At 39.6% G+C, this 72,089-nt stretch overlaps 1 protein-coding gene across 1 annotated transcript; it reads left to right on the plus strand.

Moving 5' to 3' along the window:
- Positions 1 to 14,947: 14,947 nt before the first annotated feature.
- On the plus strand, positions 14,948 to 35,324 carry ZNF326 (zinc finger protein 326; the record flags this gene model as incomplete). The annotated part of the gene is made up of 13 exons (XM_079535222.1): positions 14,948 to 14,963; positions 15,437 to 15,511; positions 20,736 to 20,862; positions 22,950 to 23,355; positions 26,007 to 26,205; positions 26,745 to 26,779; positions 27,680 to 27,767; positions 29,239 to 29,353; positions 30,513 to 30,660; positions 30,873 to 30,972; positions 31,518 to 31,648; positions 32,498 to 32,593; positions 35,163 to 35,324. 13 exons carry the CDS (start codon positions 14,948 to 14,950, stop codon positions 35,322 to 35,324), a joined length of 1,698 nt encoding a protein of 565 aa, XP_079391348.1.
- Positions 35,325 to 72,089: the final 36,765 nt, after the last annotated feature.

Raw genomic sequence — 72,089 nt, forward strand, 5'->3', positions numbered from 1 at the left:
GCGCCCATTCCACGATAAAAGTCATGGGAGATGTTGCATCTGGCAGAGATGCTGAAAATAGCTCCTGCAATTCAGCCGGGCAGAAGTGGCAGCTCTGCAGCAGTGCATTTCCACACAGTGCAGCTGAGGCTGGGGTCAGTAAAACCACAGGCACTGGAGCCAGGCTGCATTTCCTTGCCCTGAAGAGAACAGCCCCTAAAGCTCTCTTACAATTGCTGGAGCCAGAACCTTTGTTCTGTCTTGCCTCCAACATCACGTTGCCCCTTGATGCTGGAGGTAACATTGGGTTGCTGGTTTAATAATGACTGTTTGGGAAGAATGCCATCTTCTAAATTAACGCCATAGTCTTGCCGGAAGCCTTCCAGCACAGAGCGGGTCTGTTCCCATAAAATGAACATGTTGTGCCCATAAACTACAAAATTGTGGATTAGGATTGGGTTGCATAGGCCATTAGGAATAAATGCATGAACATGCTGCTGTTCTGGAAACCAGTTCTGGGTAGTTCTGCAGCTTCAGGTGGTTTTTAGAAGTGGAGTTTCAAGACCTTTTCGGTAACACCATTCTGTAGCACCTCTGGAACAAAAACTGCAGCCTGGGGTGGGCTAATCTGGAGCTGCCCTGCAACAGCTGCGCTGGGGGTGGCTGAGGGGGCATCAGCATCTCCTTGCTCCTTGCTGCTGGGCTTGTCTTGCTCCTCTGAATGTGTTTCTGGGAGATGCCCTGTGAAATCGTGCTCCTAGCTGCACCGCTGAAACTGCCATGTCACGTGTTTGGAAGATGGGCATCCTGATAACGGGATGAAATGCAGATGAGAAAAAAAAGAAGGAAATCAACTGTCCTGAGAGGAGATGTGGCCTCCATCCACCCCGAAGTGTGACATTTCAGAGGTTTTAGGCTGTATGAACTCCTGCCTTCTCCTGCCTCAAGGTGAGCTCAGTCACTGGGCACCCTGAGATTCTGTTTTGGTTTTTTTTTTTTTCCCTTTTTGCACATCTGTGTCTCAGGACCTTCAGGTGACAGTGTTGCTGCTGCCTGCACGCATCACTTCCCACTCCAGCCCCATTACCTACAATAAGCTGGGCCCTGCAAAGCCTTTAATGCTCATTGCCAGCATGACCAGAACCCTGCCACCAGCACAGCCCCTGACTGAGTGCCCAGCAGTGCCCTGCAGGGAAACCCCTGTGCTCTAAGGAACAGGCCCTAACTCGGCCTGCAGCTTCCTCTTGGGGTGGGATTGGGATTCTCCCAGCTCCCGCTAGCAGGTGATGACCACACAAGCAGAGGTGAGGTCTCCTGGGGAGGCTGCAGTCCCCTCCCCAGCTCTGGGGCTGCCCCATGGGAGTGCTGCATGGCTGGGGGACATGCAGGGCCTGTTCACCCCAGTTCTTAATAGCAACAGGGAGCTACAGCCCACTGAGGGAAGTGGTCCTTGTAACATCACTGCCATAGTCGGGCTCATTCTGTTTTGTGCTCTAATAGTTTTCCCCTGATCCCTGTTGGAAATGGAGTTGGGTGTTTCTTATATTGTTTGCAATGAGTGTAGAGTGCACCTGGTGCCTGTCCTCATCACAGCCCCCTCTGCAGTAAGTGCATCTTTTTCACCCTTGTATTTTTTTCTCTGCAGTGGATTAAAACCCATTTCTTCAACCTTTCTTCACGTGTTGCTTGGGCGTGTTTGTTTCATAATGATCACCACTCCCATTGCTCTCCTGAGTTCTCTCAAGTTATTCAGTCTGTCAAACTTGGCTAGAGTATGAACCGCATTGGGCTGGGCAGAGCCCCTCTGCAGGGTTTTCATTAAACAGAATGCCTGGCATCCCAGGTGGGAAGGGTTCAAATTTTATTCCTTTCACTGCTTCTTTTGGTCTGATGGTTTCCAGGAAAGAGTGCCAGGGTATTGCATGCCTCAGTGCCCCCAGCCGGGGGCAGGTGCCTGCTGCTTGAGTTTGCTCTTCACCTCCTCCACAAGTGAAGGAGCGCACCTGAAGGTGGTGGTTGCCAATCCCATCTGTTGGAAGCATTTTGTTGTGGGCTTCTCCCCACTCCGTAGCGCTTTTCCCTCAGGGAGGCTGTCAGGCCACTCCCTGCCTTGGCTTGCAGGCTCAGAGGGAAGCTCTAGCCATCCTGCTCAGAGCAGAGCCAGGTGGGCGTCCTGTCCGTGAGCAGGCTGCCATTGCTGAGGGAAACAGGGGCAATGCACTGGGAGGGCAGCATGCCTTCAGACCATAGCATTTCAGGTTGCCTTCCCACCCGAGTGAGGTCCTGGTGCCTGCAGGGCTTTATTTAGCGTTATGCTTGTGTTGATCAGCCTTAGCAACATGTTTAACTCTGAATATATTCATTTAATTAAATGCTTTTAGCATTCATTTTGCTTTTAACGTTTCTAATTGCTGACTCGCTCAGAGGAGCAGAGCAGCAGGCATGGGGCCTCGTGCGGGCTCCCGAAATGAGTGTGTTAGCCCCACAGCCTGCTGCTCCACCCTCACCAGGCTGAGAGGGGCTGGCTTACAAGACCTTGGGGGATCTAGCACCACTGCAGCTTTGCAGAGCAGTGCTTCTGGAAGCCTGAAGGCTGCTGCTAATGTTAGAAAACATTTGCAGTGTGATAATCTCTATGCAGGATATGAGTTCAGAGAAGCTTAAAGGATAAACAGCCACTGGATGTAGGCGCTCTAGCAGCACTATGAAAGGCAGAAAAACCTGTGTAGGCACCAGTTTCCTGCTTGCTGGGCTCTTAGAGCTCAGTAGCAAACCAGGCCAAGTGCCCATCAGTACTCCTGGCACAGCACTCAATGAAGTGAGGTGGAGGGGAGGTAACTCGTGCTGGGACCCTGGGCTGCCCTAAGAGGAGAATGCCCCAAGGCCTTTGCCCTCAGCAGCTCCCCTGCCAGCAGGACTGGCTCCCTTCCTGCCAGTAGCTGTGAATTACACATCTTGGTAAAAACAAACAAACAAACAAAATAAAACCACCACAAAACAAACAAAAAAACAGCCTCCAACATGCTTGCTTTAGCACAAGAGGAATGGTGGTTTTTTTTGGTGCAGTTCTGTTGTAGAGGGTTGAGCTGTGAAATTCCTTGCTATAGGATAGCAGGGTGTCATGAGTTTTTGAAGGCTGAAGAGGAAGCAAGGGAAGTTGGTGGGGGAGAAATCCAGTTAGGATAACTGCTACATGGAAACCTCCTTTCAGGGTCCTGCAAGGCATGGATGGAAATGCAGCTCATGGTGACAGGCCAGAGTGATGCCATGTGGCTGATAACCATGGACAGAACATACATTCCTGTGCCATGACAGCATTATTATGGGCTACTTGTGATAACTCTGAAAGAAGAGCTGGTTTCTCAGCCCTCTGCCTTGCTTTCTTCCACCCTCCCTCTACAGCATACATCCCTCTGGCTTTTCCCAGACCAGCCCGTGGTGTTGGCACAGAGGTACCACCTGTCGGAGCTGCTGCGTGGTGCCCGCTGCAGCCTGGGACAGAGCCCTCCCACCCCACTTGCCCCAAGCAGGCCCATGGCTCACTCCACTCCACTTTGCTGTTCAGCAGCCAAGGAAGGACATGCAGGTATCCATCCCACTGTGCTTGTCACACAGTCCCCATGGCCCCCTTCCCAGCAGCTCTCCTTTCCCTGGGCCCTCTGATAGAGCAGGTGCTGGCAGCGGTGTGTTCATCGTCCTGCAGAATTCTTCATGCAAAAGACAGTGGCTAAATGGTTGTCGAAGTCAGGGCTGGAAATAATCAGTTTCTAATGTTGTAGAATTGAAGTCAGGCACAGCTTGTGAGATGACAGGGAGTTTGGAATCAGTCCTAACGCCACAAAAAGCAAAGGAATCCTGCAGGTCAGCATGCCAGCTGCTCTGCCTCTTTGCCATTCATCTTCTGAAGCCCTATCATACAAAGCATGTGGAGTTAAATGAGATCTGCTTGAGCCATCCTCCAAAACACTGGGCTGCTTCTCAGGGTGTGATCAATAGTTGGGGTGGAGAGACGAGCTGCTTCTGTCCTGACCCCCTCTTAATGGATTTCTCTCTGTTCCCATGATATTTATTTTCCCTTCCTTTGGCTTTACAACCAAAGTGATTCTGATCTTGTTTTTTCTAGTTGCCTCTCTTGAAAACTGCACTTTCGAGCCACTGTAAATGGGAACTCCTATTTTAACCTGCTAGAAGCTTGACAACAACCTCTGCAGTCTTTATTTTCATTTTCCTCATGTTTTTTATTTACTTACTTATTTATTTTTCTCATTTATTTGTTTATTTTCTGCCAGAAATTTTTTCCCCACAATCAGATTGACAGTGGCCTATACTACCTTTATTGGATTAAAGAGCCTATGGCACCTGGACTGGTCTTTTATATATTTCTGAATTTCAATTATTTCCATGTAAGAAACTCAAGGCTGTCCTGGAGCTGCTGAGATAAATTACTCAGATAAACACTTTTTCTTTTTTCTTACTGCCAGTCTGGAATGTAGAGACTGTCTACATCATTCCTCCCTATTAAAATCTGATGCAAAACTTCCACTAATTTGGAGGAACCAAATTTTACTACAAAGGAGTTTTACTACAGCACCTTATCAGTTCATGGGAACACCCTTTTTTTTTTCCTGAAATGATTTTACAGTACATTTATGCTATGTTTCCCAGACAAAGGTGCACTCTAAAATTTGGGGATGAGACCTCAGCTACTTTGGAGGTGCCACATCTTTCGTTAACTAATTTGCTGGTTTATTGAAACCATAGACTCGTGGGGAACATTTCCATCCAGACTTTCTCAATGGGCTGTTTGTACTGTAGGCGCTTGGTGTTGTCAGAGTTGCACAATCCAGCCCTTCGGATCCTGTAACAATATCCTTTTACAAGCTCTAGAATCAGGAGAAGTACCTGCAATATTTAAACTTTGCTGCAGTTCTCTGCAGAAATGAAGGGGTGTGTATGTGATGTTTACTGGGCAAACACCATGGCTTGAACCTTCTACAGGTAAAGCTGCAGTGATTGATTTTCATTGTCCAAGGCATGCAAAGGGCAAATACAAATACCATACAGAATCAGGGTTCTTAAAATGTCATTAGGGTATAAATGTTTACAAGTACATGAGTAACAGGAAAAGAAACGTGCTTGCGGACAAAGATGTTGGAGCTGCATGTTGCCCCTGCCTTTGCTGATCTGATTCAGATGGGAACAAGCAGCAGTGGCTGCCACACAGCCCTGCCCTGGTGCCCTGAGCCAGGAGTAGGAGGAAGCTGGGCATGAGGCTGAGAAGGCAGAGTTCTTTATTTATGTTTGCTCCATGAGTTGTCATCAGCTTTCCAGAGGAGAGCCAGGCAGTGCAGTCTGCTGTAGTGGCTCAGAGATGTGGGCACCAGCCTAATGGGAAAAGGTCCAGCACCATCAATTCATTTTCATTTCCCATAAAGCTGTTACGAGGTGAGAGCACCGACTTAATCTGAGAGCTGAAATTGACGAAGCCATATCCACAGTTGCTGATATGTAGCTCTGCCCTTTTTGAGACATACAGCTTCATAGGCAGCATGTTTTGGCTGCTTTGAGGAGAGCAATGGCAAAGCTCAGTGCATCGACAGTCACTGTGTTGCAGCCCTCTCTGGGCTGGATGGATCCTGAACAGGTGGTACATTGCCTTGCTGGTTGTGATCAGTGTAGAAGCAGCTTAAATTTGCTCAAGAAATTGGGTCTGGAGAAGATGAGATCACAGTTCAGGATGGTGCCCAGTGCAGTTCCGGCTGGAAGTGGTGCAGGTCAGCAAGGGGTATGGAGATGCTCAGTACTTCAGTGTCAGCAAAACCACCTTCACTCATGTCAAATGATGATGGCAGCATTGACAGAAATCCCACCTTCGCTTGCTCAAAGATGGCTCTGATTCCTCATGCCAAGGAATTTTGCAAATCTTTTTTGTGTAACTTGGATGGAAATCGGTATTTTGTTAGTTTTTTGTTTTATTTTGTTCTGTGATTGGAGCTTTCATTACCCTTCCCTGGTATATAGTTTGGAGAGTTTATACATTTTAATGAAATTATGCAAAGGGGATGTATTGCCCAGAGGAAAGTGGGAAAAAAAACAAAAAACAACAAGTAATCTTCCAGAAATAACACTGAGACCATTTGTTGTTATTTTTCTGTAATACTGAAAGCCAGTTCTAGACAGGTAAATTAAAATTGCTTCTAGTCACGTGCTGAAAAGACAACGTAAGCATACGAGTGTCTGCTAGTATCCGCACCTGAACTATAAGCTTTGCAAGCACAGACATCATTTGCATACAAGCACAGGATGGCAAAATTCCCTTTCTGTGCCTTTCACATGATATGAAGGCACAAGCTGTCTGTCCCCCATCATCTTGTGGGGCAGGCATCTCACATGTGGCTTTGAAACAGGGAGCTGGAGTGAGCTTTTGTATGCAGGGTCCAGCTCTGGGGTTTGTGCAAGGCACGTCTGTCTCCATCCACTGGGGCACAGGTGCATCCAGTGGTGCTTCTGATGGTAACATCCGGTGATATGTCCAATGATGTGTCCAATGGTATTTCCAGCATTGTGGTGGCATCAGCTTATGGTTCATTGTACAGTTCGTGCTTGTGCTTCTACATGAATATGTTCCCTCCTATGTGGCCCATAGGAGCAAAACCAGGTGAGAAAGACTGCCTTTGGAGCCCGTACCTGCACCAGTGCTCACCCCTGACTATCAGAAAGTCCTCTCACAGGAGCTGACTCAGCTATGATGTGACTGCACATACACAGAATGATAAAATGAGATTTTAAAATGCCCTCAAAAAAAGGTGTGTGTGCGCACATGTGCGGAAAATCCATTCTGTGCATCAGTGTTCAAGCCTGTAATCACTGCTAGATGGGGCTATCTGCACTTATCTGTGCTCCTGCATTGCACCAGAGGGATGAAACTGGATCAGGAGGCACAAGCCTCTGGAGCGTGGAGCTGAGGGAAATACATATTTCTCCAGGATTTTTAAGAGATAGACACTTCTGCTTTCAAGGCGCTCTCAGGTCTTGTTGGGCAGATGTTGACGAACGCCCATGCTGCTGAGCTGGGTCTCTATGCCACACCAGCAGCTGCTGCTCTGGCTGCTGACACATGGAGGCTGTGGAAGGTTGTAGAAGATGGCCCAGCACTTTCCTTCTGTGGTGAATGAACCTGCCTCTGTCTCCAGGACAAGGCTCCAAAGCAGGCTTTAATAACCCTGTTACTGAGCTAATGCCGTGTGCATGCATCAGATGTTTCACAGAAACCAGAATGTTTGGATGTGAGTCTTCTTGGTGCAGAGAAGCCAAAATGCAGCAAACAGAAAGAACAGAGACACCTCACTTTCAGTACTGAATTCTCAGATTATAGAATAAACACACTATGTGGAAAAAGGTGATCCAGAAAGAGGTGCTGTAAATTCAGGTTGCTTGGGCCTTGAAAGGCAAAGCGCTGCAATTTTTCTTGTCCTTGAAGTGAATGGGAAGCAGAATGCGTGAAGAGTGAGAAGCAGACTGCAGCTATTTACTTATCTACCACATTCTAAAGGATTCTGCATAAGTTCCTTGTTTTTGCAAAACCGTGTGTTGATTCCCCTATCAGAGTTTATTTCCAGTAGCCTGGAAATAAACTGCTACATGAAAGCTTGACTGTATGCCAGCGGGTACACATTATACCATAAATCTGGCAAAAGCAGATAGCAATTTTCCCTTCCTGCACTATGGGAAAATACCTTCTGCAGACCAGCTCCCTCTCTCATGCTTACTGGCATAACACAACTTAATGAAAAAAATGCTGAACACTCTGATGGCAGGATATGTTGATCCACGTTGAAATTGTTCCTGGAACAGATTACTTTGGAAGTACAATAAAAAATATCTGAAACGCTATGTCAACCAGTCTGTGGACATTCTGGTGATTTTATCACAGATCTTGTAACTCCGTGTGTTTGCAGTATGACTCTGGAGTCTGACTCAAGAGATCATGGAAACCTGAACTTTAAATAACAATACTGATGAAAAATTAAAGATGAGAAAAAATGTCAGAGTCACAGGGGAAAGTTAAAGAATGAAGCCCAAGAGCAAAGGCTCAGAAAGTGGCATGCAAGGGCAAATAAATATACCTTTTGTTTGTTTGTTTGTTTGTTTGTTTGTTTTAATTTAACTTATTTTTAAGCTCTGTGTGAGATCCAGGGAGTTCTGAGGGTGGAGGCACAGGAGCATACGCAGCTCCTAACTTTTTGAGTGATAACTGTAGAGAAGTCTCATCTCTCAAATTTAAGCCTGTTGCAGCACGGCAGAGAGAGTAGCCTTGTTCTCTTCTATCCAATTCCACATGAAACAGGAGTAACATGTAAGTTACTGTGTGCCAGCAGCTGCACAGAGAGAGGCCCAGGCCCTCTCATTGGATCCAATCATTGGATTGAACCCCACAGCCTTCTGTGTGTTTTCTTCTGTTCCTACAACAGGAATGAATTTTCTTTTCCTGGTAGGAGAAGTCATATACCTTCATGTCTCTCATGCTCAGCATTCTTGTCTTCAGTCACAACAACAGTATCTTTGGTAATGGTGACTTTTATTTTAAAGGGAAGTGTACCTAACGTCTTTTTACTCCAAGATGTCTGACTGCTGCTGTGTGCTGCATTATTTATCTTTGTGGTTTTTATCATCTTGGAACCTCACAGCTTTTTATACATGCTTCTACCTAAAAAGTGATTCAAATGTATATGCCCATTCAAACTTCCTAGGAAAGCAGCATGAATAAACTCTTGCTGTGAATGGCACTTTGGTATCTCAGCTACCCTCTGTAAGAGAGGGGTAGCATCATTAAATTTACTTAAAAGCAAAGTTTCCTGTGAGGAAAAAGTAACTGAGTTTGTGATCTTTCTGATATATAAATATATACACAAAAGTTTGAAAAAACATTTTCAGTGTACATATGTGTTTATGTTAATTATATATGTTAATAGCTATGAGTTTCTCAGCATGGAGGCTGTAGGGAAAAAAAGTCAGTCAGAGGTCCTCCACTTGTCCAGCAGCACTCTCTTGCAAGACTAAGTAATGCTAGAGCTGGTCTTCAAGGAGTGTAAAGGAAAAGTAAGTTGTAAACCAAAAAAGGAATAAGCATAATTGCTCCTAAGTATTTGTATGCACAAAAAGTAGAGCACTTCACTAATAATTTGCCAATTACTAATAGTTTGCTCTATAAAGATCCTTTTTCCTCTAGGGATGTATGATAATGGAGCCAGTATTCTCTATTCCCAACAAACCAGCTGCTGGTAACCATGCCAAAATCAAACCAAAGCCTGAAATGTGTTCTGTTACACTCAATTCTGTGCCATTGTGACTCAAAAGTCAAAGCAATTGCTTTTTCTGGTGACTGCCAGCTGCTGCTTGAGGGTTGCTGATGGAGCTCCAGCAGGGCCATAGCAACACATGAGCTCCAGCAGATTGGTGCTAAGGTGCATCTGAAAGTTTCTAGTCATTTTTGTAAAGGGGTATACAAGTTATGTTTGGTTGACTTTTCATCTATGTTCTGAATGCTTTATTTTTTCTTTTTCCTTTTTTTTTTTTTTTTTTTTTTTTTTTTTTTTGGCTTCTATTGTTTGCTTGTTTGTTTTCTTCAGTTTGTTTTTTGGAGGTAATAGATAACATCACTAAGATGCATCTGCTTTAGAATATTTCCACTCCCTCAGGCTAAATTTTGGGACACTTTTTATGCTTGTGTTGGACAGTATATGCATACAGAGGACATAATATGCCAGCTTTGGAAATATCATATTATGGCTCTGATTTATGCTGTGATGACAGACATCAGAGCCCACTGAAAGCAGCATGGCTCTAGATGGTTACCATGGTTCTTCAGCTAGGCTCAGATGGAAAGATCTGATTCTGTGTTAACATCTAAGGAAATTAGATTTCTAGAAAGAATCAATGTGGTTTTCATGTTTCTGTCTCATTCTCCACTGTCCTAAAATGCAAAGAAGGCTGTCTCTTGAAAATGTCACATGTGAGTGGAGATGTATGTTAGAAGTTAATACGTCTATATTCCACTGTTGTGAATGCTGTTTCAACAGCCTGAGTAGGCTTTAGAGCTGTACGCCTGTAGATTTAAACATTGTGTCAGTCACAACTGTTCTAAGCAGGGTTAAGAGATACATAGCTTTCATCAAAGGCCAGAAGAATGACCCTCACATCAAGCACTGTCAACGAGATTTAGATCAACTTCACTGCATGGAAATACAGAGGATTTGTTAGGATTAGTTGCTAGTACCTGGTTGCTAACCACAGTTAGCTGCAGTTGATAGGCATTTTATACAGTTTCCTCAGGTCTTAGACAGTGCTTTAAATGAAAGGTTAGTAGAAAACACAGCACTTGGAAAGTAGAGGAAAGGGTGTGGGTAGTTACAGCATCAAACTACAGAAGAGCTGTATTTCACAATAATTGTGCTGCTGTGTGTGCTTGGATAAATCACTGATTGTTCTCTTATCCCTGTACTACTCTGAAGAATTTACAAAAAAAAAATCCACCAAAACACAACAAAACAAACACAAGGAAGTAGCAAAACATGAATTCAAGAGAAGAACAGGATTGCACAGGGAGGTTCTGCACTGAAGTGAAACATTCATGTTTTGGATCATCAGGAACTACTGAAGTACAATACTGTTCTGTTCCCTTTCTCTTATTATGTCTCCATTTTGTTTTGCTTTGCTTAGATTAGATTTTTCCTTTTTGGATTCCTGCAGGGAGAAAAGAAGGAGCCTTTGTTTTAAAAAGACTCAAAGCAACAGTGGGCCATTGATCATAATTAAGTCTAAAATAATACGCTTTTGCTGACCTGTTTGTATCGAATCCAAAGACTTGTATGTTATACCTGCTACAGCCGCACTCTACCCTCACATCCAGTTTCTTCTCCCAAAGTTTCTGCTTCTGGGGCAAAAACATTAAAAGCCCAAATATGTCTGTGTGTTTTCAGGGCTGCATGTGAAAACCCCCACTCCTCTGTCTGGTGTCCGGAGTGTTTATTTGGTGCAAGAACAAGTTTTTCATCATTGGATGTTCTCTTTTTCATGTATCCTCTTTTCTTCGTCAGACTGCTATCCCCCATAACAACCATCAGTTTTATCTCTAACTTCCTCAGATGATAAAATGACCCATAGAATAGCAACAATTCTTACCACAACATTTGGGTGTTGCATGCAATTCCTGAGTAACTTTGCCATGTAATATGTGCACGGGCCCAATTTATTTCAGCTTCCTGAAATTCATACAAATGTCTGTGCTGATTTTAATGATAATTGATTTCTTGGGGCACTGTATCTAAGCTTTTGTAGCCTGATTTTTAGTGTAACATAAGTAACATAATATAGAGGTTTAACCCTGTGATGTTGGGCAGTAAGAAAAAGATAAGTGTGTATTCTTGTAACTGGAATGGCAGTTACTACTATTAGTGTTCTGCTTGATTTTTCTTGACTCCTATTTTCCTTGCAGCTCCTACTGCATTTACTTTCCAGGATGCTCCAACCAGTAAATATTCAGATGAATTAGTCACAGAACAAATGTTCTTTAGCAGAATAATGGAGAGATTCACAGATGCTTCTTTTCACAGCATGTCCTACAAATGGAGACTGTTACATGCCTTTGTCCTGCTTCTCAGACACATTCTCTGTCTGTCGGACACAGTTTAGCCAGCCTTATACATCTAAAAGTGACTCCTGAAATTAAACCAGAACTCCAAGATTGGTTGTGTTGGATTTCTAGGAATGTTTGGTCTCCTTTCAAGTCCAGAGGTATTTATGAAGATCTGCACAGGCACTGCAAATGCTTGGTACTGTTTACTAATTTGCAGTAGATCCTGCAAGTGCTCTCTGGTCCTATCCACCAGGAATTTAGAAGACTTTTAGAGTTCTGTGATACTTAAGAGTAACTGAAAGTAAGGAACTGTAGGACCTTGGAGATCCTTTCTCTCCTAGGTGCATAGAGATGGTGGTTGCTCCTTAAACCCCTGAGTCATAACTTTATTTCTTACTTCCTTGCCTTTGGTCTTTCCCCTGAACATACATTATAATTTCTCTATCATCTTATCAATCTCCTATTCAACCCCAGCATTTCCCCTCAGGCACTCCCTTTTAAATCCAATTGTCATTTGTGCGGTAGTCTCTTCATCTTGTGTAGCTTACTGGAGAGTTTCTTCTGTTGAATCTCTCAGTATGTTTTACAGCAGGGCAACAGCTAAATCATTTGCCTTTGATAGTCTTAGGAATAACTGATCCAGCTGAATCAAGTTTTCTGGATCTTTGTGTTTATTTTGAATAATCATTAGACAGACATCCTTCCAGTGAACACAAATCTATCTATTCTGCATGGTGTCCTCCCTTCAGAGCTGCTTACTCAAAAGAATTTACATTAGCAATCTCACTTGGTCTAGCCAGATTCAGTGGAAATGGATGAGAATCCATTTAGTCCATTCCTTAGTAACTCATTGTGCAGCATGCACAGAATTACTCAAGCAGAGATGGTACTTAAATTTGACTGTTGCAAGTTTCAGGCCTCCTAGGAAAATCAGTTTATTCTCACTACATTTGTACTGAATTGTTACCTGGATGCCCTTGGGTTCTGTGCACATATGTGGATTTATTTAATTGCTCACCTTTATGTTATTTAGCACAGAGAAAAGTGTATACAGCTGTGCACACACATTATCTTGCATGGGGAAAAATCTTCAAGTATACTGTTCCTTGAGAAGACACAATGTTTGTGCCAGGTTGTGTGGAAGGTGTGTGCAGGCCTTCGGCAAGCTCGCTGAGATAAGAAGCACCTGGCCCTCTTTGCAAGTGCCTTGTAGCAAAACCCCTTGTACTGCACATCAGTGCACTCATCTGCTCATTCCTGTTCACAAACACAAGACCATAGATCAGACAGTGTCTAGTAGAGTCAGAATCTGTGTTGCAAAGATGAGACAGAATCACAGAATTGCAGGAGTTGGAAGGGACCAGAAGAGATCATCACATCCAACCCCTGCTAAAGGAGGTTCTCTGTAGGTACTTCTATGCTTGCTCTTGGTAAACCTCATCAGGTTCTCCTCTGTGCAACTCTCCAGTCTGTCCAGATCTTGTTGAATGGTAGCACAGCATTCTGGTGTGTCAGCTGCTCTTGCCAGCTGTAAGCAAGGGAGGATGCAAGAAACTCATGTATTTTGCACAATAGTGTATATATAAATGGATGAGTGTACAAACAAATCTGTGTATGGACTGTTCGGCCCTAGAAATCACTGCTTTGCCCAAGTGTATTTTTGGCTGAGAAGTAAACAATGAGGCTAGAGGAAAGACATATTTTGGATTGGACTGACAGTTTTATCTGCATGTATTTCTCCCGTGATCATGGGGAATAGCCAGGAGTTGAGCTTTAGCAGAATGCTCATCGAGGAAATCCGCAGCCTACAGCGCTCCTCACTCAGCCGCTTCCTAAGCCTGTGACTTCGCATCTGCTGCCATCTAGAGCTTGGGGAGGGAAAATGTCTGACTGCTGTACCAGACCCAGGTTTTCGTTTAATAAAAAGCTTGGACTCTGGACATGGGTGAGTCAAGTCTTCCTTTCCTGCAGTGAGGCTTTTATTACTTGAGAGATGCAGAACTGTAGGTTTTGATCCAAGCCTGTCATCTACTGAAGAATGAAATAAGTTCCTTTTCCCTGACAAGTTAAGAAATAAAGAGATAACGAATTTGCTTGACATTACAACCAGAAATTATGACTATAACTTGTTCTTAGAACCAGAGCCCCAGATTTTCTGTGTCAGATGTGCCCACTGCTGCTTTTACAGTCTTCCCCTCCATGCTTTCAGAGATGTATAAAACATTGAGAAATGAAATGTTTTTCAGCATGTGATCCTCATACAAGACCCATTTTTCGTTGCATGACAACATGTCTGGGGCAAAGTTGTTTTTTTCTTTTTATCTATTTATTTATACAAACCCTGAAATTCTTGGCTGCTAAGAGAAGGGCAGCGGTGCCTTGCAATTAAGTTGAAACAAAGTCTGCGTTTACCTTTGCCCTGTTTCAGTGTTTCCACACAGCCTGTTGTGTAAGACAAATGCCTCCTTCTAGGATTTAGAGAAACTGGATACATGTTAGGTTCACTGAAGGGAAGGAGATTGTTTAAATAAGAATATCAGTGCCCAAGAAGGGCTATGTTTCAACATGGGATTACTTATGTTCACTATTCATAGTTACTCACTAGTTTACCCCAGGAAGGCCTGAGGCACTCCAAAGGGCCAGCGACACACGAGGGTAGTGCAGCCGTTGCAGGAGCAGAACAAGGGGACGGCGCGAACGCCTCTGTGCTGGTGGTTTGTAACATCACCAAGCTGCACGTCAGATACTGCTGAGGAGATGAGTTGTGCCACACGTTGGCACAAAGCAGCAGCTAGCATAGCCCACGGGGATAAGGCTCCCCACCACACTGCGTGGAGCATTGGCAAGCAGCTCCAGGTGCTCACTCCCATCAGATTGCCGGAGGAGAGTGTTTTCTGCCATAGCCCCCGTGTTTCCACTGAAGGCCGAAGACATGATAGAGAGAAGAAAGGCGTGGCAAAGTTGCGGCTGTTTCGCCGCTGATAACCCCGCTTCGCCTCCAAGCACGACAAGGCTCGCTGCCATAACATAAAATGGCAGCTGCCAGCACCTAACATGGCGGCCGCGCAGCCCCGCGCATGACCCCGCAGATCCGGGCACCGCGCGCGGCACTCATAAAGCGCCGCCGCCGGCACGGACCTCCTCCTTTCAGGCTGGGCCGTTCACGTGACGGTCACGCACGGGCCAATCGCCGCTCGCCGTAGCCCCGCTGCCGCGCGCAGGGCCCGCCTCGCCTCGTTGTGGTGGAAGGCGCCATTGACAGAAGCCGGAGTCGCCGCCGCGCCGCCGCGGCCGCCAGCTGTGCGGGAGCAGGGAGCGGGGCCCGCCGCCGCCATGGACTACGGGGAAGGTGAGAGCGCACCCCCAGATCAAGGGCAGGGCCCGGTCGCCGTCCCCGCTGCTGCCACGGGGTCCGGCCGCGTCTCAAAATGGCAGCGGCCGCTTTGTTCCGCGCAGGACGAAACCCCACCACCACCCACCTCCTCGTCCTCCTCCTCGCCGCCCCTCCCGGGCCGGGGGAGCTGTGGCGGCGGCCGGCGGCGGGAGGGCTGCGCGGGACGAGGGCCTCCCGGGGCGCGGGCGGGTGGGGGAGGCGCGGGAGGGGGCGGCCCTCGGGGGGCGAACGGGTGGCGGGCGGGTGGCGGGCGGGGGCGCGGGCAGGGCCGGGCCGGGCCGGGGGGAGCTCGGGGCGAGCTCCGTGAGGGGCCGTGTCAGGAGACCGGAGGTCCGACAGGAGAGAGAGCCGCTCCGCCGCGGCTCCCTGTCTCTCCCCTCCAGCTCTCGCTAAGCACTAAGTCATTCTCACTGACCCATCCTCTCCAGCTGAAGACAGAGATTGGAGATTCCCAGATACCCCCATGCATTGTGGTGTGAACATGCCCAGTGGGTCAGTCTCAGGTATGAGCTATAAATAAATCTAACCTGTAAAAAGCATTGGGGCTGAACAGTCAGTATTTACAAAAAATAATAATAATAATAATAAAGGGTTATTAGAAATACGTGGCGCGGTATGATTGCAGATGTTGTGTTCTGGAGGAGGATAGCTGGCTTGATGTTCGTCTTGGGCATGTCAACATGGGCTCCTGCACGTTCCCAGTCAGAGCTGAGGTGTTCAAGAAGCGGGGATGGGGGGATGCAGATTTTCTTATGACTATGCTTTTTGCGTAAGTCAGTTATCTGCTTTCTTATGGACTGCTATATTTTATTCTTGTAACTTATATTGAAAAGAAAAGGGTATCGATGAAGTTTAAGGATTGCGGAATCCTTAAGGTTGGAAAAGATTACTAAGATCGTCTTATCCAACCGTCAACCCATCCATGTTGATGTTGGGGATGGTTCCTCCTTTTATACAGCTGTGGGGAAAAGCAGAAGCTACATTTTTATTTTTTTGAACTTACCGTGCAAGTTTGGGAAGGAAAACAGAAAGCATATAAATAAATGTGATAGAGCAGAACTTAGCCTTTGTTTACGTGTTATCAAAGTATTGCATACGTACAGCTGAAAGCAATGCACAGTTGTAAGATGAGTGAGGTTTGAGTTCAGTAAGACTCAAGTAATTTTGACATTTCATGCCAGCATGCAAGCAAGTACCAAGAAATTGTTAACGTGTTAATATAAAACTTTTGCCATAAACTGTACCTGAGCTTCATTTACAGATATCACCAAATAACTATTTACTATTGGATCTCTTGATGCACTCGCTGGCTGTTATGTGGAGTAAACATGGATTACAGAAGCATCTTTGGTTGCATATGATTGTTTTTATGATGTACTCCTTGAGTCTTAGCTCTTTTGCCAGTAATACTGTTTCTGAATTATCTGTCTTCAGAATGAAATAAAAAAATAATGAAAAGCTCTGGCCCTATTTTTTTTTTTTTAAATTTCTGTATGGATCCCTAATTAAATTTCCCTTAGATATTTTGTAGAGAAGGTTCTTAATTGGCAGTTTTTAACATCTTATTCAAATGTTAACTGTAGTCAGTAACCAGAACCTGCCTCTCTGAGATCTGATGATAGTAGCATTAAAATGAACCTAGGCTCATCCTGTGAGAAGTAACTGATGGAACGCATATTGTACAATTGGAATATTGCTTCAATGTACCTCTGCTATACTCCTTCTTATGTTATAATTAAGCTGTACGTTACTTATAATAATTAAGTTAATTATAATGTATGCAGCTTTAAACATTTGACATTAATGTTTGTGCATTGTATATACATTAGTAAGGAATGAATGAACCTTTGTTTTACCCTGATTCTGTACAGTAGGCTAAGGGCCTATTTTGCAGGGGGTCCAGTAGATGGCAACAGAGAATGAATGTTCAGTGCTTTCGTCTTTGCCTGGGTCTTGGCTGAGTTCTTCCTGTTGGAAATTTGTAGCTGGTTGGAAGCATGCCTTTCACTGGGTGGCTGTCGATGGCTGTGATTCTGCCATTGTCCCATGCTGATGGTTTGGTTGGAGACATGGATGATGTGGCCTGTCAAATAAAATTTATGACGATGTTAATATTTTGGTTTCTGTAACTATTGTCCTTGTAATCTGGAGGGGTAAATGACTTTTGCTCTAAATCCTAACATTCATATACATGGTGCCTTGGCTTACATGGGACTTAATAATGCATTAAATCTTCTATATCTCATGATAAGTTTGTGATCTTAAAGTATTAAAAAACAAATAAGATGTCAATGGAAAAAATGCTGCTTATTGTTGCATTGTTGTGAACCCTTAAGCTTGTTGTAGTTACTGTGATTTACAAATGAAAAATATTATAGGCAAGTAGATTTTATTTCAGATCTATAATTGTTTTTTACTGTTTTAAGATTATTGAGATTAAGTTTTACTGAAACTTTTCATTATTCATTACTACAAGAACTTTCTCCCTTCTTACATGCTCCATGTGGATAACGCTGTTGCAAACTATATCACTTCTTTGTGCTGTGAACATTTTCATTGTCCTCTAATCCTATTTTCTTCTTTACAAGCATCTCTGTCTCCTAGAGTCAATGGAACCTTATTCTTATCTACTACGTGTTTTGTCATCCTACTTCTCTTCCTGAGGAAAGCTGATTTCTCTTTGCTGTATAATGAGACATCATCTTGCAGCAATTTTAAATCATCCACTAGATTGGGCATTTTTTCATTTTTCTTTCCTTAAACTGAAGGAATACATGTACACAGGCATTTTAATTTGTAAACTGAACTTGCCTTTTAGTGACCCAATTTTTTTTTTTTTTTAATCCTAGAGGTAATGTATTTTTTTCCCCCTTTGTTTTAACTTTTCTCCCTTTCACCAAGAACCTTTAAATATAATTTGGAAATGGGAAGTGGAACTGTTGTCTGCTCTTCTATTCCTGTACTTTATCTCATTGTCTCATTCATCCAGCTGTATTTGTGCATGAGGCTGCTGATGCCAAAACCTGATGCATTCCTCCGTCAAACTGTTTCAGATACTTTGTCAGTGACTTCATCGGATCAGAGATTTACTCTTTATTTTTAAACTTTAGGAGTGACTGTGAACCACTTCCTTTTTCCTTCTTTTTCTCTTGGAAGTATTTATAGATACGCAGATACAATACTACTTCGAAACTTTCCTTTCTAAACAGCTACTCTTTAAAGTTAAATAAAACCCAAGTAAAACAGAATTGTTTTCAGTATGTAATACAATTCCCAGCTGTGTTTTTTTCCCCCAGCATTTAAGTGCATGTTTTCTTAGCACATGAAATATCTTCCCATTTTGCTTGAATAGTTCACTCTGTGCATTTCTGCTGGTGATGATAGCTGATGCAACAGGACAGAGATCAGGGAGCAGGCTGCAGGCTGAAAAAATTGTTCTGTGCGGATGTTTTTATGCTCACTGTCTGGCTTTAGAGAGCAGGAGAATCAAAACTGGTGCAATGGGATATTGATGTTGGTGTGGTCAGGTTTGTGAACTCACAGGCTATTTATGTTGAGACTGTAATAATCAAAGCTGTGCAAGTGATTCATATTTGGCTATGTGCAGATAATATTTACTGGCTTCTATATTTCCCCCTTTCACCTCTTAGGATAAAGCCTATCTGGAGAACACAAAGTGAGGAAGAGCTCAGTGCTTGAAAAAGCATTACACTTGTTATTTGTATGCAGTATCTTTGCCAAGCTGGGCACAAAGCATAAATGTTCTAAATCTTCTTTGGTTAAGTTTGCAGCTGGCAGAATGACCAAGTGAGGCCAGTGGTTGGAACAATAGGTTCTGCTCAACAATCTGGAGCAGCTAATGATAAAGATGGAAGAAGATGGTAAAAGCACCTGTTCTTAGACCGGGTCTAAGAGTTGGCTGCTTCTTGTCTTGCCTGTGTCCTGCATGTCACTCTGTCCACTTGGGGATGTGGAAGGAGTAACACGAGTACTTCTTGGATATACTTATATGCCTAGCCTGATTGGTAGCTTAGAAACTTTCTGTACCATGGAAATGCATGCAACTTTTCAGAACATCCTGCTGAAGAGCAGCTCTGGAACTTAAATATCTGTTTTGTGAGAAAGCATCCAATTTGTGGGTTTTTGTTTTAGTTTTTTCCATTTGTTACCTCCAGTTTCGTGTAGTGGGAAGCTGTGCAGGTGGTCACTTCATGTCACATCTTTGTGCTTCTTTCAACTCCCTGTTAAATCATACAGTGTAAGGAAAGGCAGTGCAGTAAGTCTGGGTGGGAGGAATGTTGGATGCTTATATTGGAAGTCCTATCGGATTCCTTAGTTTATCTTACGCTTGAAGTTGATGTTGTGTGATGCGTGATTAGTGTTTTCAGCAGCTTTTTTTCCTACTTTGCTGTGTCTTTATTGTAAGCTCCAAATGTGGGAATATTCGTTATGACTTCAAAGTTCTAGAATTATCATCCTTAACTTTCTGAAAAGTGCCTGTGCTCATTGAAAGAAAACAACAGCAACAAGAAATCTGCGTTTTCTGGGAGGAGGAGTTCTTTAAGAGTATCTGTGTAACAGTCGGATAATCAGATAAATGCTACTTGTAGAGTTTTCTTTCTTAAGGGATGTAAGAGAGTAACTTGCAACATTGTTCTGATGTAATGAGAAGTTACAAACAGGAAATATTGTATATACTTAATTCATTGATGTGCACACAGAATTATTGTGTTTCTTTAAATGGAGAACGTTTCTTACTACTTCAGTTGAACTTACTGTCCTGTTCTGGAAAAGTCTGTCTTAAACTTGGAGATGTTGAAATGTAGAAACTACTCTTGTCACTGGGCAGATCTTTTTTGTGGTTACACAGTTATTCTTCCTGCGTTTGCTGACTGTCTTTCTTTGCATTACCTTTTCTAAGAGGCTTGACTTGACAGGCTATTGCCAGATGTTAGTGTTGGTCAGCACTGGGAAACAGTTTGGGTCACTCAGATGCTGCTGAAGCAAAATGGTGTATGCTACGGGGGGGCTGGATCATGCTTGTTATGCATCTCTATGGCACTGTCTTAGAGCTTTTACAGAGCACTTACAATGCTGGGGAGAAACTTGGTTCTTTTGCCTGACTTCCTTACAAGATACAAAGATGTCATAAAGTGACATCAGTTCAGCTATGAAATACAACTATCTTTGTGGAGTTGGTCAGCTGCAACTCGGTGCTGGTTGTGGTGGGTTTTTGTTGGTGCTAGAATGGAGAAAATTCTTTTGACTGGAGCCTACATACAGTGTCTGCACAACAGCATGGTATGCGTTGTGAGCTTGAACTAGCACCTCTGTCAACATGTAAGTGTTTCTTGTGGCGTTGTATGGCCAGGTGTCTGTGAGCTGTGTGTACTAGACAGTGGGAAGTGGTCATCATTCTGTGCTAACTTCTGATGTTTTCATCAAGCTTCTTCATTTTAGTTCACTTAATTTAACTTATGCCCAAACTCCAGCTGATCTACTGGGAAAAAAGTGATCTTGACTTCAGTTAAGAGGTGTTTGTACGATGACAAAGATGCACGGCTTCCCTCAGCACAATATTGAAATTAACTCACAACTGAAAGTTTGGTATTTTGTTTGTAAGCACTGTGGCAAAAATTAAATGGTTTATTTAAGAGTATAAGCTAGACTACTAAGTAAGACTTCTTTCTTACTTTCTTAATAAACATTTTTCTGCTCTTTTTTTAGACATGGACCGTGATTATGGGCATGGAGGCTATGGTGGCCCACGATCCATGGACTCTTACCTTAACCAGTCCTATGGGATGGAGAGTCATGGAGGTGGAGGCGGAGGAGGTGGTGGTGGTGGTAACAGGTAAAACGATCCTTCAGTTCTCCCAATAATTGATTAAATCCAATTTTAAGTTTAAATCATTCTGCTCTCTAACTTAAGTGTTCCTGAGGCATGTTGTTATGATTTTTTTTATGAACACTTTTGTTCTGAATCTTCGTGGCAAAATCTGAATCTACTGGCAAATATTAAACTGTAAAAGCTAGATTGTAACAATCAACACTTTTGTGGAAATGTTTGACAGTGAAACAATGTATCTTTGAATGAAAATGGATTTATTTTTTTTTTTTTTGTAATGGTTAGTAATTCGTCGCTGATTGGCCTGACATACTGTTTCTGACAGCAGACTAGACCTAATTGGTTTAGTGCCTTAGACTGAATCTATCAACATTCCGTTTTCAAGGAACATTTAGGATATGTGCTCTTTGGTTTGAATGTGGCGTGCTCAAATGATCTTGGTATTGAATCTGAAAGTCATGTCCAGATTATTTAATTGGCAGGTACTGATTACACTCAAAATTGTGTGCTTGTTTTAGGCTGCTTTGTAAGATGGATTGATCTAAAAATAAATTTTCTGATGCAGTGGTCTTAAAGTTGTGTATTTAACGCTAGGATATTATTCCTGTTGCTCTTTCAGATTAAAAAAAAAAAACAAAACAAAAACAAAAACACCCAAAAAAAACCCAGTGAGAAGCAGCTGATTTGATCTGGGGTTCAGAATCATTCAAAAAAGCATGCTTTCCAGAGTAGTGATTCTATCTCAGAGGAAATAACACGTGAAGAAAACTTTGATAATCTGATGGTTTTCTTGTATGCGCCTTTGAATTCTTGTCCGACTCTAGCCAGCCTACACTATGATTCCTCTTTGTAGTCACTGCAGTGCCACTGGGCAAGGACAGAACTAAGTAGGTAGGCTGGAGAAATGTTGTTTTGCTGCATGGTTCCGTTAAACATTTTAGTTCAGTTTAATTTGTTTACTGATGAGCATTAAGATTGACTTGAAAGTCTGAGCAGAGAATCAGGAATGAGCTGTACCTACCATACAGTAATCTGCATATGATTGATGTTGAATGACTTTGCACATGGAAATATCTCTTGCCATGTAACGTTTATATTGTGCATGGACTCTTTCTGTAGATAGTGTCATTTTTCTGTGTAGTTCTGGGTCTTCTACAAGATGTTTTAAAATGAAGGTGTTCAGTTTCCTGTAGATCCAGGCACTGAGTCTGTTCCAGCTTGTATTTTAACAGTCAAGGGGTTGTCTATCCCAGCTCCTGCTGAATCACCTACTGTAACTCTGCAGGGATACTATGTGTTTCCCTTCCAACTGGTTACAAATACAGATAATATTCAGCCTGACTGTCTCCTAAAGTAAAACAAACTCTTAGTAAATAGCTAAAGATTTCAGCTTCTTGTTTCGTTACTGTGAAATCTCAAAGGCTGTATTTTTGTTCACAGTGCATGGATTGTGATAGACTTCAAAAATCCTGAGTTGCTAGACTTAATGGTCTGCAAACAAAAGATACATGTATATTGAAGATGGTGAACTTTTAATGGGATACTGAATATTACAGGGAAGGAGATTTCTAAAAAGTATTAATACGAATGGAAGAGCACTTAATTGTTCTTTAAAATCAGAATTCTGGGATGTTTAAGACTCACAACTGTACCACTAAAAAAAAAAAAGTTTTTCTCTCAGATGAGAGCTAAGCCACCTTTTAACTGCTGTTTAACTGTTAAACTATGAGGGCATGATTTTGAAGAAGGGAGAGTTTGACTGGCCTGTGAATGTCTGCAGGTGATTATTGTCATGAGACTAGGGCTGGGCTCTAATCATATTTTAGCAAATGTTGCCGAAAATTTTAACTAAGCAAAGTTCATGTGTACTGAACTTTAGAATTCCTTGTAGCAAAAATGGCTCAGATAGCTTTCTATCTGGTCACAGTGTCATTTGCCCAGCCCTAATCAAGATTAAACAATAACACAACTGTACAGACCAGTATAGTAGTAAATTGATTTTAGTTGATAAATGTCAACTGATAACTTGTCTTTTGAAATGTATAACTTTAGTAAGCTTACTTTTTTTTCTCCTCACTGTGCAACTTTTCCAGGTTTGGACCTTATGAGTCTTACGACTCCGGGTCTTCTCTGGGTGGGCGAGATCTGTACAGATCTGGCTATGGTTATAATGAACCCGAACAAAGCCGCTTCGGAGGTAGTTATGGTGGTCGATTTGACAACTCCTACCGGAATAGCCTTGACTCTTTCGGAGGTAGAAACCAGGGCGGGTCTAGCTGGGAAGCACCTTACTCCCGTTCAAAATTGAGGCCTGGGTTTATGGAGGACAGAGGAAGAGAGAGTTACTCTTCCTACAGCAGTTTTTCTTCACCCCATATGAAGCCTGCACCTGTAGGCTCTCGGGGGAGAGGAACGCCTGCTTATCCTGAAAGTGGATTTGGAAGCAGAAACTATGATGCTTTTGGAGGACCATCAACAGGCAGAGGCCGAGGCCGAGGAGTAAGTACAGAATCTTTTCAGATTCTTTTCACTAGACACTCTTTTAAACCCTTTCAAGACCACTGCTATACAATTGATACACTGTTCAGTACAGTGTGTTGTGTTTTCGTTGTCTCTTTTTTTTGTCCAAGCAAACTATCATGGTTGATGTTGTTTACCCCCTTGAAGCTTTCTTCAAGTAGAACGCAGTCTCTTTCGAAAGTAATGAGTAATAGAAGACTAGTTGATAAGGTTTATTAAATCTCTCCTTTTGTGTGAAAGGTGAAGATAAAAGTAATAGGTTTGGTCTAAAAGGGATTAAAAGGACTTGCATTTTTCCTTGTGAACACTAGCATCCTTCTTGCTGGTGGGGAAATTTTTGAGTATTGTAAAAGTTTAATTCAAAGCCATTTGAAGTTTTGAGTAGGTTAAAGGTGCAATGTATATGCAAAAAATAAAAACCAGGTTGTGAATGCTAGAGTAGTTTTTGTTTCCCGTAAAGGTAAAAATCTTAGCTAAATCTTTAGTATGTTCAACATGTGCTTGTATACTGAAAAATGCACATGACTTGTGTATTGAAGGAATGATGAGGAGGAAATTGTGAAGGTAGGTGGTTAGCTGTTACAATGATTCTCATTTAAAATTGGAGCATCATTTAAAAGGGGCATCATCAACTTGAAATCAGATTCTTTCACAGACTTGAGATAATGTTCCTAGTCTTCCTAATTGTGTGTTTTATTTTGCAGCTGTGTTGTAACTTTTTCAGTGGCTTCCAGGGTAGGATGTAAAAAGTATATCAGTATTTAACATATACAAGTAGTGGATCACAGACAATTTGGAGCAGTAATGCTTGATGTTAAATGAGTCAGAGGAAAAATTGGAGAGAATTAAGAAATCATCTTGACAGAAGTATGAACTTTAAGTTGATGGTGTCCCTTTACATTGGTTTTATAATCTCAATTTTTATATATATATATATATATATATATATATATATATATATATATTTATTTATTTAATTTCAAAGCATAAAGGGTTCAGTGAGCGCTTTTCTGTCTGTGCCTCCAGATGCAACCTCACTTTGAAAATTCTTGTGTGCCATATTTCTTTGGGAAGTGATTCTTTAATGTTAAACTTGTTTGTAGCTTGAAGTGTAGAGGAAGATTATTTGTTTATTTTTAATGTTTTTTTTTTTTTTTTTTTTTTAAGTGCCTAATTGTGTGTTGGTTTTGTTTCAGAAGATTTACTTTGCAGCATTCTTGTATAATGTAGTTGCCATATTCAAATTTTAGCTCAGGGTTGCACATGGCTACTAGCTAGCATGTAGCATGGTTTTAGAAATAGCCTGATCTTCTTATTTCTTTACTTGTCAAGCTGAAAGCACTTGATTCCTAAGCTTTGATGCCATCCTTTCAGAACTTGTTTGGATCTGAAAGTTTTGTGCAAAATTTTGACCAAGCAGCCTTATTTCTTCTTTGTTTTTGCTTTTTAAAATCTATCTTTGTGGGCCTCTGCATTGTCCTTTATTACATAAGAACTAAACTACTTACTATATTTAAAATGCATTGCACCTTTAATAGATACTGTTTAAAAAAAAAAAAGTACTTGAAATTATTCAAGTGCTGACTTCATGTCAAATTTATATACATGCTAGGTAGTTCTGTAACTATCTCAACTAAATAAATTAACGTGGAGATCTTGTGCATGGACTTCTGATTAAGACAAGTAACCTGTTCTGGTACATTCAGTTTGTGATTTAAAATCTGCTACTAAAATGGGCATACGTTTTGTGGAAAGTATGTTTGAAGTTATTTTCATGTTTATTTAACTTCGCTAGTGTAGCAGTAATTTTCTTCTCACAGTGATGGGGATATTTCTGCTTATCCAATATACCCAACCAGTCAGTGGGCTCCCTTCTGCCCTTTATTAATCAAATAGTTGAGCTAGTATTAAGAAAAGAGTTAGTGCTTTGGGAAAAAAAATGGCTGCCTAACTTCTCCCTCTTCAGATTACTCAGAGAGGTTGTTTTTGTAAACATGTAAAATGTCCATAAATGTCTCTAGAGCATTTCAGGTATCATAGAAAGGCTTAGTTTTTCAAATGAATTTTCATTCCTGTTGCTGGCATGGTTTTTGTACAAAGCACAACTTTTGAATTCACTGTCATGCATTGTCCTGGAATGATTAATTAAAAGAGAGACTGAGCTTCCTTCAAGTTTATCACTGGATGACCTTTATTAAGTTTTCAGTTGCTGATCACTGGGCATAAAGAAGTTTGTCTTTTTTTTTTTTTTTTTTTTTTAATGGCTGTCAACTAGAGTATAGGAGAAAATGGTTTGGTTAGCTGTTTTTTCACAGAAGGACAAGTTTTATGTAGAAAATCTGAAGAGGGAAGCAAAGATTCTAGGCTGAGACTGACAGGCACGTTCGTCATCTTGGACAATGGTTCTGAATAAGCAGAAACACAATTTTTATATGTATGTGTGTGTGTATTTTACTGGACAAGCACCCACACAGCCTTTGCACAAACATTGAAATTGGAAGCTTAAATTTCCCCTGCATTTTGTTCCAGAATGCACGTTTTAGTTTACAGTTTAATTGTAAACACTTGTGCCAAGTAATTGTTATGTCTATCTGTCATATACTAATACTTTTTTTTCCACGAATTTCCAGCATATGGGAGACTTTGGAGGAATGCACAGACCTGGAATTGTTGTTGACTATCATAACAAACCCAGCCCTGCAGCAGTTGCTGCAAGAGGAATAAAAAGGAAAATGATGCCACAGCCATACAACAAACCTGGTGGGACATTTATCAAGAAACCCAAAATGACAAAACCTATTTTGAAGTTGACACAGAAAAAGTCATCTAGTAAGTGATAAAGAGCCAGCATTAAGTAAAAATTACTACAACTTAATTATCAGCAATTATTTCCTTTTAATATTCAGGAAGAAGTCTTCATGTGCTGTTTTGTAACTGTTCTAACTATTGAGACGCCTAGTGCAGTTTGTTAAGAACTACACTGAAAGGTGCTCTGAGCAATGTAATGTAGCTGAAAACTAGAAAAGTGGATTTCAAGTAACAGAAAACTGATGCACACAACATAGGCTGTATTTCAGCAAGTTTTTAAAAATCATTTTTAATGTCTAACATGTCTCAAAAAGTTATTGCTTCCTTGGCTTTTTGGAGTTAAATAGCAGTGATTGTTTCTAAAAGTATGGTTTGTTTGTTTGTGTGGATATCTGGTTTAATTCTAGTGCTATTAAAATATGGTGAATTGTAGATGTAGACTGTCTTAAATGCAGGATAATATTTTTTTTCTGAATAACTTAGCTGCTTTAAAATTAATTGATAGTGATATTAAACAGCAGTTTTGTATTATTTATTTCTTCCTTGTTTTGTGCTTATAGATATGAAGTCATCTTTCCAGGATTCTACTATAGAGGTAAGACTCTCCAAACTGGAAAATGTTTGATTAGTTCAGAAGTTTGTACAGTATACCTTAATGCAGGTAATTGCTAACCTAGAGTTATTTAAGAACTAAGCTCTTAATTATGAAAGTTCTTGTAAACTTTTTTTCCCATTTTATCTTAAACTGTCTCAGTTTGGTGGCATAAAATCTTACTGATTTTGAATGAAAGGTGTAGCTTGTGCTATACCTTGTGAAAAGTGAATTTAAAATGTATTTGTAGGCGTACAGGCTACTCTTGTGATATAGCTATGATGTGAACACTCCCCATATTGTTATGGGCAGTCAGCTTGATTTCACATACCTGTGACCTGCTTGGGGTTAGGAAATTCAAGTAGAAAATGATGGGAACTACTACAGTGAGAATAGATCAGACATGGGCATATTAAGGAGAGAAAGTGAATGGAAAGGAGGTCACTATTAACAGATGGTCTCTGGTAAGGTGCAAAGGATTAGTGCCCACTTACAGGAAGATCAGTTGCAACTGTATACAAGAAATGTGATTATTAAGCTCAGGGTATTTATCTTTTTCTCTGTGTTGAGACTGAAACATTGTTTCCTTCTTGTTGACTGGAGGTATTAATGTATTCTCAACAAAGTATAAGTTTGAGTTGAAAGTCAGAAGGCTTGTGTAGAAGGTGGTATTTTGCTTATGAAATAAATTCATATATGTATCAATGTATTAAAGATTAATGTATAACTTGAGGTTATAAGTACTTGAGGTACATTAAGTCCATACGTAGTTACTCTGTACACTTTATCATATTTTCTTAAAATGAAGAGGTAACAAATTATTTGAATTAAAGTGACTTGAACTGTTTTTTAGATTTAGAATGGCATTGCATCTTTTTCATGATATTTGTTTTTTTAAATTAGGAAATTGAAGTGGATACAAGTGGTGCAGTTGTTATATATGAAGACTTTACAAGAGATGCTTATGATGTTGGGTATCAGACTTTTGGAGGTAAGTCAGTTGGCTTTGTCGGGTAAGGTTTTATAGATTTTTTTTGTGTGTGACTGAGTGAATAGATTTGGTGTGTATGTATGTATGACTTCTAGTGATTATTGCACAACATGACTCCTTGTTTTTAACAGAGTTTATGCATTTAGACCATGGAGGAGAATAGGGTTTGTAATATCTAACCATTGCTTATTTTGTCTCTGCATTGTAATTCTCATTTTGGATCCTTTATCCAAATTTAGGAATTTTAAAAATTGCATACATTTTTCTACTGCTTAAAAATTGGTGTAAGCACACTGAAGGAAAGTGGGAGCCTCACTGTGTGGTACCAGCTTGTATGTAGGCACAGGCTTCTATTTCCCCAGCTTGTAACAGTATGGGTGCATAAGTTTATGAGTTTGAGGAGTAAGATACTGGCTTTACTCCCCAGAATGTTGTACTGTTGCATGTTGAAAGTTGAATGTTGCAGAAACAGTACAACAAGTGATTCTTTGGATGCTTCTGGGATTGGTGGTAAGACAGTAAGTAAAATTGAAATACTGAGGCCTGTGTGAAGTGTGGGTGTTGTTTGTTTTTGATTTGCCTTTTTTTTTTTTTTTTTTTTTTTTTTTAAAATGAACTTTTATAGCAATAAAAAGAAAACAACAATTTTGGATAGAAGTTTTTCTCATGTCTGGATCAGATCAATTTTTTCAACTCTGCTACAAAACGAAAAGATTTAGCATTCACCAGGAATGAAGGGTAAACTGTTAGTCATTACAAATGTTTTCAATCTCAGTGGCATTTCTAAACCTGCAGAGCTTTTCACTAGTCTCCAGTTTTCTTATATTCCTCTGCTGTATGTTCCTTTGTTCCTACTGTTTGGATGCAGACAGATTATATTTTATGTATTATATATATTATATGCACAGGAAGAATATGTGATTTTATTTTTTTTTTTACTGCTCTAAAACAACTAACTGAATAATATTTTAATATTCTTACTGCATATAGGCTTTAGAAGTAAGCATAAGTACACATCTGCAAAAGATCTATGTAAGTCTTCAATGTTGCAGAAACATTTTGTAGTCATTTGTCTACACTCCTACATATGTGCTAGATGATTGTTTAACAAAGCTTCTTTCCTGGTGCTTTTTTCTGTGCCCTTTTCTGGTTACTTACTTGGAAAGGCTTTTAATAACTAGGCACAACAAAATAGGAGTTGATTTACTCTGAATTTTCTTTTATGAGTATAATCTAGAACTGTTTGAAGTAGATGTTTTAATTTGTCTTCTGTAATGGAGGGAAAAAACTTCTATGGCATTTAAATAGGCCTTCAAAACATTTTGGGTTTTTTTCGTTTTTTTTTTTTTCCTCTGCATTTTTCGCTATTCCTTGGGTGTTTGTGGCAGAAATGTGGAAGGCAGGTGCTTTCCCTGGAAAGATGGATTTTTTGGGGGGTACATGATGTTTTAAAATCCTTCTGTATGTTAAGATTCCAAAGGAGAAGCTAAAAGTGAAGAGGAGGAAAAGCGGCGAATTGAGGCAAGAAGAGAGAAGCAAAGGCGTAGAAGGGAAAAAAACAGCGAGAAATACGGCGATGGATACAGGTTTGTGTTGTAACTTGTCTTGTGTGCTTTGGTTTTCTTCTGCCTTATTCTTGCATAATAAGGATATGTCTTTGCTCCTGAAAGGACCTTTTGGACTGTTTTTAAATGAAAAATAGGTCCAACAAACAAGCAGAAATAAACAGCACCCAAATCTCTTGATTTAGAAGACTGGATATTCAGCTCTGGGGCCCAAAGCATAAGAAAGAGGCACGGACCTGTTAAAGAGGGCCTGAGGAGGTTCGCAAGGATGATCAGGTTAAGGGAGCTGGGGTCATTTAGTCTGTAGAAGAGAAGTCTCTAGGGGGGAAGACCTAATAGCAGCCTTATTGTACTTAGAGGGGCCTATAGGAAAGATGAGGGACTTTTTGTTCAGGGCTGTAGGGAGAGGACAAGGGGTAACGGTTTCACTAATAGAGTGGATTTTGATTAGGAATTGGTGAAGAAATTCTTCACGATGAGGGTGGTAAGGCACTGGCGTATGCTGCCCAGAGAGACTGGGGATACCTCATCCCTGAGAAGTGTTTGTGGCCAGACTGGGTGGGACTTGAACAACTTGATCTAGTGGGAGGTGTGCCTGCCCATGGCAGGGTGGTTGGAATTAGGTGATATTTAAAGTCCTTTCCAACCCAAGATGTTTCATGATTCACTTGACCCCTACTGTATCAGGAAGTATGTGAATTACTAACCTCTTCCTGACAAACACATCACTGATCACTTGAGAACCAGCTTAGAATGCTACTGTTTTTGAAGTATATATTTCAGTTAAATTTATGTTAATGCTGACTTAAGCTGATACAAAACTGACCTCATTCAGTTTGAATATGTATAGCGAGCTGTTTTGTAGCAAAAATGTGTAGGTAGTTCTATAACTTATCTCAGTTTTGCTACAGTGAAGCATACTAATGACTTTAAAATGTCTAGCAGTTTTTCTCCTACATAGAAAGGTAATTGGTCTTAGAGTAGCTCTTTTTTATGTTTGGAACTTGTAGTAGATACGCTTTTCATTGGTAAAATACTGGACTTTTTTTTTTTTCCACTTAGGCTTCTGTAAGGAATACTTCTCCTATTCCATTTCTGATTAGTTTTGTGAGGTCTTCAATCTTCTGAGGAAAGAATGTTTCTTTAATAGTGATATTATTTCTTGCATTTCTCTTGCTAGAATGGCATTTACTTGCTCATTTTGCAAGTTTCGAACATTTGAAGAAAAAGAAATTGAATCCCATCTGGAGAGTGCAGCTCACCAGGAAACACTGGATCATATTCAGAAGCAAACCAAATTTGACAAAGTAGTGATGGAGTTTCTTCATGTAAGAAAAGAGATTTTTTTTTTTTAATTTGAAAAATACTTTTACATTAGAGTGCAATTAGAATATATTATTTAGTTTTCAAAATATGCTTAATTGATTGTTATTCTTATATGTAATTTGATATTATTCAGAGTAATATTTCAAACATAACTTCCTACTGGAATATAAATACTCATGTTAGTTGCATAACTGTTTTCTTTGATTCTCTGTAGGAGTGTATGGTGAATAAGTTCAAGAAGACAGCTATGCGTAAACAACAGACTAGTAACCAAACAGAAAATGCTCAAACTGTTGAAAAAGATATCATGGAAGGTGAGCAAATGCTCTTTATGTGGTAGTGCATATTGTGGATATCAGGTGTTGTGGAGAAACAAGGAAATAAGCTATTAATATCAGGGCTAGAATTAATTCAGCTGCTTTGTGAGAAATTGAGGGTTTCAAGGTTTATTTGTTGTATTAAGATGTGCATTAGGAATGTTGGTTATTGTAGATTTTAAAAACCAGGAGGTGTTGGAGAGAGTTCGAACTTCTGATTGCTGTAATGTTGTCTTCCTCTATTAGGCAGGTAATGTTCATGTTTTATAACCTCAGGCATCAAACATAATTGCCTGACTCTTACATATAGTCTGTGGAGAGAAGGAATTGGAGTATCCAGATGAAATACATCCTCTTCCAATGTTATCTTCAGCGAGCCTGGTTTTGATGCCTGAATTTGCGTGAACATTCCCCTGTGGTTCAGTTTGATGTGGTTAACAATTGAAAGTCCTAACTTTCCTGATACAGAATAACTAATCCCTCTTCCAGTTGTCTGGAATGACATATTTCATGTTAATGACTTGTTATGTGTTCTTTGGCAGGGGTTACTGCTGATGACCATATGATGAAAGTTGAGACTGTTCACTGCAGTGCTTGCAGTGTGTATGTTCCTGCACTGCACAGTTCTGTTCAGCAGCACTTAAAGTCTCCTGATCACACAAAAGGAAAACAAGTAAGATATGGCGTATTACTTAAAAAAGAAGAAATAATAGTAAATATATACTCTTATAGTAGGTGAGCAGAGTAAGTCATTTCTAAACTGTACTAGCATTATTTCTCTAGAAATCTAGAATGCCCTTTGTAAATGTCTCATGAAATAGCTGGCATTTGAATACCTACAGTTAATGAAAAGTTGGTGTACTTGATAGCTGTCAGTAGAGAATTCTGAGGTTACTAGGAATAACCAAGTTTTTATTTCAGGGGATTTTTTTTTTTTTTTTTTTTGCTGCCATGGAGTGTGAGAATCTTATTGAAATTGTAACTATAAAACATAATACTTCTTTCCAGTAAGACAACAGTGCTGATGTCTTTTCTTTGATTGTCTATTATACTTTTAATGTGAAAAAGGTGAGAGTAGAGTAGAATTAGCAGCAGTATGGATTTGGATCCTGTTACAGTTTGATATGCTTCTAATGTTGGTGGAAGAGTTAAAGAGTAGCATGAATAGAAAAATGATCTCAGTTGTCACAATAGGTTAGATTTCCAAATTAACTTATTTCTTGAGCTTTTGTAATTATGAACTGTATTAGGCTGTGATGGGAAAAAAATGAATGTTGTCTATAGGTGAGAACAGGTAACTGGGAATAGACAGGTGCATCAGTGTTTGTAGTTTGTTGTGTAAGACTTACATGCTATCAAACTTAATTCAGTTTATTATGTAGTTTGGACTTAAATACCAGGAGTAAGCATTTCGTCTTCTATTACTTTCGTGATTTACCTTACAGAAACAGACCACAAATTGAAATGTGTGGCAATTAGAACAGGTTTGTAATAGTTATTCACCGTAAAATCTATTTCCTAGGCCTACAGAGAACAAATAAAAAGGGAGAGTGTTCTTACTGCTACCAGTATCTTGAATAATCCGATAGTCAAGGCACGATATGAGCTGTATGTGAAGGTAAGATTGAATAAGGAAAATAAAATGCTGTCATCTGTAATATTAGTGACATCACCGTTTCATCTGTATGGATGGAATTTAACCTCAGTGCTCTGTCTCCTGTTTCTGCCATCTTGGTTGTTCACACGTTGAATTTACTGTAATGTATTTTTCCAGTTTCACATCATTGTCTTAAATCATAGAATCACAGAGTCATTGACAGGGACCTTCAAAGGTCATCTTGTCCAACTCTCCTGCCATGAACAGGGGTGCATTGACCAGGTTGCTCAGAGCCTGGCCCAGCCTGGCCTTGAATGTCTCTACAGAACACACAAATCAGAAAGGAGGCAAGACCTCATCTTACAGGGAAAACAACTATGCATAGCCGAACAGCCATCTTTGAGTTTTAATTCCACACTGTCTGTGTGTCCTAGCAAGCACATCAACCAAGGCTGAATGCAGATCTGCAGAGGTGTTCCAGTTCTGAGTACCACCTGTCCCGCACTGGTGGGAAGGAGAGCCGAGCTGCACCATGGGGCCACAGGCTTTAACTTCATTTATTTGCAGAAAAAATGACCGCTTTCAGATTTACCAGTTACATTTTTGATTTTGCATTTATATAAATCTGGTCAATATTTGATCAGTCATTTCTATGAAGTCAAGTTTTAGGAAAATATTAGCGGAATCTTTACGCAGTACTCACTATAGAACACAAAACACTTTACAAATACTTGTTCAGAAGCAAAAACTCCTACATACACTTTGTAGTGAAGTACTGTATATGCTTCTTGTCTAATATTCCTCATAATTTCTAGTATTTATGGAAGTTTACAGAAATAGTTGTGATAAAAAACTTTGAAAGGCTTGGCAGTCTGCATTGCAAATTTACAGCTTGAGAAATATAGGTGAATTCATTCTGGCAAAAATGTTTTTTTTCTTTTCTGTTCAGATATGTATCTTTTTGTATTAACACTGTTGGTTGTTTTTGTTAATTATGATTAATTGGCTTATAACTTTCCTTGTGCTTAAGCAATGGATTCTTTTAGAAAGAGCAGTTTTGCCTTGCAGAAATATGACAGGTGTGAGCCAATGCAGAATTTCACTGTAATCTAGATATTCAAATTTAGTTATGCTCTGAGCAGTTGTGGATGATGGGATGTACGAGTTGGTTTTGGACGACTTCTATAGGAAGGAGAAAAGGTGACAACCAGCTAGCACAGTTTCAAATATTTGAATGTATTTCCAACTGTCTCTGTATTTTTTTTATGGTTTGACGTGTGTGTGTTGTTCCTTACAGCCCCCTAGTGGGGGGTTGGTGGGATGAGGGATGGAAACTTGCTGTTTGTCAATAGATAAAGGCAAGATCACCTTCCTAAGGAGGCACTACCATTTTTAGAGTGCTTCATTGGTGTTCCTTGAACATTATACACACACATGCTCAGTGAGATGTGTACAGCTTCTGGTAATACAATTCCTCCTCATATTTATATCAGTGTATAAAGAACTGCAGATTGAAAGAGTCTGTTTGTCTTATCCAGCACTTTATGAGCCACTACATGCCTGTAGTTTTCCTGGAGTGGAGTAAAGCCTGCTTACAATTGCAGATCAGTTTTAAGACCATGGGCCATTGGGGTGGCGGAGGAGCCTACAAAAAAACTGCCACCAACAAACAAAAAAACCCCACCATTTCAGAAGGTTTTGTGTATCCTGCATATGCAGAGTAGAAAGAAAGAACTTGAGACAGGGAAGTCCTGTGAGACTGTTGAGTAGATGGTACAACTCTGAAAGGCAGGCAATGAATTTCATTAATCCCTTTGGAAAAAACAAAAACAAACAAACAAAAAAAAACCCCACAGCTGGAAGTCAACAACTTCTAATTATTTTTTTTGTTAACTGCTATTGATACATCTTAATGAGCAAAGGCATTCTTTTTTTTTCCCTATTACTCTGAGTTTCTCTGTGCAAAATTGTGAATCCTGATGTAGCAAGTTGGTGTCGTTTTCACATCAGAGTTGCTCTGTCAGCTATTCAAACGTGAAAGGGCAAAGAAACTCCTCATGTTTCATGTTACTCTTTATTATTGATTATTCGTAGTGTTTAAACATCTGAAAGAAGTGGAAGTTGAGGTACATCTTGTGCACAATTATCCTATGAAATAGAGGAAAAAGGCTACTAGGGTGGCAATGTATTCAGAGCAGTCTTTAAGACATCTGCTTGATAATTTTTCTGGATCAGCAATGAAATGAGTTTTAGTCTAGTCAGTGTAATTCCACATTTAATTTTTTTATTTATGGAATTGTTTGCCTTTGGTAGGGTTATTTGGAATTAGCAGTGAATAAAGAAAAGAAGGGATTATTTTGGTATTCAGATTTGATTTGAATTTTGGGGGAAAGGAAGCATCTCTAGAGACCTCCAGATTTAGTAAAAAGATTCAGAAATGTAAAAATGTAGTTTTAATTTACTGAGTGCTGAATTTTGTGTTTTATATACTTGAGATTTTTCTGTGTGCCACTTCAGTCACTGAGATGATAAACGTTGTTTTAGTTTGTTTGGAACAAATATTTAAAGTGTTTTAAATTTTCTCATTCAGGGTGAAAATCCTTTTGAAATCAGTGATCAGGCTCAGGAGCAGCAGACAGAAGAAGACAAGGCTGAAGAGCCAGCTGAGGGTGAGGAAGAAGAGGAGGAAGAAGAGGAGGAAGAAACTGAAGAGCAAACTGACTTTACTTTAGACCACACTGAAGATAATTAAATGCAAGAAAATGAGAAAAAAATATTGGGGAGGGGGGGCAAAACAGCTTTTTATTTCTGCTCTAAAGTGGCTAAGACTTTTTAATAGACTCAAATGAACATTGTTAAGACTCCCCACCCTATGCATGCATTCCATTCTGTGGAGAACTTGTTCATATAATTTCTTGTGTTTCTGATTTTGTTTAAAATGAAATTAAGATTATTTTAGTTGAGCTTTTTATAGCAAACTGACTGTTAAAGCTGATTAAACATGGTGTTGTATATTTTTTTAAGCTTCCTATTTTTTGATGTGTGCATTGAAAGTTTGATATAATAGTTTTTGATCTAATCATTTGGAAGGATGGTCTGGGGGTAAATATTTTAAATGCTGTATGGCATAAGCTTCTGTTTACCTCAGTACAGAAAGAGTAAACTTCAAAAATTGTGCTGTTGAGTGTGGCTTTTTTGGAACTGCATTGCACTCTGTATAATAGAATATGTGTTATAATATGCCTTGTAGCTTTTTGTGATAAGATGTACCAGTTTGTAGAAATAAAACATGTAAGAAATGTTACTGTTTGAAGTGTCTACAGTTAAGTATCTCAAGGATTTCCCCATGCAGCCTACCAAACAAGTTTTGAATCAATTCTTAATGGATGCTATGATTATTTAGAAGTTAATCTTACTGTTTGATGTTAGTTTTTGTTTCTTTCTATGCATTCAGACTACACCTAGCCTTTTCATCTAAATATGATAATGTTAATAGAAATAACTGCATAATTCCTTGCAGCCATCGTGGGGATTTTTTTCAAACTGTTATCATATAGGCAGTTTGTGCTCCTTTCCTTTGAGGAATGTTAAATTGTAACTACTGCTATGTACATGTGACCAAGGCAGAGTGGGATTTGTTTGCTTCTAGTTAGCATGGCTTGTTTGAAAAACACCAAGCTTTCAATTGGTTGAATAGTATTTCTTGCTTAAAATATTTTTATTTCGATTTTAAGCTTTTCTAAGCTGGAAGTAGTCGAGTACACCTTGTATCTCTTAAAAATTGTTCTCCTTTTTAAGATTAGCATAAGATCCCCATTTGCAATACTTCTTAGGATATGATCTCCCTTCTGCCTTAGAAGATGGTCACTTGATTGCTCATCTTTGTGTTCTGTCTTTAGATCTCTTGCTTTATGAGAAGATGACACTGATTCCTTCCTAGACAGTTTAATAAGAACTGTTCTAGAAACTGGCATGAGTTTTAGCATGGCAACTTTTTTTTTTTTTTGTGATGTTTCAGAGAACTGAGATGCTGCCCAAATTTCTGCAAGTGTTTTTTTATTATTATTATTCTAGTCATATTTGCTGTCACCTCAGGATTTGTTAACCCTATGCATTCTTGACTTAACATGTAATCTAAAACATTTGATTTTCTATATATTGTCAATTCTATTTATGAAGCATATTAAATGATAGCCTAAATGACTTTTTTTTAAAAGGCAGCTGCTGATTATAGTGGACATAATTGCTTTTTTTCTGTAGTTTTAGAAGGAACTTTTAGTAGTGCTCTGTGTCTCTTCTGTATCTAGTGTTTCACAACATTCAATCCATTTCCTGCATGGTAATAAAGCATGGAAATAATTTCAGATGGAAAGATTGAAGATCCCTTTTCCACATTATAAATAGTCCTGGTAAGATGTGCACACACTGAGTTATTCCAAACTGAGCTGAGATTGCATTTGTTTTAGAATCTCAGAAATAAAGTGCACAGTTTTAGGCAGTTCTGGATGAGGGCACCTGAGGGAATACACAGGTATGTTTATTTACACTTTCTTGTTAAGAGACATTTCCGGTTTCCTTTGCATTCATCAAGTACCAGCTCTGTGTCAACTCCTGACCGTCCACCAGTTTTAGTTTCAATGATAATTGCTTTTTTCTATAGACGCACTATTCCAAAGGCAATGCCTCCTATTTTATGATGTTGGCCCATGACATCAGAAGTAGATGGTGGTGTTGCAGGGTAGACGTTGAACCTTTCCACCAATGTTTTATTACATTTTGTTGCCATGTGACAGATGGCAGCAGAGGGGCAGCTGACAGAATGTGTTGTAAAAAAGGGGTTTGTCGCTGAGAATTTGCTCTCTCAATCAGTGGTATTGTGCTCTTTGTATCTGTTGTCATTTCCATGGATATAAATAGGAGGCATTACTTTTGGAGCAACCTGGACAGACTAAAATAATTTTTGGAATGTTTATTACCATGAGTGATACAGTTTATAAGACTGCAAAAGATGTGGGAGCATAGTTGTATCCTCCCTCTATAAAGGACCAAGTGAATAAAGACCATATAAAGACCAAGTGAATTAAATGAAATATTGGTGGGATAACTTATGCTTGAAATGTGGTGATTGATGGTTCATTTCATCTCCAAATGGTGGCTGATTGTCAATGGTGTTTCTCTGGAGAATCGGTTTGGGGAAAGCGGGTGTTTGGAGTTCAGGCAGCTGGCAGGAGTAGGTCCTATCCTGGAGCTGGCATCAAAAGATATGATAAGGAATTTTGTGGCTGGTAGTAAATGTTATCAGGTGATGCTGTGTGTTTCAGATGTCTTTAAGCATCTTGGGAACAAAACAAGGTGGTCTGAGATTACAGGTGACATCCTTCTCTAGTCCTGTTCCAGAGTGTGGACTGTAAATTTTTTAGCATTTTAAATCAAGTCAACAGAGATAATATGGTAGCTCTGATCTGGATAGCCAAAACTACATGGACTATTTCAGGTGAGGATTTACTTTACACAGAATCTGCAAGGATTTGACCTGCAGAGTGATACTAACACTATTTTATTTGTGATGGAAACACCTTGTGTCGTTATTCCCTGATGGGACATGGATGTGTGTTGTGGTGGTTGATATTTGTTATGACGGAGGAACACAAATATACTAGATGTTTTGCATATACTTATTTTCATACTGCTCTGTGTAACTGTGGAACAGTTACTATCACAGTTGTGCAGCATTTGTCTTCATGCTATTAAAACCTTTCATGCTATTAAATTCATCAAGTATGCCCACAGTTTCTCTTACTTTGGCTTTTCCTGTAGTGCATACAATTAAGTTTAAATTGAATTGGTTTTCAGCTTGCTGAAATAGGAAGCATGCATTTTCCTGGTGTTTTCTGCCCACAGTTTTACCTTTAAAAAACAAAAAACAAACAAACAAAAAAACAACCAAAAACCAAAAAACCTAAACTGCTCTTTAAATGCCACACCAATCTTCCAATATTTTTCAGGTGCTGAATTACCTTCTGCTCTTTTTAAGCAGCACCAGGTGGGACCGGAGCTGTTCTTCAAGTGTTTTTCTTTCAGCTAAATGAAGGTCTCACCTACTCAGCTTGTAGGATTGTAGGGAGGACTCTTATTCTAAAGAATATCCATAACCATTGGAGATCTCTCCTAGATGCTTTCTCCCAGCTTAAAGAAGGACATGGTAAGTCCCTCAGATCTGCAGCCTGCAATGAAGTCCTTCAGTTCTTGGGAGGAGATTTAAAAACAAAAGCAGGCTCACTAGTAATGAATATTTGTTATGAGAAATAAGTATCATCATCTGTTTAAATTGTTTTGAGGTAAAGTTCCAAAATTGTTGTGTGTTTTTAGGCTTCCATAGTTTGGTTGCATTTAAAAGTACCTGTAACTATGCTTTGTCCTGCAGCTTGACTTGGCTGTCTCTGGACAGATTTGATTGGTTATAAATATATTTAGTCAACATGTAAGTATTTCTATATAAAATAAATGTATAAGTACTGAAGTCCAACATCAGAAACAAAAGAGCTTCTGATCTTATTCTACAAATCTTAGCTTTTCTCATCATGTACTTTGATTCTTCTAAGCCCACAGGAAAAGGAATAAACATGTAGAGGGTAACTGCAGCACCTAAATCTGCTGAAGCAAAAAGATTGAAGAAAAGGCTTCTCAACAGGACCCCAAGACCACTTGCCATCCCGTGAATCTTTACAATCTGAAAAGTTCTTCCTTCATGTAGAAGTGTGGCTTTCTGTTTTATTTTCGGAGTTGAAGGATGCCAAGTGCTGTGGGAGAACAAGGAATAAATAACCTGGTCACATTTGTGGTCCCCTGCAGGTCCAAATACTTGAGTCTTTGTTTCAAATATGCCTTTTCTATTGTGGAAGCTTGCTGTCTTCATGTATTTTTGCCCTGTGCATCTTCCACATGTCTCTGAAATGTGTATTCCAAACAACCTTACAGTGTGTGTATGGTTTTCTATTAACCCAGAGCTATAAAGGTAAGTCATGATTGTTGGGAACTTCTGTGGGGTACCAAAAAATTGATTGAAATGAACAACATGGTGGAAAGGGGAGTGAATTAACACAATGTACTGTGTATTTAAGTATTTGTCTAAGGTTATTCTGAGGAGAATGGCTGTATTGGGGGGGAAAAAAAAAAAAAGAAAAAAAAGAAAAAAAGACTCAAGTGTGCTCTGTTTAAATGGAAGCATTTTACTGTTTTAATCCTTTGATCTTCTTGGGCAATCCCATTCTGATGGTATCAGGTGGGGAATCGCTGTAGCCTATCCTTCTTCTGCAAAACTCTGCTGAGTGTCTAGAACATATGAACAGACTTTTTTCTTTTCCTCTATTGGTTGTCTTAGAACTCTGTAGGAGGTCAAGTTGTGCTGCAAGCCAGTGTTGTTAACAGTTACTAACTGCTAGTTGTTAGCAGCAAAATGACTGCATGATCTTTGGAGAATTCCAGTTCTGATTCCAAATATGCTCTTAGTAAGACATGATTGCCTTACTGAAGTAAGTGTGCATAAAGGATGTGCCTGGCCCTCAAATACTCTCAAGTCAGTGAGGAGTTATCTCCGCCACTGAAATTCCTTTGCATCTTTTGAAAGCATTATATTTAAATAATGTTAAGTAATTTAATGGGTTTTCTTTAAGTACAGCAATTATTATTTTGGAAGTATGCTCTATTCTGCCTTGCATGTCTGAAAGTCAAATCTCCCCCAGCATGTTCCGTTAGAGTGTGCGGCAGCCCTATTGCTGAAGTTCTCATCCACCATGTACCAAGGGGTTAATTTGTTTCCATCGCTGGGGATTTGAGTTCCTTGTCAGTACTGAGGTCACTGTCACTGTTAAATGACAGATGTCTTTCTGAAAATCCCTTGCATCTTTCCTTGTGATGTAAAGTTCAGTGACTGCAATAACAGGGTGTTGTTCTTTAATAACTGTTAAATTTATTCTTTAGAGAATTTACAAAGATGTCCTATTGCTCTGGGAGAGCTCCCTTGATGCCGAATTCTGCATTTTCTTTTTGCATAATGCCTACAGATTTAGAGCCACTGTACTCCCAGTTGTATAGCTTCTGTATCCCTGGTTCAGTGCTGCTGAAATACTCGTAAATCTCCTTTCTTCTAGTGGCTTTGTGCAGCAGCTGGGGTATGACAATAAGGTCCCTGATCTATAATTCCAGACAGCCCCTGAGGGTGAACAGATTGACCAATCCTCATCCCCAACGTAAGCCCGAGGAGCGCGCTGTCCCTGGGAGGTAGTCGTCTAATGCTTTCTATTTGTATTCTGTATGAAACTCTTCTTGATGCCGGACTGTTGTTCACTTAGAGAATTATCCAGTGCACAGTATATAAATTCCCACTGGAGATTGAATGCATGTAAATAAAGCATGCCTTAAGTCTGGCATAATGTAACTATAAGTGAGAAGAAATAGACTAAATCTGAGTGCCCGGTAAGGACGCATTCACTGCTCAGATCTGCACAGTGCTGTCACCATCTGCATTTCTATGTCAAACGGATAGAGGAAAAGAGGACAGCTGTATAGGTTTCCTAATTTTGAGGATTTCCTGCCTTTTTATTCAATTTCATTAAAATGCAACACTGACTTTTTGAAATAGCAGCTGTTTTACAAATGTTCCTGTGAAATAGCAACATTGACGTTATAATAGAAAGAGACATAGTTTGAGAAATGTGATTGATTGACCTTTATGCTGCGCATGCCAGATGAAAATGTTACCCTATACTCTGTGCTTTCACACCACCCACACGCCTGGCAGGCATTTCAGAGTGCAGACAAGAGATGATCCCTGCCCTACGGACTGCGATCTTGTAATCTCCAGCTAGATTCATTTTGGCTGTATTGTATTTTTTTATGATTTCGATATCTCTGACATATTTTGAATATAAATTATTTAGGAAGGGTTTATGAAGCTAGTACTCATCTCCTTATGAGCATCCATTATATGTTTTAAACTATGAGATTAATGAAATGCAAAGGGTTATTTTTAAATGCAAGGTGTTACACATATGCTATCAGCCTTTGATTACACTTGGCTTATCCAAGCAAATTTAATGCTGACACAATTGTCAGACTATTTTTGTTTTCTGCAGCAGCTTTAAAGTAGATTGAACTGCTGCTGTTTTAGTGGCTTGTTTTCTGGGGAAGAAGAAAGTAGTATTTTTATTGGAAAACAACAATTGTGTGTTTGATGGGAGCAGAATGCTCTGTGTGAAGTCCTTATTGCTCTGAGGACAGTGGCAGAGCCCCCGCTGCAGCACAGCCGGTGTGTTGCCCAGCCTGCTTAGCTTGAGTGCTGGGTGCTCCTCGGCACTTCTCTTACAGTACAGATTGCACCGTAGTAATATCAGAAGAACAATACCATGGGTGCTCTATGGAAGATAATCCATAAAGAAAATAAGTTTTCATTTTAACGAAGCAAAACCATTTTACTTTTCGTGTATAATTTCACACTGGATTCTCACATCCTTCAGAACAGATAATATTTTGCACAACTCCATAACGGCAATGGGATGCTGATCTGTCAGAACATGTAGCTTACTCCAGAGGACAAACCAGTGAAAATACAGTCAGATCTGACCTGTGTTTGAGACTTCTCTGTAAAGACAGCTCTGCATTTGTGGTTTTCAATCTGTTTCTTGTATGGTCAGCCTGTAAGGATTTTACAATACTTGAGTAAATGTCTGATGGAATTAATGTAGTCTCAGCTACAATGAATTTTGCATCAACGTTCATTTGTCTTTCTTTTATCCTTACTGTTCTCAAGAGATACCTTTTATCTAGAGATCCACAGCCATATGATTTTAGGATGCTAGAGACGATCAACATAAAGAGTTCAGCAAACAGAACTAGGCTGCTTCCATTTAACAGATTGGTCAGAAAATAATTATTTCTTTCAAAAAATGCTCACAAAGGCTTTATCCAAGCTAATGGAGGCTTCTCTCTATACAGAATGGTTTAAAAGAAAGGTTGAAGTGAATTTTGAAATGAGATGCTTAAATTGTAAAAGGTAAGCTAGCACAGGAAGTTCAAAATGCAGCAAGCTGGCTTTCTTAAAGTGTTATTCTTGCAGAAAGACCTTATTTCAAGCAGAAATCAACAGCTTCCTTCTTTGTTCAGAATTTGAATCTTGCCTGATAACTGTCTGGATACAATGGCTGTCGATTTGCTTTCTGCCCCATACTGTAAATATTTACTCGATTTCTCTGGAAATACATGGAGGCATCGTGGTGAAATCAGAGGCAGCTAAATCCTACATCTTGGATAGGATATGTTCCTTTCTTTTGCTCGATTCCGAATCTTTTCTTCTTCCTCTCCAAGCCATGGAGGGTGTTGTAATGATACTCCTAAATCTCCTCAACATTCTTCCTCAGAGGTTTCACTTGCTTTATTCTGCTTATCTTTAGTACTCCAGAGAACCAGTGGTAGTACTCAAGTGAAGCCCTGCTGTAAGTACTGGAGGGTGCAGAATTTCTTGGGAATATCATCAAGAATGTCCACAACTGCAAACATTGTGGGGATTCTCCTTTTGGTATTCATTCTTTCCACATCTCATCCATGTTAACCAGATGTTAATTAGTATGTTGATGTCAATATTATATATAAAGACCAGCTTAGCTTCCCTTCTGCTTCTCTGGCTTCTCTTCCATTGTATTTGTTTGACCATTTCTGTTCTTGGATTTCTCATATTTTTTTTATTCTTTTTAAGTGTAGAAACAATATTTAAATATAGAAAATATATTTAAATGTAAATTACAACAAAGAATGCTGATCAGCAACTGTTAACATTGCTGCAAACTTGTGTGAATGTGGAGTGTTTGCTAGATGTCACCCTAGCAATAATCCGTAGAACTATTATAGTTCTAACTTCAGTAACCTTGATGGAAAGAGAAGTGTTGCTTTAAAAGTAACTCCATAAAGGTCTCAGGTTCTCTGCTTATATTTAGCACTTCCAATGTTTTTTCATGTTTGCAGGAATTAGTAATAGCTCAAGTTCTCTCTTGGAGATGAGGGAATTCCAGCTCATAAAGCAGCTGGAATTATTCTGAGGTTCCAGCAGAGTAAGCCCAGTGATGGAATCAAGTACTTTCTTATTTCTGTAACTTAACAACTCCAGAACGTTTGGAATAGAGAAGCCTACTTGTTGAAGTAGACAGCTTTCATTTAACTACTGTGACTCCTTTTGTTTGAGCAAAAGCAGTGCTTGTTCAGGTGTAGCTCGCATGTTTCCCAAATGGCTCTCTGTGTTTTCTGTTCAGAAATTTTTATTTAGTGCCATGTGAAATTAATCCAGTTTTCAGTTCCTCTTGAAAGCCACACATTTTATTTTCCAGCTTGCATAAATAGGAAGCTGTGAGAACAAGCACAACATGGAAAAAACTCTCTCCAACAATAAACCATGCCACAAAATCCAGTTGACTGGGTTTATGTGGCTGCCTGCCTTAAGGTTTTGTCTTGGAGCCTGCTGGTGTGCTTTCTGTGCAGCAGTGTGAATAGCATAGAGATCCCAGGAGATCTTCCCAGAGGCTTTGTCCTTTGTGGCGATAGGCAGCAGAGCCTGTTGTAATCCTGGATGATCAATGTTGATGTGTCAGCTTCACCGAGAGCAGCGCCTGAGCATGACCCAGAAAAGGCCTTGCCTCTCACTGGTTAGTGTGTGTTCTTGCATCTGTCAGCTGCTTTCTGCCAAGCACCTCAGAAATTTTGCTGTTAAAGCCCAAGAAAAACAACTTCATTTGTGAAGATTCTTATCTTTTGTTAATAATCTGGTCTAGTGGTGGTTAACATCATGAGTGCAAAAGCCATTAAAGCTGTGTGACCAGTGGGCTCTGTGCAGAAGGTAAAACCAATGGTTTACCTGAAGAAGTGTATTTTCCTTGACTTCATTCACACCAGCTCTCAAAATCAAAGAGGAAATAAAATGTATCTTGCTTGCATTTGCATTCCTGAGATGCTGAATGTTTTAAAATACAGACCTGTGACTTGGTGTACTGCAGCATGCAGGACGTACCTTAGGGCTTTGTTAAAACGCAGTGGACCTTCGCTGTGTTCCTTGTACACCTACCTTTGCCTGATAGCTTTCTGTCAAAAAGTGAGATGAAAGACAATGGAAGTTGTTTCCTTAGTGCTTTATTTTATATTTTATTGTCCCGCTAGCTTTTAACCACCATGCTACTGAGGGCATTGCCTCAGATTCCCCATTTTATACAACTAAGGGTTGTATAAACTCATAAACTAATGAGGGACATTAGTTTAAATCTTTCTGTGTTCTTCAGTGAGAAGTGGGATGGGTAGGCTGCTGAGGACTTGGTTTTCCTCTCATATTCTAATTAAGTGGGCATTAGGAGAAACTAATGCACTATTAAGTTTAAAAAAAAAAAAAAAAAAAAAAAGTGTAAGTTGTTGCCATGTAAGTAACAATGTTTAGCTTCTGATTACTGGTGCTGTAATGGTTGTGCTGATCCCATAGTCATTACCGGTGGTCAGCGCAAGTGTGGTTTGTGTTTCTGATAGAAGAAGGGAAGTAAGGAAGAACAGATTTCCTCATCTTGGGTGTTTGCAACTGGAGATGTTCAGCACTTCTTCGTACATCAAAAAGAAAACGAAGCAGGGGCTCAGGCTGATTCCATCTGATGTCTTTTGCAGGTCTTGCCTGATGGAGCAAAACGGACCCAGAATGTGTGAAGAGTACTGCCTGTTAAAGTAAAAGGACTGTGCACTCCTGCAAGAGAAAGCAGAGGTAGAAGCCTGGCCATTTTTCTGTGTATGCTGGACAAGGCACGACACTTAAGAGGAAAGGAAAGGCTTTGGCCTGAGGAAGTCACACTCAGCCCCTGCACTGGACAACCAACAGGTGAGTGGCTCAGGGGTGTTTGCTCTGAGCAGCATGCAACTGTGAGCCTTTAGAAATTCTTCTCATTATGGTCATGCACTGTATTTAATCATAAGCAAAAGAGCTGATTTGCTTATTTATTTATCTATCTATTTTTCGCCTTAGACCTTTGTAGCATTCCATCAACTACAGCAAATAAATTGAGACGATGAACTTGAATTTGATTTTCCACTTAAGATCAAGGCAAATTACATAGTTGAGCCTTACTCAGTATTCTGAGAAATACCTGGGGCTGCCAGGGCATACCTTTGATTTTTTCTGTCCTCTCCCACAGTCTGGAAATTGACAACTAGGGGGCGGCAAAGTCCTATTTTTAAAATAAATTTCCCAGCATTTTTTGTTAGCATTTTACAAAGCTAAATAACGTCTGTCAGCTTGATACATCCATTAGAGCTCTTTCTTGTTGATAAGGAAAGAATATAAACTTTCCGTTAACAAAAAAAAACAAAAACAAAGAAAAAAAAAACCAACAACCAAAACACAACACTTAAAAATACAAATAAATTTTAAAGGAGACTTCCTGCGATTTGTTTAATCTGGTAATGAAGTAGGTACAGTACAATACAAAATTTGCATTTGCAAAACCAGTTAAAGCTTTTGCATATTAACAGTGATTTTATTTATTTTTTATTTTTTTTTCCCCCAAAATCAATCACTACAAACTGCTTCCTGGATTGTCTACAGGAAAGAAAATCATGCTTGGTTATCTCCCGCTTTTTTTTTTAAAGAAGGATGAAAAAAGGAAAGGGAGAGTCCCCTGCAGCTCCAGATTGATTCTGGATAAATGCTCCATCTTTGCCTCATTTATATCACATTGTCAAATTATTCATGCTATCCCACGGTGACATATTGTTATGCTGAGCTTCCTCAGGTGTGGTTATGAAATAACGGAGTGGTAACTGATTCCAAACTCAGTTCTCAAGAGAACTCAAGTACTCTCAAGTACTGCTCGAGAGGAACAAGAAAAGTATTAAAGCAAAAAGTGGAAGTGGAATTTAATTCTTGTGAATTCATCCAAAAGGGAGAGCCCTATGAAATACTTCAGCTCTTCATAGTGAATGTTGATCATTAATACTTCATTTATTTCATCAAATATACCAGAATGTTTATTTTTCTTTTTAGTGATTATAGCGCACTGATTAACTCCTGCTACTGCTTGATGCTAGTGTTGCACTTTGCTGTGCAGTGGCTACGCAATGAGCTGGGGGCACTTTTGGCTCAGAGCACTGGGTTTGTAGTGAAGCACTAAGTCTGAAATTGGCAACAGACATGCATCACAGCTCTGAAGCAGTGCCATGCAGGCTCTTGTTCATCACTGATGGAAAATGCATGACTAATGGTGCTGACTATGTTGAAAAATAGCATTTTGTATCTCTAATAAGAGTTATTGCACTCTTTGTGTATATTGTAGTTTCCATGGAAATAAATAGAAAGCATTGCTTTTGGAGCGACCCAAGAGCAGATATGTGCTTGGGGTTCCATTACTGTTAACAGATGCATCCTTTTGAATTGAAAGAGTAATGGGCCTCCATTTACTTAGTCTTGTTGTGGTTTGCAGTTTGGGTTGTGTTGTATCTTCCCTCCATCACTTGTTCATTCACCTGTGATTTCTGCAGAACTTTACACAATACTCAGTTTTAAAATGACTTTTTGGAGGATATTAATTTAGATTTTCCTCGTTCTTTCTTCGCATGTCATCTGTCCCCCTTGGAATGTTTGGGCTGCAACTGTGCCTGGAAATTATTACAAGCATTTTGATCTTGATTTATTTAAACCAAGATTTTCAGGCATGTTACTTTGAACTCTACTTCGTAATAACAAAAGGAACTTAAGTTGTCACTAGATAATGAGTTTAAGTTTTAAAGTCTCATTGTTTATGAAACAATGTCATATATATTTTTAATTTATCAGAAATAAACATGTATTTTGATGCTGTATTTTCCTCTGATTATTTAAGTGTTAGAATAGTAAGTATTTACATATCAGAATAAGAATAGTGAGCATTGAAGTACTAGAATATTTACTGCATAAATATTTGGATCTGCAAAAGAAGTTAAGAAATGTAGGAATTTTATACATAATGTTATCATTTAAAAAAAAATATTACATAAATCAGAAAAGTAGCAGTACCTGGTGGGTTCCATTGTAGTGTGAAGTTATGGATATCCAGAATGCAAACCTTTCTAGTGTAACAGCAGAAGGGAGCTCTAAGCCAAGTTGGCTGGTTTAGTTTCTATATGGCTAATATTTAGGAAATACAATTAATGAATTTTTAATGCTTATTTTTACTTACTTTAAAAGGAGAATGAGGAGGTTAAAGCAAGACTTCTAACATTACTGCTTTGAACCCAAGGTAGATCTGAGATGCTTTATGTGATCAAATTGTATTGTCTAAAAATAAGCTAAATTGAAGGACAGAACCACACTTTACTGTATAGCTTATCTAAAACATAGCTGCTATAATGTGCAAAATACTGTATTTTCCATTGGCAAGCTAAGTCTGTAGTGCTGCTGGTAAAAAAAACAGATTGACATTCGGTCATTATTTCTTATCAAGGGTGTTTTACTTATAATGCTATTTGACAGCTATATTCTAGGTCTGACAGCATTGAACCAGCTTAATTCCCACTGAACTGCTCTAAATACGTGGTATTGCAATCAGTTTAACAACCCCTGGAGGCAATAAAATCTCTCCTTTGAACACACGCAAGGGGAAGAAATCTAAGATTTATAAAGGGCAGCAAGTATTCAAGATAGGGGCAAAGTTTATGTGTGAGCCTATAATTGATGTTTCCTTTGTTGGAAAAGAAAGCTTGAGGATGCTTTAGGAATTAATCTTTAACAAGTTATAATCTGCACTAACAAGATCTGCTCAAGATGAGTGAGAGAGATGTATGATACAAGAGTTTTGTCACATTCAGCCAACGATGAAAATTCAAAGGTACTGTGTAGTTCAGGAACACTTCTGAGCAGATAAGAAAAGTCTGCAATTAAATGTGAAATCTGCTGGAGCTCGTTGCTGCAGGTGGGTGAGAGCACAACTGGTAGCCTGGGCTGCTTATTCTCTGCCATCCAAACTATGGCTGGGAGCACTTATCTGCAGAGCAGTAATGTAGGTGGAACCATACTGAAGGTTTGTCTGCTGCTCTCATTCTCACGATGTGTAATTTAGCAAATTGGGCAGTGACAAAACAAGAATGGATGCTGATGAGATTCCTTATTAAACCAGAAGATAACTTCCAAGGGATTCCTAGGGTTTTAAAATTATTATGGTAGATATCTCCCATCGAGAAAGTGTGGCTGGCTCTAGGATGAAATATGCTATCACTTTAAGAGTGGCACTCAGGGTTTAGAAACAGGAATGTAGAATACCTAATTTAATTGCAGCTGGCAAATACCCTTTATATCTTCTTTTGCTTCATGTCTGAAGGACATCATGGGAAATCTTTTAAAGATGAATGTCTTCTCTGCATTAAAAACACTTCTTTCTTTGTCCCCTGGTGCATGGAGATCCTATGTGGGACTGCCACTTGGTCTACTTCATTTGTGAGATCTGAAGCCAGTTGTTGCACTGAAGGCCAAATTGCTCTTACATAAAGAAGAGGAGAGATTGTGCCAGCAGAGGAGGCTGACAGAATGTGGGTTACTGTGCTGTAGCAACTCGCACAGTTCATCCAAGGAAATATGAGTATTATGCAAAACTATAAACCCTGTCACGGCCAGGTGATCTAATAAGGTATTATAAATGTCACAGGATCTCTTTTATTAAAATTCGAGCAAAATATTTTCCTTGCATGTATTGAAAGGCAAAAGGTTTTTTGAGTCTTCCTAGGTTCCTTATGCAGAACTTACACAGTGCAGTGTTAAAATATAACTGGGTGGGAGAAGCCTTTAGGTTGCAGTTCACCACCCAGAAGCTGTAAATCATCACTCTGTGCTTGGCTGTAGTCTGTCAAGTGAAGTGGTAAAATAGCCATGTTGCTGAAAGAAGGAAGGAAATCTCAGCTTGTTGTAACTTGTAGGAAGATCTCTAAGTTTGGAGGTGTGCCTATTCTCTGTGGTACAAAGGAGGAGGATGCTTTCATAGCAGTGGGTGTGGAGCTGTGTGCTGCAAGGCAGTAGGATGGCTGTCAGACCTTCCAGCCAAGGGTTCCAGCACTGCACAGTGATATGGTAACTATTCCAGTAGAAGCAGCTGGTTCCTGAATGTGATGTTTTGCTCATTTGGTGCTGCAGGAGTCTGATGCAGACAAATCAAAGTTCTGGTAATTCTTCATGTGATTATTTATTTATTTATTTATTTATTTTTGGGAAGTTACAGAGCTCACCTGAAGTAATTTGTACGTCAAAAATGTTCCCCTCTAGCTCTGATGCAGAGGTCATCTTTTTTAAGTAATCATCTCCTGGAGTTTCTTAAAATTTGAAACTCCCAGTCTGCCTCTATACTGGTTCATTATCCTCCAGAAAAGAAGGTAGCTTTCTTTTTAAGAGTTATATCAGCTGGCATTTCCTTTTCTGTACAAATTCAAATAAATATTTGTAGGTTTGGTGCTGGAGTTGTTTGTACTTAGTGTTTCTTAGGCAATCAAAAGCCTGATAATCCAGAGAAAGTGGCCACTTCAGTATCTGGGTAATGAGCTTCTGCTGTAATGTGGGAGGAGAAAAAACAGAATCCCTCTTCCCTGTGGTGAAAAGACAATTATGAGGCAACACCTCTCTACAGTTAATATCTAACATAACAACATACTTGTGAGATGCTACAAACGGTTGGGCACTGTCTTCTAGGAGTATAAAGATTACATTGCTTCGGGCAATGTAATTAGAACTGAAAGTTTTCATTGCATGAGAAACCATTCAGTTTTGTGATACCTTTTTGTGTTCATCTACATTTACCAGGTATTGTATTAAAAAAAAAAAAAAAAAGTATTTCCAGGTTTGACTGTGTTCTGGCATGCCTTTGGCCACTATACTCTCTGTAAGTGAAAAGCTTCTATTCCTATATTACAGCTTTTGGATCTATGTACCTCTCAGTGGTTGGTGTGGGGGTGGAGCTGATATGCCTATTGCTGTGTGTGGGGCTCCCAAGTAGGCTCAGGAGTAGGGCTGTCTTGATCAAATCAAGTCACTAGCATCATTATCAAATGATACACAATGCAACACACAGATGCTTTCAGCTGTCCAAATAGGCCATCTCTTTGCTTCTTTGATTCCTTTTCTTACTGTACTTTTTGTGAATAATTTAAGTATGATTCTGTTTGTAAGCCAGTTCATAATTATAAAATTAGATAGTTTTGTTCTTCTCCTTTTAATGGAATATTGCTGAGAGCAAATAATTAAGACTTCATTGAATCTGACTTCAGTCAATCTAATGTTGCTAATCTGGTCAAAACCCAACATCATCTAAAATCAGTAGATTCACTGCTTTCTGACAGTAGAGCAGATCTTAAGCTCCTGCTGACACAAACTAGTTCTAAAGAAGGAGACTTCTCTGCCACTTCCATTGAAGTTACAGTAAAAGTTCTGTTACCTCTTCTGTGTCCAGTAGTTCTCACTTGTGCATGTGTATCTGCCACAGTCAGGCTATCCCTTTCATTACTGTGAATTAGCAAGGGTCTATCCTCAGTAATTAAAAAACAAATTAAGTAGAGGCATTAAAATCTGTCTCGAAAGAAGGTTTTAGAAGGGGAAAAAATATCTCAGTGGTTATAAAATGAAATATAAATGAGGTAGTGAATCTAGTGGATCATTTCAAGTGACTAATCCTACTCAACCAGGTAAGCTAAGATGGCTATAAATTGGGTTAATTACTGTAGCTTGAATTTTAGCTCAACAGCTCTTAATTTCAACTTTCAAAGGCAACACAAACCAATTTTGTACTCTTAGATTATAATGAGCAGTCTTTATTCTTTAATCAGTTCATCCAGTATCTGGCTGTCTACTGTAACATTCCTTTGAAGTCTAGAAAGATCTAACATAATTGAAGAAATGTCGAACTACTTGACTCTCTTTTTTAATATAAAAGAATTAAACATTAATCAGACTTGTGCATCTCAATTAAGCCAATTAAAACTATCACAGAATGTGCTGTGCAGAGCAATAGGTAGCTTTAATGTTTGAACATATTATAAACTTTTACCTAATGTTCCTTATTTAAGATGTTTGTTACTCAAAAAGAAAATGCATGAAAGAGTGCTACTGTTGTTTAAAAAGTTTGATTAACTTCCTTCAAGTAGTGTCCACGTTTATGCATAAGATATGTTAAAATGTGTTGCATTTAGTTAGAAGTAATGCCATGGATTACTTCAGGTCTTCCTACAGCAATCTAATTTGAATATTTTTTTGTGCTGATTGTTTTGTTTGTAAGAAAAAAATTATATGCTCCATCTGAATTAATTTCCATTGTAGGAAAGTATGGCTCAGGTTTTACTGACTGAAGTATATACAGAAAGTCCATATAATTACTAATAATTTGTAACAAGTGTTAATTGATAAACAACTCCCTCTGGTAGCTTAATTAAAGCTTTAGGATAGCAAGGCGATTTACAACTGGGATTGATCTCAATTAGTCAACAAAATCTGTGTAGTCTGTTCAAAGAAGAAGGAGGAAATTTAGCCTAGCGAGACTTTGGGGATTTTATCTTAAAAAAAAAGAAAGAAAGAAAGAAAAAGACATAGAAGAGGAATAAAATCACAAAGTATACGGATGTTTTCTGCAGTGATCTACCTACTGTATACTGTGCTTATTCTTTGCGCTCCCTAGCATTTGTTCTTTCATTTGTTTGTTTGTTGTCAGGTTACAGAACAATATTCAAACATTTCTTTTCATTACACATAATGTGATAAAAAAGTCATTTCATACAGAGATGTACATTTTAGAATAACACCCTCAAGGGACCACAAACTAGAGAATGAAAAGCATTTAAAATATGTCAGTTTTTGATCTTACTTAGAGATTTGTTTATAAACTGGCATTATGCAGCCTTAATTAAAAGATAACACAGGAAAGATGGCATTAGGGAGTAACTGGAGATGTGGAAGCATGCTGATCTTATAAAGTCAGCTGTGCTGTTTCAGGATTCACTCCTCTTTTATCATTTGGACTGATAGTCAGAATATAATCTATGAGTACTCGAAATCGCCCATGTGGAATAAAAAATAAAAAAATAAGTGTCATCTCTGTTTAAACTAGATCACAGACTGGCTGCAAACAGCTGCTGAAACATTAATTAATTTGTTTGCAAATAAATCATGGATATGTACTAGCTGCAAATACTGGTATAAACAAGCACAAATGTTGTGCTTCTTAGATTACCTATGGATCCCTGGTCTGCCTTCAGTTTTTAAGATGACTTCAGATGTGCCAGCAAAACCAACACAGAGACCAAATAATTTGGAAGAGCTGGGATTTTCATTAAAGTTGTCCTATGGATATGTTGATGTGCTGAAATGCAAATAAGTTCCAGTGCTTTAAAAAAAAAACACACACACACATCCATTTTATATTTGTGTAGGACTGAACCTCATTTAAGAAAGATTTGTTAATCAAAGAGAATGAAATATTTTTGTGGAGGCAAATGAGTGTGGGTTTAACAAGTTTGCAGCTAAAAATATGGCTTAATGATTTCAGCTATGCAATTTATGTCCCTCTGTATCCTGAATGCTCTTTTGGTAGCTATGTAATACTCCTGTATAAATTCTGCATTACTTGGTGTACGAAAATACCAGGTTTTTGTATAGATTGTAGGATATGTTTAATGTCTTTGGACTGCTTAGGAGGACAGGTTAAATGCTGGCTTTGTAGCATCACTGTCCCAGCTCCTGGGCAGATGTGCCCAGACCTCATGGCAGCACAGGTGTGTCCCTGGGGCTTGCCTGGTAGCTGCTCTGGTGCTTCTCATCATAAGGGTAAATCCTTGCCTCCCTCCAACGCTGCCCTAGACACTGCACAAGGTAGGCAGAGAGGAGGAGGATGATACTGTAGGCTTTGCCCCATTAACATAGCTTTGCTTTCAAGAATGGAAAGATGAGAGGTTAGATGAGATGGGATGAGACTTGCATGTGAAATACGAATACAGGGAGAGTTTAAGACACGAATAACTAATCTTCATGAGGCCATCTGCTCTATTAGAAAACAGAGATGTGTTGGTAGAGGTTACAGGATGTGGCTGAGCAAGGTTTTGTGGCCCAAATCCTGCATTGTCAGAATGCCATCTGCATCACAGAGATGCTGGGGCTGGCTGACTTCTACAAATAGATTTTCACCTAAACATAAGACAAGGTTTTGTTTTGAATCTCATCTAATGCGGTGGGTGTCCTTTCCATGCTTTGGAAAAGTTCTTTACTCACAAGAAAAATCAGATTCTAACATGGAGGAAAAACAAGCAACCACACAAAAAACCTAAAGAAAAAAGCCTTTCCTTATATAGAGGAGCTAATGCTGTGGTTTGGTGCTGATGTGAGGTTGATTTTCCTGCCATTCTAAGGTATACATTTTGTGTAGTCACGGATTGTTGAATTGTTATGAAAAATTCTATTGCAAGGTAGATCTCACTGTCAAGATTTTCTTGTCAGTGAGGTTTTGTTAAATTTGACTGCTGATTATTTGAGTAGTGCATCGGCCTTAACATCTCTCTGAGTGCATGCATTGAGCAATCTTTGACCTCAGAAGGAGTATTCCTGCAAAGCACTCAGGGTATGTTGCTAGCATCCAGTAGGCATTCACACCTGCTTTCATTCTAATGGAGCAAGCTTTAGTTTGGTTTTGTGCTTCAATTAACTACATTTTGCCCTTTGTTTGGACTCTGGGGAAGCACTGGCTAGAGCACAAGTTCTTTTAGAATTTGGGGTCTGTTGGCACTTTTTCAGTGGTTAGTGCAATTGCTCCAGAAGGCATCGCAGTCATGTTTGCTTGCCAGCCCTGCCCCAGGATTCACCCACGAGTTCCTCCGGGTGAAGCTGTTTAGCTGCTTTGGCATAGTATATCTACCAGCCTGAATCGTCAGTGATGGCATTTTTCTAGATGTTGACTTTCATCTGTTTCAGGATGAAAATACTTCCACTTTATTTCTATTCCTAATGCTAATTTAACTCAAGCTTGTTTTCTTTGAACCTTTAGATTTTCCTTTGTGAACCGAGGGAGGAAGCTCTTGTCCGAATACACAGACAGCAGTGCAGGATAGTTCTGTGCTTTTGAAAGTTATGTCTTCCCAGAGAAGATGGCTTCAGGAAGGCAGTTTATGATCACTGGCCAACCTGATTTTTCAGAGCAAGCAGACTCTGGAGAGAGAGGATTAATGGATGTCACAGGTAAGAGAAGATGTATTAGTGCTACTGCATTTCCAGCTGGAAACTCCAGAGAAAGCTAATTACTATCACAGTTTATGATGGAATTAGGGAGACATAAGTTTTGAGAAACATTCTCAAGAAAGAAAGATTCCAATTTTCCAGTATTTCGCAGTCTACTTAGGACTTCTGCTGTACATGCAATCAGTTAAGATAACTGTACAAGTATCTTATATTTTTAGTCAACTGTGCAGCCTGGGGTGAGCAGGGTTCTCAGCACCACAGCACAGACAATTGCAACTTGCATGTCTGCCACTCTAGTTTGCCTTACACAGTTCATGACTGTTAGTGACCAGATCCAGCTATGATGTCTTCTAACCTGAATATAACATACTGTTTGTGTGAAACTTCACTGTGTGCTAGCAGTCTGAACTCTCCACGCTGTCAGCCCACTTAGGAGATGTGGTTAAACTACATCTTTTCCCGTGTTATCTTGCCACAGCCCTGAATAATGCTCCAGTTTATAGCTTGAAGAAAGAAGATTGTTTTTTACTGTCTCACATTTTAGCATTTAATATAATCAAAAAGCAGAAACAACCTATGATATTTTGGGAAGAAGTGATATCAGAATATAGCCAAGAAAAATTCTGCTCATTGGAATCAAGCTAATCTCCACCTAGTCCTTCTGGAGCTGAAGTTCCTTGTGCCAGTGGCACTATTTAATCTTCTTCTCACATTTTAGTTCCTGCTGAATATACTTCCTGGGCTATCACGTCACCTCATTTTCTGATTCTATGATCTTCATTTAAGGTTGAGCTTGATGTATCTTCAGCCTTGTAGTTTTTCAGTTTACTCTTTGCTATTGGTTTCTTTAAGAGCTCAGTCACCTCTGTGATCAGATTCAAAATACTTTATTTATATATATTCTTGTTTCCAGCTTCTCCTGGCTCCACGCTCTTTCAGGAGCCCAGGAGTCCCTCTGCCAGCACTACCCACCAGCTGTCTGGAGGGCGTTACTTAAGGGAAGGCATCAAGGCAGGGGGTCCTGAATGTGCTGTCATGGTGTAGCTGCCAGACCACGCGAAGCTGTACTTAGGGCCTGAATGCAGCCCTCCCTCTGGGTTTGGCTGCTCATTGCAGCTAATTATAATTGTAAATTTGCCCTTAAAATCAAATTCTGTTTAAAGAGCAACTTTTGCCTTGGGGCAGCCTTGTAAGCGGAAAATACTTATCCAAAAAGCAGTTTACTTGGCTTATGATTTCCTGTAATCCCTATATTGTTCTCTAAGATATCTGTAAGAGATGAAGAGCTGCTTTCCATGACCCAACCTCTCCCATCCCCTTTGTGCTTGATCTTGTACAGACATCATCACATTTTTCTTTATGATCTTACATCCAATTCCATAGAACTGGCTGGGCATTGCTGACCGTTACATCCCCCAGTGGGATCTGGCTTTCAAGCTGTCACTTCCACGAGAATTGGCTAGGACTTGTCTTGTCAGGAATGCAGGCTCTCATCATAGGACAACTTTCACAGAACTGCTTTTCCAATGACAACAGCTTATTCTAGGCTAAAACGTGATGCTTATTTAGCCTTGTGGCAGTGCTACCCAGCAACTTGGGATCAAGAAGCAAAGAACAGATCATATATAACAAGTTCTCCCTAATCACTTGACTGTCTGAAGTTCAGTACTCTACCTGAAATTGGGACGTGTTTCTTTTTTTTCTTTTTTTTCTTCTTTTTTTTTTCCCAGAGATTTAAAGTCCTGTGCTTTGGGAAATTTAGAGAAATCTAGATGCATGAAGTTATTTGTGGAAAATAGGCCATCGAATAATTGAGTGCAGCTGGTGCAGCCACCAGTCCTCCAGCAGGTCTAGAGGATGGGGTTTCAAGTCACACAGGTTCTTACTGGGGAGTGAGCCACACAGGTACTGGATATCATTAGGAGGAAATAGAGCAGCTAAGCTTCCTCATTAGCCCTTCTCTTTCATGAAGAATAAGCTTCTGAACAGTTTGGGCTCATTGTAAACCTTTGCTTCTAGATTAATAAGTTTAAGATCAACAAATGCTTTCAGAGTCAGTCAGGAAAACAAAACTGCTCAGATCCATCTACAGGCAATTTGGTACCAATTTATGTACAGTGGATTAAAATTTCATATAAGCTAAAATGAGAGTAATTTTTAAATCAGTGTGAATGTGCATGTAGGCAGCAGTTTAGTGCAAGATTTGGGTGGAAGCAGGTAGAGAATAAGCAAAATAAAACATAATTAAAAAATAAAAAGTCTCCCAGAATGCCTTTATATTCTAAAATGCCATATGGACAATTGCTTGGCATCATCCTCCCAGGCATGCTAGCAATACTCTACAGGTTGCTTAACACCAGTGCCCAGAAAGGGGGCAATAGCTGAAATAGCATGCTGTGGAAAAGAGATCAGCTTGGATGCTTCCATCCACATGTTAGCAACCAGGCAGTCTTGGAGTCCTACTGCTTCAGAATCTGACGGTTGTGCTCAGTTTTACTTCAGAAGGAACTGTTTGGCTATAAGTGATGGAATGACGTTTTAATACTGTTCCCTTGAGTTTAGGGGGCAGGTAACTACCAAACAAACAAAGAAACAAGAAAAAACAACAACAACAACAACAACAAAATAAACCAAAACACCTGTTAGTTTCCTTTTAGTTTCTTATTATCTATTTGCATAACAAATAATTATCATCCTTCTCACAGGGACCAAAGCATGCATCAGGCTATTTAAGGGTAAGATATAAACAAGGCTCGTGAGTTGTAATATAGTCAGAACCATGCAGGGAAACAATGAGGGATATTATTGAAGCAAAACTAATTTCTGTTCTTTTATAACATTCTGACCAGAACAGTGAAGGACATCACAAATCCATTCATTTATTTCAAAATTTGCAAAACAAATCCCTTCTTATACATAGTATTTGTACAACATGAAATAATTATTCAATAAGTTGACATTTTAAACCTATTACTGCCTAAACCCATCTATTACTGAGCTATTCAGAGCACTAAGTTAACATTTACCGGAACATTCATCCTCACATCATGGGGAGATCAAGCTCAAATCCTTTATTTCATATTCAGATCTTGTTGGGTCAGGATTGAAAACTGCTACCTTTCTGATACTTTACCGAAAAGCCACTCGGAAATCCACAAAAGAATTATTATCAAGTTACTGCAGTTATTCAGCTAGATGTTGACTTTGATATGTCAACTCTCTGATCTTTAATAGAAAATTGATGGTCTTGCCCTGAGGGTCAGTCATATGCATGACCAGGACAGGCCAAGGCTTGCATTAAATTACACCCAGCCTTGCATTCTCATTCTCTGACAGTCAAAGTCAAACAAAGCCAAATGGATCCCTTGTTAGTTTTGTTTTCTTCATTGTTTTGTGTTGGCATATGGATTTAATTCTGTAATGGGTGACTGCTGGGCACAATCTGTTTTATTGATTTTCTGGGGAGAGTTTTTGTGAGAGGACCCGGAAGTATAATAACATAAAAGCAACTGGTGCCATTTTATTCTGGCTGCAGTGTGTGTTTATTAGAGCACTTTTCACACAACTGACTGTCATAAGAAATCAGGTTGAATTTCTGTTTCCAGCCATTTATTCTACAGAATTTGCTTTCTCCAGCCATGGGCTGAAGTTGTCAATCCCAATGCAGCTTTAATTGGCCCCTATAAATTTCATCCCAGTGGTGGCTGCAGTGGCTCACTCAAATTTTGGCCCTTCTACAGTGCTGCTGTTTGTCACTTCCCACAAAGCTGCCTTTTTAACTTTATCAGAGGGAGGAGTGCTATGTGGGGAAAAACTAGGACATCCATGGTCTGGGACTGTGTTTTGGATCCCAGCTTCTGAAGTGTCAGCTGAAGCCACAGAGGGTTGGGTGAGCTTCTGGTCCATGCATAATTTCTTTGATGGCTGCAGATGAATATGTTGTGTGGCAGCAAATAAAGGACATGAAAGAGAGGGAATACATTTTCCATTAAAAATAACCAAAATGTTCTTCAATTTCTGTTTCCTGCAACTGCTGCATTACGTAAACACCACATAAAAATGCCTGCAGAGATTCAGATGGCATAGCAACTTCTTTTGGTCTTATCTACATCTCCCTCCAAGGTACTTTGGTTTACTGTTCACTTTGCACTGTTCAGAATAGTGACAGACCATGAACACACTTTCTTCCTTTCTCAAAACATACTGAAATTTGATACCAAATCATTATAGAAGGTGACAGACATGTTCTGACACGTGTCTGTTTGGTATGGTGGTGAAGGAGGTGCCTTTCCAGCTGGAAGTTGGTCAGTGTAGTGGGCACAAAATAGAGCTCATCTGTGCCATCCAAAGGTTAGCTGGAGCACCCTTTGTGCTAACCAGAATGTTTCGTTCCTCTTATAAAATCTGGAATGAGTCTTGGGTAGAGAGGAATCGTTTTCTAGAGATTTGTTAGTTTCCTAACAACTTAATTCTACAACAACTTAATTCAACTTAATTTACCCAACTTCTCTCTTATTTGTGTTCTTTCCACTGCAGTGTTATTCTGTCAGATTTTTCAAGGATTTAGCTGGGAGGCTGCCAGCTCTTGCTGAAATGCAATAGGGTCTAAACGTTTAGATAACCCAACAGGCGTAGGAAGACAGGTCTCATTGACTTTCTGTAGAGTTTACATTCTTAAGTCTCTTGAATGTTTTTGAAAATGCCAATCTTGGATTCCAAACATAGGTCCTCATTGTTTTTACAGAAGCAGACTGCTCAAGCACTGTAAGACCACGTTGTTTCATAACATAATTGTATAAGGTGTTTAGCTGTTTAAAAAAAAAAAAAAAAAAGAATGGCTGACCAGATTAGAAGGAGAATGCACACCACAGTATTAATATAGCTCTTAATGCCAGCTTAAGAGCATCAGTGAATGTATAGGGATGATTTTTCAGGAATTGCTTTTGTACCTGCTTTGATGTGAATCTCCTTCTTGAAACTCAGAATTAATTTTGCTGAAGTCAATAGTCTTTGCACCCTTGTAAGTGAATGCAGTCAGGCAGCCTTCTAACTATATGTGCTATTATAGAGCAAAACATACAGATTATAAATAACATCACAGGGATACTGGGTCCATTTCATCTTTGCAGTAATTCTTCTGATACTCTTTGAGTTACATCAGGATAAATTTGGCCCACTGAGATTAATATAAAAAAGCAGGCAGTGTTTCTTAGGTAGAAAGGTGCATATAAATCCCCGTAACTCCAACTTTGATCAGCTTAACACTCGACTTTCTGTGTGAATCCTTTACTTTCTTTCTTATTTCAGAACAGCTAATGCTGGCAAATGCCTGTTGGACCTACAGAATTACAGTGCTGTACAGCGGAGGTGCTGTGAAACTCCCAGAGCATGGAAGTGATGCTCAGATCAAACTGGCTTTCTCCTCCTCTGTGTGTGTGTGTGAGAAATGGTGCAGACAACTCCTTCAAATCTCTCTTTCATTTGAGAGCCTGATCCTGTCACCCACTGATTCTTCTCATCTCCTGTTAAAGCTAATTAGAGTCAAAAGTGCTCATTGCCATTCATGGTGCAGGATTAGGCCCTTAATTATCCTTGGAGATAAGCATTCTGTTCTGGGTGATGAAAATGTGGCATATCAGCCTTACCTGGGGATGGTAATAATGCTTTGTGTTTGTTGAGGACTCCTAGCTATGGATCTCAAAGCACTTTGTCAAGGGAAATTTCTGCCCCCACAATGTCGTACGGTTCATACAGGGACGTATGGCACCAGCCTATGTTTTTGGTTTGTCCCTTAGGAAAGAAATGATTGTATCCACTCTTTTAAGTAGCTCATCATTTAATACTTTTCTGTATAATTAGGAAATGATGTTCATCTGACAAAGTACATTCATTAAATAATTTCAAAATAAGCCAGGGGCATTGTTTAAACCTAGTGTCTACACAAACTACAAAAAATGTGCAGAATAGTTAAATTCTAGCCAAAAGTGTATGTTAATGGAGCCAGAACACTAAATGTTTTTTCTGCTTTTTAAGGCATCGAACCGTCTTTTAGTGCAAGTTCTGCCTCACAGCCAGATCTGGCCCCGTCTTCACCCTAGCCCTTTCATCTCCCTTTGTTCCATGTCTATGCTGAGACTGAGATTTTCCCACCTCTCTCAGTCTTACTGTGGCTCTGAAAGATGATTGCCTTCCGGTGAAGCCCTTTCCCCTTCTTCTGTACCCAAGCTCCATGTTCAATGAACATCAAAAAGCCTTATCATACCCTGATGGTTTAAATCTTTAAACAGAGAGTAACAGCCTGAGTACATCCAGACCCCTCACATCCTATAGTCTTGTCACTATGTGTTCCTGCAACAATTACCAGGAGAGGGAGGCTGCGGAGTGAATCAAGTAGCGTGTGTTGTCTCCCTGGACTCCATGCTGATGCTCTGATCAGGACTTCAGCAAAATTCTGTTTGAAATGAGAATAGACTAATTTTCATCAGACTCTTCTCGGAGGAATCCCATGTGGGCTAGCATGCCAAGGGTCATCATTAGAAAACTGCCTTCAAAAGAGCTGAGGTTTCTTGTGGCAAAGCTCTCTCCCTTTGCTAAATTTATAAACATTTATGTAAAAATGTATACATTAATTGTTCGGCTTCCTTGTTTTTGGGCATTACTTTTCAGGCGTGCATACTTGGAGAAATATACTTGTAAAAATAGCCTGAGAAAGGACAAAAATATCCTTGTTCTGACTGAAAATTCAGAATACTGTGATCAAAGGATGCTCTAACTCCCAGCTGTTCAAAGGGACTTATATTAAAAAAAAAAAAATAAATCAGATGTGACCAAGAATAGAAAATAACTCATTAAGAGCTTAACAAGATGATGACAGGTGAAACGATCAGTTGCTTAAACAGTGTAATGTTTTTCTAAGCAGTTTGTTATTTTTTTTTCCCCTTAGAATCAATTTACTTTCTAGAAATCATTATGAGATCAAGTAAAGTTTGTCTGCTATGGAAGATAAACACACCAGGCGCTGGGTTGTGGAGTAATGAAGACATCGTTGAACTGTGGATGCAATTTTGTAAGTGTAGAGGAGAAATTATTGAATTTGTTTTACACTCCCATTTATCAATTTCCTTCCCAAATAGCTGCCGTTTTTAAAAGGCAAAAGAAGGATGAAGGGAAGTCTATAAGGAAGGGAATGATCTCTGGAAGTTTAAGCCTTCAGACATAAAGAAAAGGTCTTTTCTCTGTCTTTTGAGACTTAAAAGCAATGAATAGTAGGTGGATATGATTCTCTCCTCATTTTTATAGCCATTGTTTAGCTACTACAGTGCTTGTAAAATACATTAGAAAATTCTTTATAATTCTCTTAAGCAGCTTAAATCCCTTTTCACTTTCCCCAGGCAAAACCTGATTCACTTGCATGTTTTTGGGCTCTGACCTTCACAGTGCTGATCTCCCAACAGTAGTAGCCAGTTTCTTATTCTTTAAGTGCTGGAGGAATCATGAAAAATTCAGACACTGGGTTTCCCTGAGACCAATCTGGTGGCTTTGTCTTTGTGCTAACTGCTGCTTTCTATGCATCATTCAAAAGGTACATACTGTTGTCAGCCCCTGAACTGCTACTTGGTGTTAAACATGAATATTTGTAGCTTAGCAAGGGACTAAATTTAAAAAAATTAATATTTGACAACCTTTGAGAAGGCATTACTGACATGAAACTATACGTATGAAAGACTGTCTATGAAAAATGAAAACTTTCTTCACTGGGGTGATTCCAGACGTTAAAAGGTTTGCTTTGAAATAGCTCGGATTGCAGGACGTTCTTCTGGATACGCAGATTGTGGCTGTACCAAAGAAAATACTGTAGCAGAGTTGTTTTTTCCTTCCTTGTATTCTGCAGGGGAAAATGCATTCTGTGCTTGTGCCACTAATCCTATCTGACCAGAAAGCAGATGAAAGATGGTACATGGCATATTCTGGCCACAGATCAGAGATGCATCCAATGGTAAAACTGTCTTTTTCCACGTTTCTTAATTAGAAATAGAATCGGCTTCAACTAATAGAATATCTTATTAGTAACAAAAAGAATTGCTAGCTCTCCAGTTCAAGTGGCCTATCTGCATAACTTATAGCCTTAAGAGCTTATAGAGTCACTCACACTCCTGGCAGAATGCCTTTTACTCTCCCATATTAATGAATTGTTCTAAATTTAGTCTACTGTGACAAACTAATATTAATACAGTATTTTATGGCCCAGAGCATTGTTAATGCATAAGAATGAAACACTGAATCAAAGAAAGGGGAAAGGAAGCAAGATTACTTAGTATGATTGTCAAGATACAAGATAATCCAACTATGTAGATATTAAGACTTAAATATAATACTCTGCTTATAGATTTATATTATGTGAAACATTTTCTATTATTTTAAATCCTTGCAGTATTACTTTCCTATTTTCAAGGGTTTATAACTTGGCCATAAAAATTCGCTCTGGGCTGAAACTTGGCATATGAGGTCTTAACCCTGGAGCAATTTTTAAGTAAATTTTCAAACAAAACTGTATTTGTCTTGGGTAAATGTGGGACAACAGTCAACATATGGCTACTGGCCTAAAAATCCTTTTCTCATGATGGGTTTCAAAAAACAATGGGAAGTGATAAGCAAAGCCAAGAAGAGCCCATAGTAAGACTTAATTGCTCTTTTCGTATTATTTTCCTTGATTTTTTTAATTGCAAAATATTTGCAGGGCAATGTATTTGACAGATGACTGTTCTTTGCATGTCAAAGTTTCTTCTACTGAAATCGTGGAGAGTTTTTTACGTTCTTTCAAAAGGACGTAGGATTGAATGCTTGGTTTGGTAGCTATTTTACACTGACAATTTTTCCATTTTCACACTGATAATTTTACCACTTCAGCATTATCTAAAGAGGTATTTGCATGACAATGTGTTTAACTTTCCCTTTGCAGTTTATGCAGAATTTTATATGGCTTAAATAGCTGTGTGTTATAAATGTGCTCACATGCACACGTGCAAGCATACTGCGTTTGTGAAACCTAAAGCCAAATCTGAATAGAGCCGGTCCATGCAGGTGTGTGAGTTAAGATGAAGAAAAGCAAATGACTAATTGAAGGGAGGACCTCTACTTGAAACTATGAAAAATATGTGTGATGTCTGCTAGAATGGTGAGGTAGTGAGGTGCATCGTGGGTCTTCATTGTAAGTAGCAGTGAGCTACTTGTGAGGCTGTAGCTGAGCAAGGGTGGAACTGGGATATCAGCCTGAAATTGTGCACAATGCCTGCCTACACATCATTGATTGGGATCCCCTGTTTAAGGAGGATCAAGTGTTATGCATGGCTAATGGCACCATGGATATTTTTTCAAACAAAACAAGCTCAGAAATAGTATACAATAAGTATTTTTTTAAATCTACTTTAGACTTTGGGTACAAAATCCTCAAATTTGACTACTTTTGTATTTTATTTTTCCAGATGTTCTTGGACTGCATAGCCTTATGCCCGGTGTTTATACAGATAAGCAGACTTGTTAGGGATTCTTGGGTAGATGTGCAACTTGAAAGGTCTGGGATGTACAGTTCAGGTGCACAGTCAGTTTGGTATGAAGACACTTCTTATTTCTGATCCTCACTTATGTCGTGCTGCAAAGCAATCAGGGTGGAATCTTTGTGCAGACAGGGGAATGTTCCACTTGGTGTTCTTCCCAGGGAATGTTTAGAAACCTACTTTATGGCTGCTGGTGTGAATTTAACCCGGGTCAGTTAAATTGCATTCATCCTAGTTGTGATGAGTTCCTTCAAAACAAGCAATGCAATTGAATGCTTGAGGGATGGGAAGATTAAATGAGCTTTCTATGTGGACTATATTTAGTATTTCTGTGAGCAGTGGTATAATTTGGCAATCAGTGTCATCCGGGAAGGAAAAATCTCTTCCAGAAACTGTTTGTGGATGCAGTCATTAGGTGTTGTTTGGATTTTGGCTCTAAATAGCACAGGTGTCCAGATGTTTGTTTTGTTAATTTTTTGCACTTGTCAGATGGAAACAGAGAAATGAGTCTTTGCTCTTTCTGCAGCTCAGTGGAGAGGGGTGGGTATCAGAATTGGGTTCATGGCTCTGCCCAGGGGCTGGCTGTCAAACTAATGACAATAAGTTTCACGGGCGGTGGCAGATCCATGCGTGACTGGGCAGGGGGAGCAGCAGAAGTTAAGTGTAAGTCACACAGCTTGGGTAACAGAGAACAGTGGTAGGGGGCTGTAGCTCGCTGGAGGCAGGTTTTAACGAGCTGTTTCACAAACTGGGCAGAATCATTTCCAGCACAGCCCTTGTTTTGGCACTGACTCGGTCTCCTGCATGTTGAGAGAAAAACCCTACATGTTGACAGAGGACCACAGGCTAGAATATATCTAAAACTATCGTGTTTTGGAATAAACCCACAAGAACTGGCACCAGCGATTAGTTGCCTTGCATACTGTATTTCTTAAGCAGCTAAGGTGGGTAAAATGCAGCTAGGGTTGATTGCATCCCATTCCATAACACTGAGAGTATTTCTGCAAGAGTAAAGCCAGTACTTGTTCAGATTTGCTTCAGCTTCATTGTGCAGAATGCTAATAGCTTCCATATTGTACAAATTATGGAGTTCATCAGTCTTCATATGGTACAATCAAATCTGTTTAAGTCTACATTATGGTCTCCTATGGTCTCTGGATTCTTTTTAGTGAGTGTTTAGGCAGGAATGGGCTGCTGCTTTCCTTACGCTATATGCTGGTACTTGGTCTTTTTTACCAAGCAGAGCTAATGATCCAACCAGCCAAGTTTGTCCCTTGAATCCTGGTCACATACATGTTCACTGGAGAGTGAGAATTCTGGGATGAGTTATTACTGAAATCTGTCTTGTTGCATACAAGGCAGGATGAAACTAAGGTAAATGCAATCTTTTGTCAAAACTGAAAATGGTCTCTGTGATTGCTTTGCACTCCTACAGAAATGCAGAATAGATCATTGAAATTTCCTGTATTTGGATAATATTTTTATCTATCTTCTGCTGGCTTTAACTTCAGCGATTTGGCTCTGTTTTTGTATACTCTTTTGAAAGCCTCTCAGTGGAGTCATGGCAAATGTCTCAGCACTGTATGGCCCATGCAGGCTATGAACACACAGTCACTGTCCAGTGCAGCATCTGTACAGCACCCTCGATAGCTATTTGTGTAACCTAAAGTCCTGATTTTGACACACCAAAAGATAATTGCAGATAAGAGTTCGCATTCTACACAAGATATTTGGAGCTGAAACTTGCATTGTCTGATTTTAACGTCCACTTCCTTTTTTTTTTTTTTTTTTTTTTTTTTTTTTTTTTGTAGAATGGACACCATGCATCTTGGTTGTGCAGCCCTATATTTGAGAATGCCTGAAAGGAAACTATTTTAGAGGTAAGCGCTAAGCATCTTCCAAAGGACTGCCAGGACTCTCAAAGAGGTATGAGAGTAGCCATGCAGATCTGGATGCCCTTAGATTTGCTAGCTCACCTGAAGTCTTGTCATTCTTTGATATTGTTTTGCTTTGCAGTAAAAAGATAAGATGTATTGGTAGTATGGAAGAAAAAATAATTCCACCAGCTGCCAAGATAGGGCAATTTCCCATGCATGGAATGCTGAAACCTCCCATGCTGTGAATCGATACTTTACTAACCATAAATTGAAGGAGCAGGCTTCAAACTAATTCACGTGACTACCTATTTGCTGTAATGGGCAGAATACCTATTTGGTTGCAGTGACTGTAAAAGTCCTTTTTAATGTTCTGTGTTTTATGTTGTACACCTTTAATTAAATGCAAGTTTTGTGTCTTTCAAGAAAATAATTGGGGGCACAGCCTTAAAGAAATGTTTCCTTATGTCCCCATTGTGAGTGCTCTTTTGGACTGTGGTAATAAGTGGAGGGTTATTCTTTTATTGCTGAAAGAACTTGTTTAGCATATGCAATATATTCAAAATTACAAAAGGAGGAAAGCTGTGTGTTAGAGCACATTACCAGTGTGCACTTACAGGAAAATTATCCCATGAAAAACAAACCCCTCTACTTAAATGCTTCTCATAAACTATAAAGCAACTAATTCTACCTTAATGGGTGAAATTGCAACTTGATAGAGAAATAAAACCAATACTATTAAAATATTGAGCCTGTGTAAATGTTAACAAGTTGGAATCTATTAAGTGCATGTTTTCTGGGAGCTGGAGAGGCCTAGTTTTTGTTGGTTTGTTTAATTATACCTGTGGTTCATGAAAACTTCTATGCTTTTTTTTTTTTTTTTTTCCCTTAAGGGTGTATTTGTCAGAGCATAATTAAATTTTGGGTAAGCAAATAGGGCATGGGAGATAACTCTTTCTTGGGAAAAGGAGAAAGAATTGTATGCATCAAACATCGTAGCAGACATTTTCCACAGCTCTTTTCTTCCTTTACATGTTTCCAGGTAACTATACAATGCCATTGAACAATGTGAACTTTAGGCTAATTTGGGATTCAGCATTTAACTTTGGACAGGATACCTGTGTGGCGATGGAGAGTCTCAAGAGCTTTAGCATATAAAATATAAATGCCTGGTGAAGGTTAACAATATGAAAAGATGGCAGAGATGTGAAGGATACGCAGTATGTTACAGCAATCAAATTAATTTCATTAATCCTTTTTGTAAAGCACGAAGGATAAGCTATCACCACCATATGAAAACTTCATAATTGCTGCTAGTGGTCCAGCCATGTCTCAATTTGGTGTGTACTTTGGTTATTTTAGCCAAGTTTTTTTGTTTCAGCCATTAACTCTTGAATTCTGCGTGTTCAACTGGCGGCCATCTGTTCACTAGAGGGCAGCATTTGATAAACGTATAAAGGGAGGCTTTTTCCCGGGAAGTGGAGGAAGCGCACGCAGATCACTTCAGTAACTCTTTTAAAAGCTTTATCTGACGTAGGTTTCCATTTCCGTTTGTTAGCCTGGAACACTGTTTGGCTTGATGAGACTTTTTGAAGGGATTTTTTAAGGATTTGTTTCACTAAAAGAATATGAATTCTTTTAGATGGATATATGAATTCAGGGTAGGAATCATACTTACCCTGAAGCCTCTATCTTCTATCCTTAGTCTTTTAAATGTACATAGATTACTATTTTAATTTTTTATATCTTTGTAAAAGAATAAAACATCAGTAGGGTCACTTGACCATTAACTCTCCTTCTTGACTAACCTCCCAGTGCTGACAGTGCTACTGCTTTTCAGGCAGCCCTGTCAATGTTATTACTTCATTCACCGAAAACCTTGATTGCTGCAGTCTGATTAGATCTGTATAGCATGCTACCTGTTGAGTCCTGTCTTGGTACTGGAAAACCAGCAAGGTCACTGGTCTGAAGTCTGCTCTTGAGCAGAGTGCTAACAGCTCCACACAGCCTCTCATCACCAGGAATGCAAATGCCCAGGAGACAGACTACTTATACTGACCAACTGGAGGGAAACCCCTAAAGAAAAATGTGATTTGGTGCTGGGTTTAGATAAGCAGGTATTTTCGGATTGATCTCTAGCCAAGAAAAGCCATTTTGCTTCTCTGAACTAGGTGCATCAAATGAAAAGTGACTCCTGCCACCAAGCATAAGGATCTATCTGAGGAGACTAAGTCACCCTCGGCTTTCTCTCTAGTTGTGGGGGAGGGAGAGATTGTTAAAAAGGGCAGTTTGTCTGACCTACGACTTTGAAATGCCTTCTGGAGGTGCACATCCTTTCCTCTATCTAGAGGAAGCATTTGAGTGATGAGACATTTAATTCATTTGTGTCTAAAACTGCAGCACAATCTGGACTCCACAGCCACATATGTCACTTCTAACAGTGATTCCAGTGCATTTCCCTGGTGAACAAGAAGCAAATATGACCGGTGCTTATTTTGGAACCACTACGTGTGCTGGCATGTGCTCTGGTGGTCTAACAAACTTCACGTTCCTTCCAGGCTAAGCAGTGTTGACTTAAGTGAACTCTTTGCTAAATGACATCTTTGCTGTGATCACTAGCTGTGTGGGCAAGGTAAAAGCTGGATCCCAAGTATGGGTGTGCTCAGGCTGCAGCAAACACGCTGACGACACACCCAACTCAGAAGCTGGGCTGTGGTTAATCGTGTTGTGCTTCTCTCAGACTCTGACTGTCAAAAGGGTGAAATCCTTATTGCTTTCTACTGTAAACTTCTAGCCTCCAGTGTTGACTGTTGCTTTATGGTTAAGGATATTCCTGTGCAGATAGCAAAACACGAGGATTAATTTGGATGACAGGAGATGTATTGATAGAACAACATTGTTGTTATCTTTAGAACTACATTTTTCACATGCCAGGTAAATCCAGGAGGCAGTTAAACATTTTTCTCCTATGACATTATCACAAATGTCATACGGTGCTTCAAGACTATTTAAGCAAAATAAATCCAACAGTCAGGTTTGAGAGTGATGTGTTTGTATCATTATGTATGTGATATTTTTCCCTGGAAGAGATTGTCACAAGCTAGATTTTATTTAGGCCTTTGAGACAAACCAATGAATGTGTCATTTTTAATTGTTGTTAAATGCCTCTTTTAATGTGTCCCAGTTCTGTTTTTGGAGGTTTGCAAGTGTGTTAGCTGATCTGGACATCTTTTCTGATTTACTCCTGGTAAGTGATGCTCACTTTTTCTGTCCTACTTGCATATTTCTAGATAGTGAATTGCTGTCTCTCCTCAAGATGTGCTGCTATAAATGAAGAGGAAAGAACCATCCATAATAGTTATGATAACCACAGCTTCCTGGGATCAATCAACAAAATGTTCAGTTCCTTTCTGTGTACTGGCTAGATGCTGTTGCTGGCTGGTGATGGCTGGCATGCTAAGATGGCATGGAAGAGCATGATGACAGAATCGTTTACAAAATATATCTTTCTGAGGTAGATGTGACTTTCATTTGATCTTTAAAACAAAACAAAAAGAAACAAGCATGAAAGAACAACCATACAAAACAACAACAACAAAAGCAACAGATAAACTCAAGGGTTGTATCATCCATCAGTAGAAAGCGAACTACTTGCTTTACATTTTAATCTTGGTAAAAGCATACAGGAATTTTCATTTTTATGGTGGTAGGAGAGATTAGTTTCTACTTGGACAGCAAAGGCACCAACATACAGTCCTGTGCCTTCATTTTAAGTGGCTCACCTCCTCAGTTTGAAGCTTGAAGATGAACTCCTACGAAGATGGAGGTATGTTGCAGAGCTGTTCATGTAGTACAGGAAGACTGAATTCTTATGGAACCTTATCTTCAGTGCTTCCTGAGGAGCACTGCCCCCTCTATGAATGCTACAAAAGTGCACTGTGCTGAAGTGCAACCAGCTCAAACTACTGATGTTAGCATGGTTCACTAGTGCAACAAAGAGCAGGGTGGCTAATGGAAACCAGTGAAAAGTGCTAGAGCCAAACCTTTCAGTTCAAGAGTGATATGAACTAAATAGTAATACTGAGTGGTAGTTCTCAGGCAGTTTTGAACAGTAGCTGCATTTGACTAAGAAGTAATTTCATTCCCAATATAATCATCCCTGACTCCAGGAGGGTGTAAATGTGATTTGTCCTTCCTAGAGCCAACAGAAAAGAGCATTTTAAGGCTTGATTTTCTTAATGCCTGCTCAAGAAAATTCAGCTAATCCTTTAGCTATCTTCAGCTGTCCAAGAGCTTTCAACCCTATCCTTTATCATGCACAGTGTTGTCATGCTGCAGTGTGAGCAGCCAAGAAACTACATCTCATCGACAAAGTAAAGAGAAGAGTCCTTGTCATCAGCCTCTTCATCAGGCTGAGATACCTGAAAGAGGTTTAATACATATGTTCTTTTCCCACTAAATCTACACAATGCACTCATGCCAGCCTCAGATGATGGTGATCCCTGTCATTGCTTCAGTACCCTAGAAGATGACAGGCCCTCAGCCTCACCTTCCTGTTGTATCGTTCATTCCCTTGCTTTCTCCTGGACCACGGGAAAATGAGAGATTTACAGAATGCAGATCCCATTGCCTTCCAATCAGCAAACAGGAGGTGTGGCAGCAGTTCCCAAAAGGGATTGCTGCTAGGAGCCCCTAGTGCTCTGGCTCCCACCTGGTGGGATGGGGGAGCCAGCCTCCCTCCTCTCCAGCCATACACTGCACTTCTGAGAATGCTGGCAAGGACTAGCAGCTCCTAGGGGTACTATCCATTGCATGACTCATGGCAAACTGCTCAAGACTGTGAGCCCAGGCTCTGGCAGTGTTAATTGTAACGGTGAACACATTCCGGTTTGTTTCTTTCTTCTTTTTAGGTTTCTTCTTAGGTGAAAGCTAGAAATGACTTGAAGATAGGAATTGTTTGGAAACTGTTGTAATCCTGTGCCTTCAGAAGTGAAAGCTTTTCTCTCTGTAATGGCCCATGCTGTCCATGCCTGAATTTATCCATGTTGGTCAGCTTAAAAGCAAATATACAAACAAAAGCAAATACCCATCCAACATACTAGAGCAAAGGAGTCCCAAAAATATAATGTTTGGCACTCTGTTTTTGGATTTTCCATTGGGATGAGGTATTTAATTCAGTCTTTTACTTAGATTATAAACTCAGCTGTGCTGAGAATATACAACAGTTCTCTCCATCTTTTATTTCTTGTCACTCTTGCTTTCTGCAATCATGTTCATCTTGTTGCTGACAGGATAGCGATAGGCATAATAAATCCTCAAACACATGAAAAAGCTCATTTGAACAGATATTATGATTCTGTAACCATTTCACAGCTTTTTACAGGGCATCACAGACCACTAGAAAGAGATATACACAAAGGTAACATTAACAGACGTTGTCTTGGTGGTGGGAAATTCTTGGTGAGTAAATCTGTGACAATGCTGGTAGATTGAAGGCTGAATACCTCTCCTCCTCCAGCAGCCTTTTCAGTACTGAAGCAGATTAACAAAAGAGGCAGATGCCAGTGACAAAGTGCCAATATTTGTTAACAGATGTGATCCTTGTAATGTAGCATGTGTTCTTAATTTGGCACTGCTTGACACCAGGAGGATCTCTGTAAATAAGGTGTCATTAGCTACATCCAATGGGTTTTCCTCCTAAACTGCTCTTTGATTAGTATCCATGCTCTGGTTAAAACTGGCATCCTACCTTGTGAATGGGCATTCTGCCACTCTGACAGATGGATATGACAGTAGACCAGCCAGGGAAATATTAAACTTGTCCAATTTGAGTATTAAGGGCCAAGCGG

Source organism: Tetrao urogallus, assembly GCF_951394365.1.
Source record: "Tetrao urogallus genome assembly, chromosome: 5".
In the NCBI taxonomy this organism is placed as follows: domain Eukaryota; kingdom Metazoa; phylum Chordata; class Aves; order Galliformes; family Phasianidae; genus Tetrao; species Tetrao urogallus.